Below are 72,089 nucleotides of genomic sequence, written 5' to 3' on the forward strand. Positions count from 1 at the left end.
AAAAACTTTGATATAGTGAATTTACTTTACCAAGTAGAAATACCCTTGATCATTTTAGCAGTAGCTTAAAGTGCATTGTCCAACTGACTGACATTTTATAAATATCAGCTAGCTTTCAAAGTATTCTAGTTTCTATATAGTGGTATACATTGACAACTTATATTTGGTTTCTTGTATAAAACTGTTCCAAAGAAAACTGACTATACACAACTCAACACAGTGGCTGCAGAGGCAGCAAGCCATGTCATATATTTGCCTATTCCTTCACTACCATACATCGTTGCCCAGCCGATGGATTTTGAGTCTTTGCTTTTGCAGGAAGTCCATCCAACCCATATGGTCTCTCAGTTGTATTCCTTGCTTCTGAATGTATCCTACTTTGATCTTCCACAAAGGTCTGGGAAACAGAGCTCCATCACACTATTTCTCTCTTGAACTGGCAAAAATTTTCTATTTTGACCCACAACCTCTCCCTAGCCACCAAACATCAAGAAAAACAGTTTCGATTGATAACCGGATGGTATAGAAGCCCAGTAATTCTTCATCACTTTAACCCATCAATACCTGACACTTGCCATGCCTTCAAAGGCACCATGCTACATATTTGGTGGGATTGCCCTCCTAAGGAAATTTTGGCAACACTGGAAATCAATCACCATGCCTTCCCTCTGGGAATGGGCTAATGAGGTAGACTCAATACAAGATGTAGAACATCTGTTGGCGCAGGAGGCAGAAAAAGAAGACCTGTTCTCTCACACTTGAACCGCATAGTCTATATTCTCCTACTCATCTGAGTTTCTACCGTGGGCTGAGAACGATTCTGCTTCCACTCCTACTTAGCCATGAGGGAGTGTGAGCAACCCCAATCCTTACCGTGCTACCCAACCTTCTCCAGTCTCTCATCTCCTCTCTTATCTTGATTATTCTGAATTTATATTCACTCCATTTACTATGTAAAAGCATCACTGATGCTCCTTACCAATGTGATCCCTTCAGCATACTCCTTCCTATCAAGTGTATGATTATTAATATATTTCATGAAAACATATCTTTTCAATGCTTCTTAGTTTAATGCAAAAATTGGTGCTGAGCACTTATCCCTTTTTTTCTTCTCCTCCACATCTCTGGAATGATATTGTAATCTGAAGCTGTGAGATTGTATTCTCTAATGGAATCTGTTTTTACTCTATCAAACTATACCTGCTAATTACATGTACCTACATTTATACTTATATCAACTCAGACTGAACAACTTAGAAAAGTGTTGTAGTTAGCAATCGCAATCAGTTTACAACTGTCTTGTTTACAGTCCAATGTGAGCTAGTTGGTTATTTTGAACAAGAACATTTTTGGACTAGAACACTTTTCATATATGAGGCCCATTTTGATCAAGAAATCAACTATGCAAGACAAAGGCACTTCCTAGGGGTATATAAATATGGGTAAATAATATCCATATTATTTTGGCCATTTCAATATTAGCTAAAAGATCAGTTTCCATGTTGTTTATTTCCTATGGACAATGTAAGACCCAAGTATACACATTTTAAGACCTGGCAGTTTAAGGTAAGTTTTTCACAGACTACCTGCTTTGTAGTAAACTGGGCTAATGTGGCATGAGCTAATGCAGATCACTGGAGTAGCAGTGCCCACTGCAGTGATTTCCATTTTTTAGAGCAGGGTTTCTCAACCAGGGTTCCGTGGAACCCTAAGGTTCCTCCAGAGGTTGCCAGGGGTTCCTTGAGCAATGAGCAATTTTTGCCTCTCAGGTAAGTTCCCACTGACACCATTGATCTTTGTAGCAATCTATAAGGGGGTAATTCTTCCTAATGACCACAAGTGCAAGGAGCATTCTTACCTCTGACTATCACACTGATGTATCATGAATTGTGAATAAAGTCATTTTAGCAGGGGTTTCCATGGGTATGGTATGTACAGTTCCCTGAGACTGGAAAGGGTCAAGGGTTATGTCAAGGGTTCCTCTGCATTGAAAGGTTGAGAGGCTGTTCTAGAGGGATCCCATGGGTATGGTATATGCACAAGTTGGACCAATGTAAAAATATCCATGCCTGGAATTCTATGTATATATTATAATTTGCTAAGAGAATATCAAAAGGTTTAAAATGAAATCTTTAATTTTAGTTTAGGGTTTAATTGCTTCATTTTGTTATGTTGCAAACTCTCAGTTATAATACTACATTTTATAAAAACAGGCACCAAGATCATTCAGTCATAAAGAGTTTATTTTGTTTTGCAGTAAAATAATGGTAGTTTTTTACTTGAATCTTTAGAGACATGTATCATGACCAGCTGAAAAGGCTTTAATTTAATAGCTCAAAGCTTTCTTGTGTCTTGTCAGCTTGTGGCCTGTTAAAAGAAAGGAAAGATCTGGTTTATATACTGCATAGAAACTAACATAAATAAGTCTGGTCCATTAGACTAAAAGTAGTAAGGTTATGGGAGCTTCACATTGTTTAAAGACCTTTGATTTACATATATGATATGTGGTAGAGGAGGTTCAACAGTCATTTTCCATTGCAGTTTTAAATCTGATTGGTTGCTAGAATGTGACAGATGGATAAACCCCAATGCTACTTTATTTGTTTGGTCTGTCTCGTCTTCTATGTCAAGAATAGGAGAACTCATGTCTTGAGATTACAATGCTATCATAGTGAAGCTGAAAGAATACAAACTAGTTCAATCTGCCTTTTTTTTAAGGTTATGTACATATGAATGTTAAAAGAAGAAGCACTTATGATTCCAGCTAAAATATCCCCTTAATCAAACTTCCTAAAAGACTGTACTGAATCAAATGTATCAATACATATATGCTCTTAATGGAACAATTGATTTGTGCGTTTTTGTCTTTTTTCTTGAGCTGCTCTAAATACTGCTGACATTTCAACTCTTCTCTTCCAGGGAGCTGGCAGAGAGTGTCGGTCCATCAGTGCACATGCGCTGGAGTTCCTCGAAATGTGTGCAAATGATGCCAACTTCTGGGAGATGGGCACTATAGCACTCAGCAGCATTTGTGCACACAGAAATTCACCATGTGTGCGCACATGCGCTGCAAAGTTGTGACTTAGTAACACATTGGGGTTGATTTACTAAAGGCAAATAGTCTGTGGTCTCCAAGTGCAGTTGCTCTAGTTATGAGGGGAAGCTTTGAAATGAAGGGGAGCTCTGCTGATTTCTATCATGCAATCGTGTGCAAGTAAAAATGCTGTTTTTTTATTTTCCTTGCATACGACTGGATATTCTTCACAAGCTAAAAATTAACTTCATTTACTAAGCTCTAGAGCAACTGCACTTGCAGTGCACAGACTATTTGCCTTTAGTAAATCAACCACACTGCTTCTTGGAATAGTTGGGATATAGCAATCCCAGGAGATAGCTGGGTCTGGCCTAGGCTGGAGACCACAAAGCACAGACCAACACAGAAAGTAACCACCACAAAAAGAAACATAAAAGTAAAAATGAATATATATATTTTTTAGCATTATTGTAAGAGAGAGGGGCAAAAATAGCAAACTCCTGTCTTAGTGAGTTAGGTTCAACTTTAACATGTTCATTATAAACAGCCCAAGTTTCAGAAAGGTACTTGATTGAGGGGAATCTAGGCATTCTGCAGAGTGCAGTCAAAATCAGGTGGGGTACAGAGGGACACTGCAGCTGGACTAGGGACACTGTAGCTTCTAGGTCCTGAGCTGAGCAGTTGCCCTGCTGCTTTCCAAACACAAGAGGTCCCCTGTTCGGCACGGCCACCATTCAGAGAATGCTTTACATTTTCACCATGGATTCAAAGCATTCTTTTATCAGAGGAGGTGGAGAGATTGGCATCACCGACCCGCCTCTCCACCTCGTGCAATCAGAGGATGCTTTGCGTTCTCTGTGATCTTTGAATGGTGATCTTTCTTGAATGGAGTTCTTGTCATCTTTGAATGGTACCCATGCTGAGTGGGTGACCTCCTATGTTCACAATGCAGTAGCGCAGCTGCTCAGCACAAGACCGGGAAGCTAGTGGATATTACTGTAATAGCTGTAATACAGTGATTTCAGCTTCAACAAGTATGGTATATGCATAGTTACAATGGTCCAAGTTGGACCAACGTAACTATGTAAAAATATCCATACCTGGAGGTCACTTACTCTTATTCACGTCTACAAAGTAGAAATGCAAATACATATAACATTCATACATACTGCAATATTTACCTGTTCCATATCAATGGTCCTGAATTTTTTCAAGAAGGGCCGGTTTCTAAAATATACACAAATAAAAGAATTCATTTAATATTAAAGATACAAAACATTTCAGTCACTTTTAGTAAAAAGTCATCTTTACCTGATATTTGTTAGACACTATTTAGCATCAAGTATTTGAAAGATGCACTGATAATAGTGATTTCCTAAGTATGATAGGACATATTGGGGTTGGTTTACTAAAGGCAAATAGACTGTGCACCACAAGTGCACTCCAAGTGCATTTGGAAGCTGCAAGCGCACTGAAAGTGCAGTTGCTCCAGATCTGAGGGGAGCATGCAAGGAAAATTAAAAAAAAACAGCATTTTTGCTTGCACATGATTGGATGAAAGAAATCAGCAGAGAATTGCATCTGATATAAAGCAACTGCACTTGCTGTGCGCTTGAGATGAAATGGCAGGTACACTTCCAGTGCACTTGCAGTGCACAGTATATTTACCTTTAGTAAGTCAACCCCACTGTGTTTTCTTCAAAGTCACATGGACAGTATTTTGTAAAAATAAGGTTTGAGTGTGTCAACCCTGACTTCTTGCATGTCTTAGATACTCCGTCAGTAAGATTTGACCACAATAATTTTCAACTTTGTTCCTCTTTATGTTCCATCATATTGTATAAACCAGATTAAAAACCTAACAAGGAAAGCAGGATCTCCTCATACTGGCTTTGAGAGGTGTGCAGGTCCAGGAACTCCAGTGCATATAGCTCATTAGTGATGGGCTTTATGTTCGAGTTGAACATAAGTTCGACTCGAACATGGGCCATTCATGTGTTCACTGAAAGCACCAAAGCACCCCCCCCCACATTGAGGGCATGTGGCCTGATATGGCTCAGGAGGGGGATGCACGCTCACCCCCCCCTTTCCTGACCTGCTGGGCTGCATGCTCGGAAGAGGGTCTAGTGGGGGGACCCCACACCATTTTCTTTTAAATTTTTGCATGAGGGCTCCCCTCAATATCCATACCAGACCCGAAGGGGACCCCACACTGTTTTTTAAAAATTTTTTGGCCAATGCTGACAACTCTTTTGACATTCTGCTGTCAGCGAGGAACCTCGTTGACAGCTGAATCATTAAAGAATGTTTCACTACTAGAAATACCACATGAATTAATAATATAACTCATGCGGTATTTTAGTAGCTGAGCGGTATCTTACTGCATACTCAGATGCAATAACATACTGCTCAGTAAATTGTCCATGTTCGAAGTTCGCGGTCGAACTTTCAGTAGGTTCGAAGAAAATGACAGTTGGCGTAACTTTTCAGCATTTACCAAAAATTGGAGCATCAGTTTTGGGTGGACTGACCCTTTAAAGGTAACCAGGATTGCATCACTGTATTTCATATGTTTAGTAAATGAGGCCCAGGGTGAACTCAACAAATACAATATCAAGCAGATAGAATTACAGAGTGAGTATTTGCTATAATCAGTATCATACAGGGAGCATCTGTTATATTTATTGTTATACAGTACATTTTTAAGATAGGTCGAAATCAGTTCACTATACGGTATGTGCAGCATTTTAATTAGTGTAGCTTAATCTGTGTATAGTTGATATAATAGGCAGTTAATAGACATACAGTGGATATACAAAGTCTACACACCCCTGTTAAAATGTCAGGTTTCTGTGACGTAAAAGAATGAGACAAATAAATCATTTAAAAAATTTTTCCACCTTCAATGTGACCTATAAACTGTACAACTCAACTGAAAAACAATCTGAAATCTTTCAGGGGGGGAAGGGGAGTAAACATAAAAAACTAAAATTATGTAGTTGCATTAGTGTACACACCATCTTATAACTGGGGATGTAGCTGTGTTCAAAATTAAGCAATCACATTCAAAATCATGTTAAAATCATGTTAAATAGGAGTCAGTACACACCTGCCATCATTTAAAGTGCCTCTGATTAACCCCAAATAAAGTTCAGCTGTTCTAGTAGGTCTTTCCTGACATTTTCTTAGTCACATTCTACAGTAAAAGCCATGGTCCACAGAGCTTTCAGAGGAATCTCATTGTTAAAAGGTATCAATCAGGAGAAGTGTACAAAAGAATTTCCAAGGCACTAGATATACCATGTAACACAATGACAACAGTCATCATCAAGTGGAGAAAATATGACACAACAGTGACATTACCAAGAACCTCCAAAATGTCCCTCCAAAATTGATGAAAAGACGAGAATAAAACTGATCTGAGAGGCTGCCAAGAGGCCTACAACAACATTAAAGGAGCTGCAGGAATATCTAGCAAGTACTGGCTGTGTGGTACATGTGACAACAATCTCCCGTATTCTTCATATGTCTGGGATATGGGGTAGAGTAGCAAGATGGAAGCCTTTTCTAACAAAAAAAAAACATCCAAACCCGGCTAAATTGTGCAAAAACACATCTGAAGTCTCCCAAAAGCATGTGGGAAAATGTGTTATGGTCTGATGAAACCAGGGTTGAACTTTTTGGCCATAATTCCAAAAGATATGTTTGGCACAAAAACAACACTGCACATCACCAAAGGAGCACCATACCCACAGTGAAGCATGGTGGTGGCAGCATCATGCTTTGGGGCTGTTTTTCTTCAGCTGGAACAGGGGCCCTAGTCAAGGTAGAGGGAATTACGAACAGTTCCAAATACCAGTCAATATTGGTACAAAACCTTCAGGCTTCTGATAGAAACCTGAACATGAAGAGGAACTTCATCTTTCAGCATGACGACTTAAAGCATACATCCAAATCAACAAAGGAATGGCTTCACCAGAAGAAGATTAAAGTTTTTTAAGGGCCCAGCCAGAGTCCCGACCTGAATCCGATCGAAAATCTGTGGGGTGGTCTTAAGAGGCCTGTGCACAGGAGATGCACTCGCAATCTGACAGATTTGGAGTGTTTTTGCAAGGAAGAATGGGCAAATATTGCCAAGTCAAGATGTGCCATGCTGATAGACTCATACCCAAAAAGACTGAGTGCTGGAATAAAATCAAAAAGTGCTTCAACAAAGTATTAGTTTAAGGATGTGCACACTTATGTAACCATATTATTTTAGTTTTTTATTTTTAATTCCCTCCACCTAAAAGATTTCAGTTCATTGTTCAACTGAGTTGTACAGTTTATAGGTTACACTAAAGGTGGAAAAAGTTCTGACATGACAGAAACCTGACATTTTAACGGGTGTGTAGACATATTATATCCTCTGTATCTTGCCATTTAAACCAAGTTGGCCATTAATATCTTGTCTCTGAGACAGTGCAGATGTTTGTGGGAACATTAGCTGGATGAATTAGAAAGCTTTTTCCAGTTTCTATTGAACCCTACTAGATAAGAAGCATCCACGTGCACCAATCCAATATTTCCTCAAGCTGAATTTTGTAGGGATAGCAGACCCAGCTGCTAGAAGGTGGTCATTGTGCTTGCATGGACAACATCTCTCCTATTGCTTAAGAAACCTTACCTATTACATCAGATCTCTAGCAACATTGTATTTATACCAATTACTTAAGGCACAATCTACTGTAAGCCGGACAATGCTGATTGAACGTCACTTGAATTACACTTACAGTGGCTTGACTGCTCATGACAACACTGTAGATATGGGAGTCACAAAATTCACAATTTATATTTAGCTAACAGTTCTGCCTTTGCAAAACAGAACCTTTTGTGCATGAAGAACAGATTTGGACAAAATGCAAATATACACCTTCATTGAAGCATGTGTTCCATTGTAGTTGGCATTATATACATTGCACAGCATTCACATTACATACCTCGCTATCAAAGCATGACTGGTGTTCGTCTGCTGAGCAGCATTTTTGACAAACTTTTCTAAAGGCTTCAATAACCTCTTTAAGTTTTTCACTTCCACAGTCAGGCTTCATTTTCATGAATTCCAACAACAATCTGTAAATAAAATTACATCACATTAAGCCACAGCAAAATGTTAGGAAAATAAATGTATGACCTCATGCATTCTTATTGTATGTTCCAATTTAAGGTTGCAAAAAGGTTGCAAAAGTTCCTGTTAGGTAGTTATTAATTACTTCTAGTTGGCAGGTGTGATAGAGTGCGGTTTTGAAAGATACATGGACACAAACCCAAATTATATCTAAAGAATTTTTTTGTTGTAGATAGAGCAGAGGAGGGGTTGAGCCTTCCCCGAGGTCTCTGCAAAGACCAGCTGCTGATTAACATGCCTGTGAACTATTTTTAAAAAACAATGTAACATTTAGGTATCACCCAGATCCTCTGTCTTCTGAAAGGACAAACAATCCCTTTTTTTGGTCAATCCATAGCCTTAAATCTTGATGAAGGGGGCAGGTATTAGCCTCTAAAATGCATTGGTTGTTTATTTGTGGTACCTGTGGACTTTGATACATTCGTGTGGTGCTCAATTCAGTCTCGCTCCACATTAGCATTGGAAGCTTGACTTACCTGGTCTGTCACTGTGGCCTTTGCTTTAATGAATAGATTTGTTATAGTTCTGCAGAACTGAATTTCATAATGAGTCTCACCTGTACCTGATCATGTGACCAGTCAGGGTGATTGGCCATCTAATTGAGTTCATCCTGTTTCCGTGGCACAGTGGTCAACAAACTGTGACACAAGAACTGGATATGGCCCTTTGCTTGCTTTTATCCAGCCCTTGGGGCACTATTCCATCCATCCACTGACACCAATAATTGGGCATATGCTCTTCCAATTACACCAATAAAGGGGTATCAATAACTGGGTATATGCCCTTCCAATTACACCAATAAAGGGGCACCAATAATTGGGCATATTTCCATCCAATGACACCAATGAAGAGGCACAAATCCTCACAACTACACCAAAAATGGGCCACAATTCTTCCCACTAACACCAACGATGGGGCACTATTCCTTTCACTGACACCAACCGTTGGGGATATGTCCTCCCACTGACACCAATGAATGGGCATAATTCCTGCTAATGACACCAATGATGTGGCACTAATTCTACCACTGACACCAGCAATGAGGCATTGTTTGCTCCCATTGACACCAGAACATTTTCTACTCCCTCTAGCCTCAGTCCAGTCCTTGCAGAGCCTGAAGGACAGTGTACTGGCCCTTTGTTATGAAAATTTGAAGACCCCTGACTTGGTAGAATATTGTTCTACATGCATGAATCCTGAATATTGCATAATGATACTTCTACTGCTACTTTAACGGTCTTTGGCTTATGACCCAAATGATGATTCTCTGACACCTGCTCTGCCTCTTGCATGTGATCATGACACAGATTCTCTGCCATGTCCCCTTTCTACAGATGCATTCCTACCAGAGGGTGAATTTCCTAAATGGAGACACAGCAAACCTAAGAGGGGTTCAAACCTTACCTAACACTCCTGAAGGCCCTATGTACACTATGGGGGAGATTTCCTAAAAAGTGTTCGTGGATAATCTGGCGCAACTCCAACCAATCAGCTTCAATGTTTTATTGTCAAAGCTTAATTGAAAAATATGAAGTTAGAAATTGATTGGCTACCATGCACAGCTGTACCAGATTCTGAGTGCTCCAGTTTTAGTAAATCTCCCCCAGTGCAAGAAAAATTTGGATCTGGTGACATTTTTAGGGGACAATTTCATTAATGAAGAACTAAACTTCATTCAATATTATACATTTCTCAGATCTGAACAGAAAATAAAACAATAGGCAGGGTTAATTTTAGCGCAAGCTAGCACTGACGAATCAGAGTACAAACAATTAAAAAGGGAAGACATGTAAATTACACACCATAGAATCACAAGTTAGCCCATGTTTGCATGCATTGTGTTGAGAGACAATCCTTATAGCCTCTTTGTCAGTCTTTAGTCCTGTGAAAATTTTCTCATGACTGTTTTTTTACAACTTACGTAATTTTTTTCCTTAGCTGGTCATCTGCTGAACCCTCACACAAGTCAGCAGAAAAGTGGAGCTGACTTTCATCCCATTTTTCTGCTACATATTTAGGATAAGGTTCCATTTTCATGAAGCATGGTCTTCTATCAGCATACGAGTTGATGCAACATTTGTGAACGTTATCATTTATGACTGCAGTTTTTTCCTTTTCACACATCTCTCCCAAAAGAATATCCAACTGTGATGTGAAATATTAGAAAATATATAAAGATTTAGTGTGAATATTTAAACAGGATTTCTAAATCAGAAACAATGGGATGTTTAAAGCAAACATATGGTTATAGTAAAAAAATGGAATTTAATTTTCAATCTACAATAAATATTACTTGGATGAATGACACTTAAGCTCCCTGGCGGTATGATTATTTCATATTTTTGGTGCTGAAAGCGGTACCTTTTTTTGCATGGAAATATGTTTTTTTTTTATTGTAGGCCTGTAATTTTTAGGAATAACTCACTGAAATCTGTCCGAACAAGAGTCTAGTAAACATCCTGGGTATGATAAAACTTGAAACACAAAATCATAAATTATAATTTAATAATTAATCATAAAAAATAATAATATAATAATAATAAATTTAATTCAATAATATAATCAAACCAAAAACACTGAAATTTGAAATATAGCGCCAAGTTCGCACATCACTGAGCAAAGTCGCAAAATCGTTTTGAGTGTCTGATGACGAATTTCCCCACGAATCATTATCACTCAATTCTGCAAGTGGTTCTGATTTACTATCGCTGTTCTCTAGCTGGTCTAAAACCGCTTTTGACCTAAAGGGACGCTTTTTGGACGCCATGGACGTTTCTCAGTTTCCAGGCAGAAAGAACAGTAAAAATGTAGGCAGGGCACAGGACAAAGCACTCGGGACAAAATGTATGTGAAATGGTTTGATACAGTAATTTTAGTGATTTTAGTGAATGTCACTTTTTGTCATTTTTGAATTTCCCACCGTTCCGTCCCCCATACGTCCTGATGCTCGCAGGGGATGGAACCCAGATGACAGATGCCGGCATCCACCGGATTACATTGCCGGGGACACTGCAGGAGAGACATCGTGGGAGCGCAGGACAAGGTAAGTGACCGAGGGATCGTGGAGCAGTGCCGCATGGTATTCCGGAGTGTAGCTCGGGGTTACCGCTTGTGGTACTGAAACTTTACCCTGAGCTACACTCGGGAATACCGCCAGGGAGGCTACATTTGACATGTATCCTTTGCTATAACCTAAGGCTGGCCATACATTAAACAATTTTCTTATACAACCTTCCTTTAGATTTACCAAAACCATATGATATGAGGTCAAATCTAAACACTTTCAATTTGTATGTCATCAGGCAGGCCCTTGCACTACATAGTTGAAGGTAAATCTAAAGGAAATTGAGCAAGAAAATTGTATAATATATGACCAGCATATAGTACATTAACGAAAATGCAGAAAATGCAACCCAACTATAAAGCATGGCATGGTTTGAAGTTTCTTTTCTGCTTCAGGTCATGGGCAACTTGCAGCCATCCAATCAACAAATAATTCTGCATCATATTAAAGTGTACTTGATGAGAATGTGAGGATATCTGTCTAAAAGTTTAATTTACACTGGAAATACACCACAGGGTGGCTCAAAGAAAGAAATGAAAGTCAATGGACTGGACTAGGCTAGTAAGATCCCTAACATGTTGTGTAAACCAACACAAATCTTGCAATTAGAATTTTGCATAAAGGTGTAGTCAAAAACTTTACAGAGTCCATGTCAGAAACTGGTGGATAATTACACAAAACACCTACAAGTAATTTCTTCTAAAGTGGTCAAACCAGCTTCGTAAGTCAAAGGTGTCCTTACTAGACCATTACATCTATTGATATTTTGGTTGAATTGGGAATTTTGAAAATGCAAATTTTGTGTGTGTTTTTTCTGCAGGAACTGTTTGAATAAAAATCTAATGTTTGTCGGTTCAGTTATGTTGAAAAGTCAACAATTTCCATGGGTGTACTTTCTTTTTGATGCACTGCATATTGTTTTATGGGTAGTTTTAGTTGTTGCAAGAACTATGCCTAAGCAGTAAAGACACTACATGTTTGGCCACTTTTAACTGGATGCTTTGAAGTGGAACTTCACTTTCTCAATCAACATTGACTATTTTGAATCTTTATGCTACTACATTACTAAATGGTTAGGAAAGTATATCATATTTACTTGTTTTACATTTTTTTTAAATTTCTTCAGTTACTTCCTGGTTTTCATGCCTAGGCAAATGATGTCATACATCCCAGGGGTCTTCAGAAGGGGAGGGAAAGTTGTCAGCTTAGCCAATGTCTGAGCTAATGGAAGTTGGATTTCAGGAAGTAAATAATGCATGAATCATCTGCTCTTACTCAAGATGGCCACTGCCAGAAATGCCAGGGGGCGTTTTTCAAAATGAATTCTCAGCAAAATAAAGCATGTAGACATGGATGGATGGGGGGTTTGCTTTGAGTATTAACAATGAATTAAATACCATTTTTGGTTTGTGGTACTCAGATAGACTGCAGTTTCACTTTAAATATTTAAATTTCATAACTGCAAATTTTTAGGGCAGCAAGGCCCTTTGATAGGACAGAATAGCAGTTCAAGGGACCATAAGCTTTGTAATTTTGACTTAATGCGGTTCAAAAGCGAAAACTTTTTTTATCTTAATGCATTCCCTGCATAATATTCCCTGCTATATATCCTACCAAGAATATTTAATTATGTTTCTAGTATACAAAATAAATCTGCCTAATATTAGATATTCTACAGAAAAGGAGAAGAACCAACCTTTTCTTCAGCGCAGATTTGCTTCTTGTTGTCAGCCATGCCACAGCAGTAGACACCAATCTTGGTCATTCTACCAGTTAAGTCAGCAAGTGTTGGGGCTGATACCTGAGGCATCTTTCCAAAGTATTTTACAGCCAGCCTGGAAGAAAGGAAAACCAGTTCTTAACAAAGAATTAATGGCTGACAGGACCAAAGACCAATATTTTAGTGTTGTATTTTCCACCAATCTGAAAGTCCAACTCCAGCAAAAACCTTTTTTTTCCTTAGCTTTCGCCAGAGGATGGAAGGGTTAGAGACTCCATTTATGGATATGGGGAGGGTGGATTAGAACATCTGCCAATTTTTTTATTGCCATATACCCAATTGGGAGGTTTCTCCAAACTTCCAATGTGTTGGAAAACTCCCACTTTCTGTTTATTTGAAGTCATCGCATAGAGCAGGAAGTGAGGGGAGGGAGAGAAGAAGGTTTGAAAACTCTTTCTGGAAAATCTGAAAGAAAAATTTCCTCAACAGAGCAGAGGTTTTAACCCTGTCTACTCTGGCTGATTTTATTAATTTATTACAGGTACTTATATAGCATTGTCAATTTATGCAGTGCTTTACATATATATTTTAAATGGTATAATGCACACTGTTGCATTTACTTGCATTTAAGTGGTGAGAATGACTACACAATTCCCTACTTCAACATCTAATTTATGGGTTTAAGGAACAAAAAAAAGAGTAAAACTCCATTATAGGGAAAACAGCATTTAAAGTGTATCTCCACTTTTGTTGAGAAAAAAAAAAAACAATCCCCACTGCATAATTTACAGAATGTACAGTGCAAGGATTTTAACAAACTTTGTTACAGATTCCTACCTTTTGTATCTGAAAAAAATAGCTGTTTGTCTCTGTCCATGTGCAAAGTGAATGAGAATGGAAATGATTTTATAATTATCAATCAGTTGATGCAGCTGCAGAGTTCTAAAGTGGTGGGGTCTGCATCCCTTTAGCCATGGCTTTCCTTTGGGAGTATCTTACCAAAACTGAAATTTTTTTAAAGATTATGCCCAAAATCTGACTAGTATCTTAGTGCAGATTTTTGAGAAAATCAGTAAGCCAATCACACAAGCAGGGAATGGCATTCCTGGTGGCATTCCATACACCATCTGTGCACAGAACACCTCCAGGTAGCTATATTGCATTGCATTTTACAAAAAAATTATAGCACTGCAGATAGAAAAGGAGAGGTAATTTTTAATAATAGTCAATTACAATATGACTTGTGTAGCAATTTTATACGCTTTTTTTGCTATTTTGTGCTCACAAAAGTGGAGGTACCCTTTAAAATTTGAAAGAAAAATCTCCTCAACAGAGCAGAGGTTTTAACCCTGTCTACTCTGGCTGATTTTATTTATTTATTAGAGGTACTTATATAGCATTGTCAATTTATGCAGTGCTTTACATATATATTTTAAATGGTATAATGCACACTGTTGCATTTACTTGCATTTAATTGTATTAGCTGTTTAGCTGTGTTTAGAAAATATAGAAATGTGTGCATCCAGTGGCAGAATAGAAACTCTGAATGCTTTAAATGCATGGAAATTTGTTTAAACGCATGTAAACACAGGTATATTTACTGTTTGCCTTAAGTTCAGCTTTGAACAATTCCATTACAATGTACAATGCTTAGTTTTGTTTTCTACCAAATTTAGCTCCTTCTGATATGTGAATCTTTGCTTATGTTATATGACTTTAGATAAAATGTTACCTTTCAGGCTTCATTTACTTTTGTGCAACTCCAAAGTTGTGCAATTGACATTGCGACTTTACATTGAGACTTTGATGAAACTTTGGATGGGGGCAACTTGGATGCAACTTTGGCTATTGACTTTGGCTTTGACTGTTGCACAACTGTCACATTAATAACATTAAGAGGTGACTTTCATGTGACTTTTGAGAGTTTACATTGAATTCTTTTGAGCTCAAGTCACATGAAAGTCACATTAAAGTAGTGTAGGAACCTTTTTAAACTCGTTTTGACTTTAGTTCGCATAAATTGAAACAGCTTCCATTGAAATACATGGGTTGCGACTTGTCATGTGACTTTATGTGTCCAAAGTCGCATGACAAGTGGTACAAGTGTGAATTGAGCCTAAAGATGAACAGATATGTACGTTACATATTTTAACTTACATAACATAAAAATCATTTAACCCGAGTTTCTCCAAGCCACCACAGTTCTGTTTTGTTAACTCTTCATTTGCCGTCAATGCAGCTTCTAACAATTTAGGCTGAAATGAAAATAAAATAAATATTTAAACTAAAAAAACACATTTACTATTTAACTGTGCTATCAGTGTAGCACCCTCCTAGTTAGCTAGGGGGAGCTAGCTGATTATTTTTTAGACAGAAAGGCTGAGTAGCAGCCTGGGCAATAGTCAACTGGGTCAAATTTAGGTCAGGGCTGAGAGGCTCTGCAGATCAGTTCCTTGATATCTCCCCCTGCTCTAGAATCTTGGAGAAGATTCTAGAAGCAGTGGGCGGGGGTGAGGAGTGCTGGTCTGCATACTCAAGGGACTCTAGCCAATTCCAAAGCAGGGGGCTTGGCATGGGACCAGAGCAGCCCTTAAGTATGAGTGAGCCTGCTCAGCAGCAGCAGAGTTTGGGTGAAAGATGTGAGGAAGATTGAGATGCAGGAGCCTGGGAGGGGGCTCAGTGGGAAGGGGCCCACCTGCAGGCAGGATCTTGGAAGTTGGATCGCTCAGCCTCACCGGTCCCCAGAGCCAGGACCACCTGTAAAGCCAGGAAAGGAGCCAGCCTAGCATAAGGCCTGAAGGCAGCCACCTACCTACATCAGCTCACAGGAGAGAGACTGAGTGAGTAATCCTACACCCCCTTGGCCAGTTAAGGGTAAAAAAGCACTCTGGTGGGAAACCTGATTAGCTTCTTACCTGGGACTGTTCAACTTACAGTGGCAGGCACTGGATCGACTTGCCCAGGGATTCCTCTAGACAGCTGGGTAAAGAGGAGGATTTATCTGGGGTCTGGGGTGGTACACTAGGAGAGTCTAGAGAGCTCTCCAAGAAGAAAAACCCTCTTGTACATAGTTGCTAAGGTGTTTGTCCTCAGTTTACTCTTCTTTGGGCGTCCCATACACCCCATGCCCCATCCAAGTTCAATATTCCTAATAAAACTAAAAAAACAACCTCAGGGACTGTCTACTGTCTCCAGAATGCAAGCCTATGAAGAATACATGTTGCCTGGCTGTGCAGTACTATAGGGGGACCCAAATCTTCAGCAACTCCTAAGGGGGTAGTACTACATCAGTAACATTCATATACATACCGCTTCTTTGAGACACTCAGCATGGTTTGCACTAGCACAGCACTGTTCAAGTAGCCCTTCATATCCTTTAGCAACTCGTAGACAAGATTGAGGTGCTGATTCCTGGTGACTTCTGGAATAATCATGTGCAAAGCTGTAGAAACAAACGCAAATGACTGTTTAAAGTGACATAACCAGGACATGAAATATGCACTTTTAACACTCTGATGTTTTAACAAAACCATGCATTCACTTATAATGGAACGTCAGGCAATTAACATTAACTACTTGTAATCCCTATGGTGCTAGCATTAGTAAATAGATAGGAAAGTATACTATATTTACTTCTTTTAACCTTTTTTTACATTTCTTCAGTTGCTTCTTAGTTTCTGGCTTAGGCCATACATCCCAAGAGTCTTCAGGAGGGGAGGAGGGGTTTTCTCAGCTAAGCACACCCTCTGCCTTCATGCCTGAGCTAAGGGCAGAAGGATTCCAGGTAAATGCTGCATAAATAATTTGCCCTTACTCAAGATGGCTACAGCCAGAAATGCTAAGTGATGTTTTTCAAAGTGATTTCTCAACAAAAAAAATCATGTAGACATGGATGGATAGGGGAGTTTGGTTTGAATACTAAAATTGAATTAGATAGTGTTTTCGCTTTGTGGTACTCAGATATCATTAAAGCTCTGCTGTAAGTTATTATGTGCAAAACATACAATGGAATGTATAGTATTTTCATACAGATTTGTACTGTCTTTATTCATTATGGTTGGAATTAGAGAATACAGTCTTAAAGCCCAATTCCAGCTTAGGCCAAGGAACAGATTTGTTGCCCTAATGATGGCCAAAAATAAATAAAGTAGCCCTTGCTGCTATACTCATCCAATCTTCAGCGTTGTCTCCAGCAGATTCCCTGCTGCCATTCTTTTTCCAGGTTGAATGAAACCCATCATCATTCATCCCATTTACTGTGAGCCCAGGGCATCAAGGCTCAATCCCCTGCCCTGTTGCAGTGAGCAGTGTTGAATCATTACATGTAATGCCCCCTATATTAAACCCACAATGCTCTTGTTATCCTTTTTCAAGGGTGTCACTGGGAAATCAAAGACTGTACATAAATATATATTTAAACATACACTATATTGCCAAAAGTATTGGGACGCCTGCCTTTACATCCACATGAAGTTTAATGACATCCCAGTCTTAGTCCGTAGGGTTCAATATTGAGTTGGCCCACCCTTTACAGCTATAACAGCTTCAACTAGTCTGGAAAGGCTGTCCACAAGGTTTAGGGGTGTGTCTATGGGAATATTTGACAATTCAGAAGTGCATTTGTGAGGTCACTGATGTCGGACGAGAAGCCTGGCTCACAGTCTCCGCTCTAATTCATCTCAAAGGTGTTCTATCGGGTTGAGGTCAGGACTCTGTGCAGACCAGTCCAGTTCCTCCACCCCAAACTCGCTCATCCACGTCTTTATGGAGCTTGCTTTGTGCACTGGTGCACAGTCATGTTGGAACTGTTCCCACAAAGTTGGGAGTATGAAATTGTCCAAAATGTCTTGGCATGCTGACACCTTAAGAGTTCCCTTCACTGGAACTAAGGGGCCAAGCCCAACCCCTGAAAAACAACCCCACACCATAATCCCCCCTCCACCAAACATTACACTTGGTACAATGCAGTCAGGCAAGTACTGTTCCTATAGCAGCTACCAAACCTAGACACGTCCATCAGATTGCCAGATATAGAAGCATGATTTGTGACTTCAGAGAACACGCCTCTACTAGAGTCTGGTGGCGGCATGCTTTACACCACTGCATCCGCATTGCACTTGGTGATGTAAGGCTTGGATGCAGCTGCTTGTTCACGGAAACCCATTCCAAGAAGCTCTCTACACACTGTTGTTGTGCTAATCTGAAGACCACATGGAGTTTGGAGGTCTTTAGCTATTGACTTTGCAGACAGTTGGCGACTTCTTCGCACTGTGCGCTTCAGCATGCGCTGACCCCGCTCTGTCATTTTACGTAGCCTACCACATCGTGGCTGAGTTGCTGTTGTTCCCAGTTCCTTCCACTTTGTTATAATACAACTAACAGTTGACCATGGAATATTTAGTAATGAGGAAATGTCACATATGGACACAGGTGGCAACCTATCACGGTACCATGTTTGAATTCACTGAGCTCCTGACAGCGACCTATTCTTTCACAAATGTGTGTAGAAGCAGTCTGCATGTCTAGGTCCTTGATTTTATACATCTGTGGCCATGGAGGTGATTGGAACACCTGAATCCAATGATTTGGAGGGGTGTCCTAATACTTTTGGCAATATAGTGTGTATACAGTATATAAAATATCAGTTTTAAGACTTTTGAACTTCAGAATAAAACTGACCTTAAATGACATGTTAAATGCAGAGCAGAGAATGAGAGGCAGCATGGTTGTGCTGGATGCAGGGCGGGAGCAGAAACTGCTCAGTAGCCCCCCCTCCCGGAGATCTTACTCTATGTTGTCCAGGTAGATCGCAACCTCTGAAAGGTTGCCTATCCCTGCCCTAAACTGACACTTTTTCCCTTTAACCTGTCAGAATAAAATGATCCAATATAACACACATTTTCAATAATGTGAGACTAATATAAATAATATTAAAGTAGTCACTAACACATCTGCAAGTATGCAGGGGCTTGTGTATCCTAGCGTCACCCCCTGAAGAGTGATCCACAGATGAAGTGTTTTCAAAGTGCAATTAACAGGCAGCTGGAAGGCTTGCTGTTGCTTTTTCACCTTTTTACACTAAAAAACCTGCACCACTTCTACACGGTTGCAGGGTGGTTGTTGCACTGCCCCATTCACTTGACTTGGTCATGTTTGTCAGTGGTACTGGCCGCCAAAATGCAGGCAGTAAGCAGCATGGCATGGAGATATCTAAAGGCATCCTGGATCTGAGCTGTGGGGCTGCTGAGGTAAGTACCAGCTGTACAAAGCTTACCCCTTATCACCCCAGATGTGGTGGCTGTGCTAATTTTCTATTTTCAGTCTTTTTTTCCTTTATTTTTACCTGCTAACCCTGCCAGTAACACATTTTCTATCCTACGATGAGAACATTCACTTACTGTCTTGCATCTATAAAGGATTTTTCTCCTAGGATGTGAAGTGGGTTAGGACTAAAGAACAATTTCCCCTTTCCTCAACTCCATCACATAGGGGAAGGTGGTCAGGTGATGTGACCGGAGCTGTGTCAGTCTGTTCAATCCTTTGTCTATGGCTTCCCAATAAGAGATGAGCTCAGCCATCCTTCAATCTCATCTCTAATCTGAGTTGCCGCTTTTCTGTACTCCCATGAATTCCAGCCTGCAGCTCATTGGAATACAAAAAGGCAGGAGTTCCGAGTTTGGGATATAGTTGAGTTTGGAGGACCTACAAGCTGACAGGAGTAGTGACGGCAGCTTCACTACTCCTGTCAGCTTAGCTCTGAAGGTGACAAGCCACATCTGGAGATGAGAGAGCTGGGAGGTAGGACAGGTTGTGTTTTCTCTCCCCTCCAACTCCTTCTAATGCCACTGCAGCTCTCCTGGATTGAGACCTCTGGATCACCACTGTGCAGTGTTTGTTTACCCTTCCCCATCTCCTCCCAGAAAAGAATGTGGGTATGGTGTAGGTAAGCAAACACTGCACAGTGGCAATATGACAGTCAGTGGCATCTCTAGCGCGGGGCCCCAACGCTTTGATCCTGTAACCCACCTATAGTGCTTGAATTTTTTTTTTTTGGGGGGGGGGAGATTTTTGCTGACACATAACATAATGCTCATACATTTTGAGAGGGGGGCGCCATTTGGTACCTGCGTCCTGAGCACTAGGTGACCTTGTTCTGGCACTGACTGTCATTAATGGCAATTTGTATAAACATTATAAGACATACTTACTGGAGGAGGTAGTGTGTCTTATCTTTTTGATAGTCTTCACACACATCATCATCTTCATAGTATTTTTTCAGTTCTTTGGACAAGTTAGATTCATCATTTGGTAGGGCAATAATACAGGGTGTTCGATCTAGAATATCTTTAGCACAACATTCTTCTAGTTTGCTTGATAATTTCTCCTTAGCTTCACAAATATGTTCCGTTGCGTCCATCTGTCAAATATATATAATACCAATGTATGATAACATCATCTTCATTGCATGTTCACTGCGTTCATACATCCGTTACCAATGAATTGAAAACAAACATGCTTCACAGATATAGGCCTAAATTGTTATCAGATGTCAAATTACTACTAAATGCTAAATCGGGTAGTAGGGCCCATATACACTTGTGGTCAACTGTGAAAAGCATTTTGGTTGCTTTTCATACAGTGGCAAGAGAGCGTCAGTGGCACCTCCTGAATTCTGAATTCCTGGGGGGGCTTTTGATAGTTGAAAGGGCTTTTTCAATGGAAATACTGCACCGCAACCGTAAACCTGGAGGTTGTGATGCAGCCCATTCACTTGAATATGTTGCATAAGTTAGCAGTACAGTCCACCCAATGCAACAGGGAGAATCATTTCTACCACATCAGGTGTGTAACTCTCCCCTACGGCTGCCTTTGGAGCTTAAAGTGGTTCTAAAGCCTTAAAGCGATTCTAAAGGTTAATTTTTTTGGGGTGGCAAAATAACAAACATGTCTATACTTACCCGCTGTGTGCAGTGGTTTTGCACAGAGCAGCCTGGATCCTCCTCTTCTCGGGTCCCCCGAAGGCTCTCCTGGCCACTCCCTCTTGTCTGGTGCCCCCACAGCAAGCAGCTTGCGATGGAAACACTCTCTTCTCCGTGTGTCCATTCAAACACGGAGCCGTGGCTTGGTCCCACCCCTCTCCTCATTGGCTAACTGGCTGCGATTGACAGCAGTGGGAGCCAATGGCTCCCGTTTCCTGCCTCAGCCAATGAGGAGGCAGAGACCTGGGACAGTCAAGGCTGTTGTACACATTGCTGGATAGCAAAGAGGATCAGGTAAGTATTGAGGGGGCTGATGGCACTGATGCACAGCGAAGGTTTTTTACCTTCATGCATAGAATGCATGAAGCTAAAAACCCTTGAGCCTTTACAACCACTTAGAGGATATTAAAACCTTCTGTGCTGCAGAATCCCCCCCCCCCCAGCCCTCCTTATTCTTACCTGAGCCCATTCCGATCCACTCTCCACTGTCTCTCTCCTCCTTAGATTGATAGCAGTGGGAGCCAATTGCTCTCACTGCTATCAATCAAATGCTGTGCCAAGCGAGCAGAGGGCGGGGCTGAGCTGCCTGCTCTGTGTCAATGGATGCAGACAGGGCAGCTCAGGAGCGAGCCCACACAGGTGCCTCCATGAAAAGCGGCTTTCCATGGGGGCACTCGCCAAAGAGAAGGAGTCTGGACCGCCAGTGGGGGCTTAAGAAAAGGAGGATCTGCTCTGTGCAAAACCACTACACAGAGCAGGTAAGTATAAAATGTTTGTTATTTTAATTTAAAAAAAAGGAAGCTTTAATGTCACCTTAAAGTATGAGTGAATCCTCACCTTGTAAACCATCCCATTCAGTTTAGAATAGAAATGAAAGGTAAAACATTTGTGTATAGATATAAAAACCATTATAAATAAATGTTTTCCTCTTTTATATAAGTCATCACATAACCTCTGTTTTCAGCTGCATAAGGAGCTTAGAGAGCAGGGGGAGGAGAAACAGCAGGACACTGAACTTCCTAGTGAATGACTGTGCATGGGGGTGGGGCATGTCAGCACAAGACTGTAGGAGAGTAGGCTGAGTTCTCAGCACAGCCAGAAAACTGACTACTCTGTGCTCCCATGCCTAGTGTGGTCAGTTTTTAATAGGAAAGCAGAGGGACTGGCAGGAACACCAGGGGTTTCACACAAAATAAGCAATACAAAGAGGAGAGGATACCTTTTCATACAAGTACATGATACAGCAGGCACATATCAGGAATATAAAATATAGTTTTTTTGTGTTGTTTAAGGTGGGTGGTAAAAACACAGCTCAACTACCTGTTTTTACCACCTCCGAACCACAGGTATAAACAAGGCCCAAATGTGATGAAGGAAATATTAAATTATTTGGTGGACAGACTTACCCTTTCAAACATACATTCGATAGAATTACCAGTGCAACAGTCTTTATTCATATGTACAATTTCCAAGGCGACTTTTTCCACATCTTCAAATTCTGCCTTACCAAATTTTTGGGCGACTTGAACTCGTATTCTAATAAATGTGAAAGAAGCTATTACCACATCGAAAAAAAAGGCTTGTTCTTGTAAACAGGAACATATATTGTTTATATAGTTGATAAAACAACATTTTAATTACTGTGTTAAAATATTTTATATATAATCTTAAAGTGTTACTAAACCCAGGACTCTGCATTCACTATATCTGGTCTCCCACAGTACACAGAACATGGGAGTGCAATTATTTTAGTAAATATAAACTGCTAAATACCTTTCCTCATCAGCAGTTAGAGCAGTCTTGTGACTTCTATCAGTGTTCTGCAGAGCACTGGTTAAAGCTTGTAGAAGGAGATTTCATTCTGCTCTAGGAGGATGCAGAACCCCTGACCACTGTCTGGACAGTGCTGATTGATCCTGTGCTGATCAAATGCACTCTCCCAAGAGAAAAAAAAAAACCTCTCTAGCAATACACACCAAACTGAGCATGTGCAGAGTGACTCCACACATATGTCTATTAGGATATAAGAGGGGGACACTGGAAGAAGGGGAGGAACAGAGAGGACAGGATCAAACAGCCTTTTTACACAATGCTGAGGATTAACCCCTTAGGTTCCACAGTGAGTATAACAAGCATGCTTTACTGCATGTACACACTGATTTTACTGTTGTGGGTTTAGTAACACTTTACATTGTTTGAAAGCCCAGACTTTTTTGCTCATTTTTGCTGGAGTCAGAAATCCCCATTAAGCTTTTATTGTTGTGTGTGTACATTCAGTGAGGCTGATTCAGTAAGGACCCAGTCAGACCTTAGTGTCCTGGTGCGTTGTGTTAATGCATGTTTTTTTCACCCATTAACATGTGTAGTGTTAAGGCACCACATTCAAAAATTCTGAAAACCATTTATCATTTTCCTTCCACTTCACAATTACTTTGTGTTGGTCTATCACATAAAATCCCAATAAAACACATTTACGTTTTTAGTTGTAACATGAGAAAATGTGGAAAATTTCAAGGGGTATGAATACTTTTTTAAGCCACTGTAATTCAGCCACACATGCAGACCGAGACTCTCAGACACGGCTAGTGTACCCACCCACATTTACTACAAATCCGTGTGGTTGATGGGAACTGTAGTTTCCTTTTACTGCAGAGAGAGAGGAGAGGATACAATGTCATCCCTGCTGTTACATCTCCTCCTTGGCAGAGTAGATGCTGTTCTCTTTTGAATTACAGAGATGAAGTCATGGAAATTCAACTAGACCTTTCTCCTAAATGGTAAGGGTGTTCAACGTTTTATTAACGGTTTAGTGTTTTGAGTAGGGTGTGTACTATTGGGTGATTTTTTTTTCCTATCCCGAAGTTCTTCTTTAAGAAAGAAGTATCATCACAACTTGAAAATAGTTTTTGAACCCCACAGGAGACCAAGTGTATGTAATGTTTGGTCCCATTCAGATCTGTGTTGTTGATGAGCTCAACTGCTTGCCACCCCTTCGATTTCCCAACCCCAAAATGACAGGATGGAGCATATTGATAGTAACATAGTGGTTAAGATACTCTGGCAGGCATACTGTATGGGTTTATGTAATATTGAATGTATATACATTAGATCTTAGTACGTAAGGCACCCACATGTCTGACATATTTTAATTTACACAATCTCATGATACATAGTTTTGTTTTTATAATAAATCTTTATGTATTTTGCTTTGTTTGGTCTATGGAAGGCCATAGATCAGGAATGTTTTTGACATTTAAGCGTGATGCACAAAGCAAGCAAAGCTAAATAAGTGAGCATAGGTAAACCTTTCACAACGAAGCTTGTACAATTATAATAATACATGATATGATTACAATTAAAGAGCAAATATTAAAATCCAACCATATTGTTTTTCCATTTACATAATACAAAATGTTAACAGATTTATAGGATCCTCTAGGTTGAACCAAAGTGAAAAATAATTACTGCAAGCAGCTTTCTGCTGTAATCTTTTTTTGCTCACCCAGAAATCGTGTATCTAAGATTACGTTATATAAAACTGGAACCGAGTGAAATATTGGCGCTGCCATTCTTCTAAAAATATTATTGCTGGGCTGAAACCAACTTATTTTATTTATTTCAGGTTATTGTAAATTGACATAAATATATTAGGGCAGCACAGTGGCTAAATGGTTAGCACTTCCGCCTGGCAGTACTAGGGTCATTGGTTCAAATCCCAGCCATGGCACCACCTGCCTGGAGTTTGCATGTTCTCCCTGTGCCTGTGTGGGTTTCCTCCCAAACTCCAAAGACATCCTGGTAGGTTAATTGGCTCCTGTCTAAATTGTCCCCAGTATGTGTATGTATGAATGTGAGTTAGGGACCTTAGATTAAAACACCCCTTGAGGGTTAGGGACTGATGTGAGTGTACAATATATATGTAAAGCGCTGTGTAAATTGATGGTGCTATATAAGTACCTGAAATAAATAAATATTATACATAACCCTCAAGGGGTGTACAATCTAAGGTCCCTAACTTACATTCATACACATACTAGAGCCAATTTAGACAGGAGCCAATTAACCTACCAGCATGTTTTTGGAGTGTGGGAGGAAACCAGAGTACCATGCAAAGTCCAGTCAGGTGGCGCTGTGGTTGGGATTCAAACCAACGACCCTAGTACTGCCAGGCGGAAGTGCTAATCATTTAGCCACTGTGCTGCCCAGCTGCCCCCTGAATTACTGACCCAGTGTTAAGAGTCATACACATAAAGTCACAGTGAAGTTAAGGCTCCCAGTCTGCAAGCTTGATCTTTCAGCCCGTTCACACTGGAAATCCCCTCTGAAGAGCGATCTGTGGTGAATCGCTTTTCAAAAGGCATTTGGCAAATGGTTAGGAGTCAAAATGATCAGCTGTCTGAACTGTCAAAGACAACTGTGAATGGGGTTGATTTACTAAAGGCAAATAGGCAGTGCAATTGCTCTGGATATGATTAGAACATGCAAGGTAAAAAAAAATTTTTTTTGTTTGTACATGATTGGATGATAGAAATCAGCAGAGCTTTGCTTCATTTCAGAGCTTCCCCCCAGGCCTAGAGCTATTGCATATTCAGTGAACAGTATGTTTGCCTTTAGTAAATCAACCTCAATGTGTACTAATGATCAGGATCCAGCGAGCGCTGTGACAGCCAATGACAGTGGTCACGTGATTAGGTAGACCTTCCCACCCCCCCCTGGGTGTAATAGCCCAGACAACGGTATGCCGAAGCAGGCAGGCGGGCGGTAAGGGCATAAAGATAGAAATAAAGCTCTCCACACTTCCTCCACATATCTTTACTGGATTAGAGATAGATACTTACAGGTCTGCAAAAACTTTTTCTGGGAAGTCTGCAAGAATACGACATTTCTGTTTATGTTTATCTTCAAGATAGTGTGTTAATTTTTTTACCTGAGTCATCTGCAAAGGAAAACAAAATATATAAAGAACATACTTGTGTAAAAATAGGCTGCTAACAAATACAGGTAAATATACACCACCCTTCACGTGGACCCTAAATAAAATATTTCGAGATCTGCAAAAGAAAGCATTTTTACAAATATGACAGAAACATATCGTTGCATTTACAAGTACAAAGCACACAAGTAACAGCAGAGTTTATGTGTTTGTGTACAGGGGCAGACTGACAACTCATAGGGCCCCCGGGCAATAGGAGATCATAGGGCCCCTGTGTCCTTGCCCAAACTCAAAAAAGCCTATGAAAAAGGTACCAGGGGCATCTCATGGGGCCCCCTATTGACCCGAGGCCCTCGGGCAGTGCCCGAGTTTCCAAATGGTCAGTCCGCCCCTGTTTGTGTATAATATACTTTGTGCACTGTTTGTATTTATCTATTGTTTACAGTGCTGCCTAGCTCAAGCTGAAACCTTAGGGCTCTTTCACACGGACGTACCGATGGGGTCCGCTTGTCCTTTTTTTCAGACGGACACGATTGGAATCTCTATTCTCCTCTATGGAGCGGCAGGTGTAATTAGACATGTGTCCATTTACATCTGCCGACATCCAATCCGATCCGCCAAAAAGGGACAGATGGGGATTCAATACCCCTTCCATGCGTTGGATCGGGTCGGATGAAAATGGACATTGAGGAGAGAAAGCAGCTCTTTGTCAGTGGAGCAGACACAGAGCTGTCATCCGCGTGCTCAGCGGGGATCAGCGGAGAGATCCCCCCCCCTCTGAGCAAGGGGTCTGCCACATGTGAAAGGACCCTAAAGGATAAGTTCACCTTTCATAACATGTTACACCCATATTCAGGGTGTGACATGTTATGAAAGCACCCCACTGATCCCCCACTTTGACAGCTAGCAGGGGGATCTTTGCCTCCCTGCTAGCTGTCAAATTAAAAACAAAATATGACCGTGCAAGGCTTCACCCGTCCAGCAGGGTCACTCCTCTGTGAATGAGAAACTACAAGTCCCGAAAGCCTTAGCGGCTGTGGGATTGTAGTTCTCACCAGGGGGAACTGACCATTTGGAAACTCGGGCACTGCCCGAGGGCCTGGGGTCAGTAGGGGGCCCATGAGATGCCCCTGGTACCTTTTTCATAGGCTTTTTTGAGTTTGGGCAAGGATACAGGGGCCCCATGATCCCCTATTGCCCGGGGGCCCCATGAGTTGTCAGTCCGCCCCTGGTTCTCACTGAACTAACACGGCGCTGTGGAGCACCGGGATAGTTCATTTAGTCTTCCTGTCAGGTGATAAATAAACTCCTGTGATGTTAATACCCCACACAGTGTACAAACTTGTAAATAAATATACATAAACCAAAAATGATTGAATAGAATGTACATGAAAACATCCAAATTGTGGATAATAGTGAATACCACCCAAACGTATAAGGTGTAACCTAGGTACACCACTAGAAATAAAATAGGTGACTATGGGTGAACAAAACACATAATTACACAAAACAATATTGAATAGAATGCACATAAAAACATCCAAATAGTGGATAATAGTGAATACCACCCAAACGTAAAAGGTGTAACCTAGGTACACCCCTAGAAATAAAATAGGTGACTATAGGTGAACAAAACACATAATTACAAAGTAAATATTTATATATATATATATATATATATATATGTATATATATGAATATATATTACTTCTTTTTGATTTGTGGCCAAAATAAAAACCGTGATATGATCTTATTGAGGATCCCAAAACTCAGTGATACAAATACAACACAAATAATATCCTGCAACTGATTAGTTGCTCTAGGAAATGCTCCCAAAATTTAAGTGTTCACAGCTGTGGAGCATCGTGATAGTTCATTTAGTCTTCCAGTCTTCCTGTCAGTATATCTGCCTGTACGGGCAAACACATATACTGACAGATCTGCAGGAGACCTGCATGGCACCAGCGATCAGCAGATCGCTAGTGCAATGCTTTCCGGGCTCCTGCAGCAAAAGATAATAAATGCTAATTTTTTTACCTGCAAAAAAATGTACATTTATTATCTTTTATTGAAAGGTGAACTTATCCTTTAAGCCGACCACAGATAAGTCAAAAACTGAACGTTCTGTTGATCAATAAACGAAAACAGCTTATACAATTGTGCCATCATTTTTCTCATTTTTAAAAAAAAAAAAAATCCAGCATGTTGGATCAGGCACTTTTGATTGTGGCACAAAAATTGCATGTCACAGCTGGCACACTAATGATACGAAAAACAAATGATTCAACAACCAACAAGAATTTCCGTTCGTTTTTTTTACTCGTCTATGGCCGCTTTATAAACAAATGACCCTTTGCAGTGACTCATTCCTTATTGGACATTTCTGCCCGAGGTCTTAATCATGAGAGATGAGACAGTGTGAGAAAATGTAAGCTACTGCCAGGCTATCTATAGCTAACTCATAGGGTTCTGTGAGTCACTTGCCATGGATTAAATGTCTATTTGTAAAACAATTGTATATATAGAAAAAAAATGTAAAAATCTATTTAAAAACTAAGAAATGTAAAAAAAATTACATTGTCCACAAAATCTTTATAGATTCCCTTTAATGGTTTTTCTTTTGAGGTAATAAAACCTATTACACATTATGGCCGCATTCAGTGTCCAACCTGCATTTATATGAGTTCAGAGGATATTTCTAAATGCATGAAATTATTTTTTCTTCGTGCTTTTACATGCGTTTAGATGAGGTCAGTTTAGCGTTAAAATAGAATTTTATGTTCCTGATCTGCACACTCTTCGGCTGGCTGGACAGCTGAACAAGGCAGGGCTTTCTGTTATAGTAAACCGGACGCGATGACCTGACATCACTTCCAATTTACTTAGAAGCAAACGGCACTATGTAAAAAAAAAAAAGCATTCAAAAACACAAATCTTGCAGCTTTCAATGCTATTAGGTGCAGAGGAGGGATTTGGGTTCTTATAGACCCCAGATCTCTCCCTAAAGAGCATATGTCACGTGTCTATTGCTGTCACAAGGGATCTTTACAATGCTTGTGACAGCAATAAAAGTGATAAAAAAAAAATTAAAGCAACAGTGTAAAAATATATATTTTTTAAATTAATTAATTCATTAATAATTTTTAAAAAATGCCCCGTCCTCCTGTGCTCACGCGCAAAGGCGAATGCACGCTTCGGTCCCGCACACACGGAAACAGCAATCGACCCACACGTGAGAGGTATCACCGCAAACATCAGATCATGGACAGTAATTCTAGCACCAGACCTCCTATGTAAATCTAAAGTGTTAACCTGTAAAGGCTTTTAAAGCGTTGCCTATGGATCATAAAATGTAAGTAGTTTGTCACCGTTGCATGGACGCATGCTTTTTAAAGCATGACATGTTTGGTATCTATTTACTCAGCATCAGAGTGACCATTTGGAAACTCGGACACTGCCTGAGGGCCTGGGGTCAGTAGGGGGCCCCAGGAGATGCCCCTGGTACCTTTTTCATAGGCTTTTTTGAGTTTGGGCAAGGATACAGGGGCCCCATGATCCCCTATTGCCCGGGGGCCCCCTACTGTCAGTCCGCCCCTGCTCAGCATAATATCATCTTTTATATTTTACAAAAAAAAGTGGTTATATATTGTGTTTTTTGTATTAAAATTTAAAAAGGTATATTTTTTCCCAAAAAATTGCCTTTGAAAAACCCCAATGCAAATATCATGGGACATATGAAATGGCAGAACCCACCAATTTATTCTCTAAGGCCTCTGCTTTAAAAAAATGTATGATGTTTGGGGGTTCTAAGTAATTTTCGAGCAAAAAATAATGATTGTTATATTTCAAGAAGTTTCATGGCATACCCGTTCAAAAAAGCACGGAACTTTTTCTTCTGCTGAACAACATTCGGTAGTGATTTGATTGTATTGGAGAGCAATGCCTATAACAGCTGGTTGATAGAGTTTTGCATGTCTTCTACCAACATGGTAAATGTAGCTAAAATGTAAAAAAAAAATAGAATTATTACAACTCCTGAATGAATGTACTGAGCATAATTCCACACAAACATATAGGGGCTGGGCTAGTACAGCAGTGCAAAGAGCAGGCAGTCAAGACATTACGCTAGTGTGATCAAATTGGTGAAAGATGAATTCTAAAGTCATGTAAAAAATGCAAGAAGAGAAGATGCTGCCAGCTTGATTTAGCAAAGTATGAAGAAAGGTAAAGTGAGCTGGACCTGTTGTCCAACATGTGTAGAAACTTACCTGCATAGGTATTGGATGTTTGACATGGTCACAGGTACACTTTCCCCATTGAGTAAAATTCAAATAGGTTAAATTCAAAGAGAGTAAACAGGGAGCAGATGTGGAGGCAATTTTACTTTAAAGTGGTATTAAACCCCAAACCAAAAAAGTAATATATTGCAGCTTACCAATCATTAGATGTGGTGGCTGCATTAGTTTAGTTTTTTAGGCTTTTTTTCCAATATATCACTCGGTGATCCAGCCAGTAACACCCTTCCTGTCTTAGGATGTATGTATTCTGAATGAAGTAGTAAAGCAGACACCACTGGACAGCAACATTGTCAGTCTGGGGGGAGGGTAGTGTTAGACTAGCAAATTTAGACAGACTTGACCAGGGGTGGACTGACCATTTGGGAACTCGGGCACTGCCCGAGGGCCTGGGGTCAGTAAGGGGCCCCATGAGATGCCCCGGTACCTTTCATAGGCCTTTTTGGGTGTGGTTTGAGTGTGGGCGAGGACACAGGGGCCCCATGATCCCCTATTGCCCGGGGGCCCCATGAGTTGTCAGTCCACCCCTGGACTTGACTGACTTGACAAATCAAAGCTAAACTCCAGCTATCCGTTACAGCAAACTGTGTTTTTTTTTGGGGGGGTTACATAAATGAATAAAAGCTGGTCACTATAAGCACCCATGTCAGTGATAAATGGTTTATTTCAAACCCTCTAAATGCTACTTTGTCCGGACAGCTTGGTCTTTTAGAGGAAGTTAAACAAAATAATAGACTTATTTGATTGATCTTCAAGTGATAATAAAGGAAAACAACTGGCAAAAAAAGAAAACAGTTGCAACTACCACATCTAAGAGTTGGTGAGCTGCAATTTGATACGTTTTTGTTTTTGGGTTCAATACCACTTTAAGTTTGCAGTTTATTTTGTAAATTTTCCTATCTAGTAATCGTAAGTAGTACTGTACCACAATTAAAAATTATATTCATTAATGAATTATATTAAATAAATAAGAAAAAAGGCCAGGGCACAAAAAAAAATGCAGTCAGATAGACACTGTACTAACAACCTAACTTTTCATAGTTCTGCCTTCCTGGAACAGCAGGTATGCAGGGTGTCTAAAGCTGGGCAGACATTGGTCAAAATTTGACTGCTTCAGAAGGGACCAGCCGAATTCCAATCTGTGTGTGGTCCTCCTTGTTCTGACAATAAACTTCTGTCAATTCTGTCAAACAGACATGCTTGAAAACTTTTGTTGATCAGCGGCTGCAGTCATTCAGCTGCAGCTGCTGATCAATGTATTTTGGTGGTTAAAGAAAAAAAACAAACAAACATCTATGCCCAGCCTAAGTATAACTGTGCTGTCCAATAGGCACCAGAAATGACCCAATGCTCTCAGTAATTCACAGAGCTATTTTCAGACACGCTTCCTACCCTTCTCTACAATAGAGGTCTGTGTGAGGGCCCCTGTGATGACAGGTGTGGCTGTTACTCAGCTCTGCTGGCACAGACCACTGCAATGTAAAGGCAGACATCTCTTAGAGAAATGTTTTTTTTTTTAAAGAAAAAGTCACGAACCATAATATGCAGAGCTAAATAAAGAGTGTAAAAAAAGTATGAGATTTGGGCTCCTTGCACAGGGGCGTCATATTTACTGATGTTTACTCAGAACTTGTGGCGCATGTGTGCAAGGGACCAAAAACTGTGTGTAAAGACCCGAGTAAATGTTAAATATAGGTGAGTAAAAGTGTGCAAGTGTATAGACAAGTATAAATAAATAAGATTCTTCTTCATTGCCAGTATTGTAATATACTCATTCATACTCCCATAAACATGCTTATAGACAAGTAAACACGCATATCGAATAAATCAATGACCTCAAATGAAGCATTTTCTATTTTGTTTTACTGCTCTGTACTCAACACCGTATTACTGATCTTCACTTTGTGTGCAATGCCCCATAGACTACAATACATCACATTTCAGATTAGTAAAAAACTCTGTATTTTTTACTCCCATGTACAACAGGCCTTAAACTAGATGTTTAGGAAAATTTTATCAATACACACCAAAAATTTCCTTTTCTAATGCTATATCATGGCACCATACATACAGTATAATATGCTTCTATGGTAGTACAAGCAAAAAGGTCATTTTAGGAATTCCCAAGTCAGTGATAAATCATAACATGTGGTGGGTAATTGGACTCTATGTTGGAAAATATGGAATATTAAAATATACTCACTAAAAAAGGAAACGTTGTGGGTGCTCTTTCTGTTCTTTGCAGCCTTCTTCAATGTCTGGTCTCTTAAATTCCTCAACTTTAACTTCTCTGTGGTCATAAAAGCACTTGATCCTCTCTGCCCCTGCTTTGCCACAACACTCTGTAGTCCAGGGGTATATCTCTTTTATGTCTTCCTTGCAAACTAAGTCATGATACATTTCCATCTGCAGAAACAAGAGACGCACAATTAAAGAAGGCAGTTTTAGGCCCCTTTTACATGATGGTTGGATCAGTTCCTGGCAGTTTCCCAGGCAAACAGGATCAGACAGTCCATTCACCCCTGTAGACCGGTGGGTGTAAACTGATTTGTGTTTGTGTAGCAAGTAAATTAATAAACCTCCCTGTAGTGCTATTACTAGGCTGCAGCTAGAGGGAGCTCTAATGATTTGTAGTGTGATTTCAGGAGACTAATACCAACAAGCTCAAATTAAACTCTGAATGAGCAAATGAGCAACGTGTTTTGTGCTCTCAACTTTGAAACAGGCACTGCAGGCTGCATCTTTGTCATAACTTGCACTCAGATCACCAATAATCCTGTAACATTTGTGTACACCTCACTATCTCCAGTCCAATTCAGTCTGCTAAAAACATGAGAGGGGATCTGTCCTCCTCCATCTAGGTAGATCAGATTGGAGGGCAGTTGAGTGTAAACGGACAGCCGGTCCATTTACACTGAACCCCCATAAAGCAGAGCTGGCCTTGTCCTTGTCCGCTCTGCATAAACTGAGCAGACACAGATTTGTCATCTGACCGCTCTGCTATGATCAGCAGGGGATCAGCGGACGGATCCCCTGCTGATCTCAACGGAGTCCGCCCCATGTGAAAGGGGTCTAACACACACAGGTAGTTGGGGATTTTTAAGGAAATGTGGATCATGGCTGATGGCTAATGTTAGGTGGAGTAGGTGAGCAACTAGGCCCACAAGCCATTTAAAGCAAACCTGTGCCCAAACTAGTCAAATAGAAGAAGCTGTGCTGATTAAAATGCTGCTAAAAACTGCTACAGGGTGGCACAGGTGCGCAAAATCATGTATATATACGTGATTTTGCATTTCCGGGTAGGGGGTGCGCACAGCTTTCTGTCATGACACGCACTATGTACATTTCACAGCCTGGTAGGCAGATTGCATGATACTGCATTGAATGTGAAATTCACCCACAGCTCACGGCAAAGGGATCCTCCAGGTGCATGTGTTTTAAAATGTAATGATTGGTCTGCCAATAGTGAATGTGTGCTGAATGTTGTATTTGCTTCTTCACCCTGGACAGGTTCCTCTGTAAGAGTCTGGAAATGGGGGGGCTGAAAGCAAGATCTTGAAAGCAAGCCTCTATTGTATTAAAGTTCAAGGTAGGAGTTCTCTGCAGTGGCTGAACAGTTTGGGACCAAGGAGTCCTGATTTTAACCTAGGGATGAGCACAGTTATCTTAGCTAAATTGATTTTCCTGAAACATTATCAATTTAGCCAGCGGTGAAATGTCCAAGAAAAGTTTGCCTTCCATATCAATTACCAACCATTTTGTTTCTTTTTTTTTTAAATTTTCTAGATTTTGGCTGAAATGTTAGAATTTTAAAAGGTGCTGTTTGCATCACAGAGACTACCCACAGGTTCACTTTTGAGGCAGTCAATCACAACCAGTGAGCCAAAGAGAAGGGGCAAGGAGAATGGACACATGCACAGGATGGGAGAAACATGTTGGGATCATACATCTACATACCGTTAAAACAGTCAGGCTGCATGTGATCATGAAGCTATTGTAATTGTTTTTAAAATGAATGAATTTTTAATTATATTAATAAACTATTGGTTATTTTAAATTATTGAGATTTGTTATGCACCTAAAAAATTCCAAAGCTCTCTGGTAATTGTTAATGTATGTTACATACTCTTGGTCCTTGCACAATGTGTGTCACATACTATTAATCCCTGCACAATGTGTGTTATATACTCTTGATCCCTGCACAATGTGTGCTACATACTCTTGTCCCTGCACAATGTGTGTTACATACTCTTGGTCCTTGCACAATGTGTGTTACATACTCTTGGTCCCTATACAATGTGTGTTACATACTCTTGGTCCCTGCACAATGTGTGTTACATACTCTTGTCCCTGCACAATGTATGTTACATTCTCTTGATCCCTGTACAATGTGTGTTACATATTCTTGGTCCCTGTACAATGTGGGTTACATACTCTTGATCCCTGCACAATGTGTGTTACATACTCTTGGTCCCTGCACAATGTGTGTTACATACTCTTGGTCCTTGCACAATGTGTGTTACATACTCTTGGTCCTTGCACAATGTGTCTTCCATACTCTTGATCCCTGCACAATGTTTGTTACATACTCTTGATCCCTGCACAATGTGTGTTACATACTCTTAGTTCCTGCACAATGTGTGTTTCATATTCTTGGTCCCTGCACAATGTGTGTTACATATGCTTGATCCCTGCACAATGTGTGTTACATACGCTTGATCCCTGCACAATGTGTGTTACATACTCTTGGTCCCTGTACAATGTGTGTTACATACTCTTGGTCCCTGCACAATGTGTGTTACATACTCTTGGTCCTTGCATTTTGCACCACTGCGAATTCTGTTATTACATTATCATGTGAAGCTTGCTGAGAAACAGCCAAAGAGAGCATACCCCTGGTTTTTTACATTCAGCTTCATCTGAATGTGTTTCGCAGTGATCAACAGCCTCCATAATTTTTGCCTGGACTTTCAGGAGTTCATCCAGTGAGCATTTTTGGAAATCCTGTGCCAAAATCACCAACACTCTGTAAGACATGACAGCATAGTAAGTACATATTCATTCTAATCATGTGTTGTAACATCTGTCTTTTAAATTTAGCTCTAAACAGTGATATGTCATCAGAATGCATTAGTTTATGGAACCATTAAATTAAGCAGACCTTGCACACAAAGCCATGCATTCTTTCTGATATTTTTTGTAAGAATTACTTCAGTGTCCACCATCATCCAGATTACAGTTACCCTTACCATATCAGAAAGTTAAAGAAAATCACTAATGCTTGAAAATGGCTTCATTCAATTCTAAGTACTTAGACTTCCCCTGAGACATGCGTACCTGTAAAGATGGAGCTAACTAGTGATAAATATGGCCTAGGCATATCTAACTGTTCAAAGTTGGCATCAAATTCATGGCCTACAACAGCTGGATAATGAAAACTAGTGGTCATCTTTATTTTCCTACATATCCACTACCAATATAACAAATATGACTGCTCAATAGCTCAGTTATATCTTTACATAGTAAAATGTAATATTGTAATTTGCCCTTGTTTGTTCTCCTTACACCTCCAGCTATAGCTTAAAATGGTTGTAAAGGTAGGTTTTTTACTTTCATGCATTCTATGCATGAAGGTAAAACACCTTCTCTATGCAGCAGCCCACCCTAATACTCACCTAATCCCCCTCACGATCCAGTGATGTGCACTGGAATCTCAGCTATCCCCAGACTCCCTTTCCTCATTGGCTGACACAGCAGTGAGAGCCATTGGCTCCCACTGCTGTCAATCACAGTCAGTGAACCAATGAGAGGGCAGGGCCAAGCTGCAGCTCTGTGTATCAATGGACACTGAGCCTGCTTGGGTGCCCCCATAGCAAGCTGCTTGCTGTGGGGGCACAAAACAGGAGGGAAGAGCCAGGAAAGCCTGCAGGGGACCCGAGAAGAGGAGGATCCAGGCTGCTCTGTGCAAATCCACTGCACACAGCAGGTAAATATAGACATGTTAGTTATTTTAAAAGAAAAATAAATTGCTTTTACAATCACTTTAATACTGTATGTTTGCTTATACAGATTTACATACAACTGATGGAAATCGTGCTATGCTTTTTTTATTGTCTATATTCCTCCTCATGTTTGTATAATTTACTATTTGTAGGGTTGTGGGAGATGATTACGCTATACAAATTATTAATAATAAAAATAATAATAATATCTACTCATAATAATAATCCTATACCTACTTGTTTCTACTAGAACACTAACTACTTACTGGCCTACAATTTTCACAGTCAGGCAAAAAAAAAGAATAAGGAGGAAGTGAAAAAAGAAGAAATCTATTAGAAATGATCATTTCATTGAGCTCATACAATTATCTGAGATTATATTGGTTAGTTGTTATGACACTTTGCAAATCCTCATTTCTCACGATAATAAGGACCAAGCCCTAATACTTTGAAAGCAATTTTATCTAGAAGTTTGTATTGTTATGCAAATGTCAGAGTGTTTCTAGAACAATAAAAAAAACTTTATATATTTAGAATACTTACAATTTTTCAATAACTGGTCTTCCTACTGCCTTTCTAATATCGTTAATTGTCCGTGGATGATGGTCTAAAAAACAATAAAAACCACATCAGTAGTCACATAAAATGAAACTCCAAAACAGGTTTCTTTTCAATAAAGTAGTGATAGGCTACAAACTGTATCAGACTTTAATGCTGTTGTTGCGTCCGTCTGGGGAGATTGACCCTCACTTCTGTTGAAATTATAGTTTTCACTAGACCAGAAGGTAACGGGACACAATTAAGCTAAGGATACTTATAAAAGATTACTGATCTCTGTAAAATGAGGGATGTGCCATCTTCACAGCCGAGAACCAAAAGATGAAATGGACAGATCAGTATATGGCATTCCCAACTTTTATCTGTCCTTTCACCAATATTATGGATATAAAAACAAATACACAAATCATATATTCCTAGTGTTCAGAATTGGCCCCCTAAATCACAACCTCATCAGTGTCCGTTTAATATTAAATGTCCTTCTGAAAACAACTATTCATAAATAAAAACACAGATGTTTGATTTTTATTAAGGTGATGAGTTTTTATGTTTGCCCAACAGACCTCTTCCTTGGTTATAAAAAGAGAAGAAACTGATGGAAAAACACTCAAACATACTTAGTGCATTTTCATGCGCATAAAAATTGCTTTTCTGTGATTCTTGCTTACCATGATCTCGCTTTTGTAGGTGTCTTGACTCAGTTGCTATGGAGAAAATCAACAGACAAATCAGGGTGACCCACTTCATGTTGGCAAAGATTTTTTGGAGGTTCTCTTGGAAGCCTAAATCAGTTAAGGGAAAGGCAGACATTTATACCATTTTTCGCATCCTAATTAGAAATAATTAACCAGACTGGCTTTATCATTAATTAAAATTTGGTTGTAAAATGGGCTTACATTGGCAACAAATTTTTTGAAAGACCTTGTAAATCATTTACTGATGTAAGCCTTTGGTGATTAGGCTGTGAAACTATGAACAAAAGGTTAAGTAAAGTGATCCTTGATTATGACAGTATCAGTCTGCGTCTGCAGCCTGCATGGTTTCCAAATGTATGTAAAGGTCAGTTATTGAGACACTATAATATAGTATGTTGTTTCACAGAAGTGCTTTACATCAAGTGCTTTACATAAGTATTCACCTCCATTAGACCTTTCCTTATATTTTAATGTTACATTTTGGACACTTTTATTTAAAATAAATTTCACAGAAGCACAAAAGGGTTTTCCATGCAGGGGTTGTTCAGATTCCCTCTGCCATAAACAAATACTTCAGACCCTTGGCTTTCACTTTAAAGCCACGCTGCTTTGGTCCTCAGGCTTAGGCCCTTGTCTCTGTCTTCCAAACAGAACTCTAAACTCTCTGTATACCTCGCAGTTTCCTGATGCACTGGCTCCCACTCTGATCCCTGGGTGAAGACCTCCTCGGTCCAGGATGGAGCCCTGAACTCTAATCATCTTCCTTACACAGATCTTGTGCACCTGTACAATCAGTGTGCTGGATGCTGACAAAATGTGGACCCAGGATTGGAGTCTCTGGGCTCCAGAACCCATACCATGATTTACTAATTCCAAAGGACACTGAACAACCAATTTTCTATGTGCCAAACACACATCCTGGAGCCCCTCAACCTTTTGGTGCTACTTAACCTTTCTCAGATTGTGTCAGGTGCATATATTTTATTGCAACATGAAAGGTAAAAGAAAAAATGGTAATTTTATGCTCCCATAATGATTTAACCCCCTGAATCAAAACCTAGTAGAACCACCTTTGGCTGCAATTACTGCTACTTCTGCCAAATATTATTGTCAAAATTGCTCTGTTAGATTGGAAAGGGACTATGCAGTGCCTTGAAAAAGTATTCATACCCCTTGAAATTTTCCACATTTTGTCATGTTACAACCAAAAATGTAAATGTATTTTATTGGGATTTTATGTGATAGACAAGCACAAAGTGGCACATAATTGAGAAGTGGACGGAAAATGATAAATGGTTTTCAAAATGTTTTTACAAATAAATATCTGAAAAGTGTGGGGTGCATTTGTATTCAGCCCCCCTTTGTAGAACCAGCGTTCGCTGCAATTACAGCTGCAAGTTCTTTTGGGTATGTCTCTACCAGCTTTGCACATCTAGAGGGGGAAATTGTTTGCCCATTCTTTGCAAAATAGTTCAAGCTCTGTCAGATTGGATGGAGAGTGTTTGTGAACAGCAATTTTCAAGTCTTGCCACAGATTCTCAATTGGATTTAGGTTTGGACTCTGACTGGGCCATTCTAACACATGAATATGCTTTGCTCTAAACCATTCCATTGTAGCTCTGGCTGTATGTTTAGGGTCGTTGTCCTGATGGAAGGTGAACATCTGCCCCAGTCTCAAGTCTTTTGCAGACTCTAACAGGTTTTCTTCTAAGATTGCCTTGTATTGGGCTCCATCCATCTTCCCATCAACTCTGACCAGTACCCCTGTCCCTGCTGAAGAATGAAGATGAATGAAGATGGTGTGTTCAGGATGATGTGCAGTGTTAGTTTTCCACCACACACAGCATTCTGCTTTTAGGCCAAAAAGTCCAATTTTGGTATCATCTGACCAGAGCACCTTCTCCCACATGTTTTCTGTGTCCCCCACATGGCTTCTCGCAAACTGTTTTCTTCTTGCCACTCTTTCATAAAGACCAGATTTGTGGAGTGCACGACTAATAGTTGTCCTGTGGACAGATTCTCCCACCTGAGCTGTGGATCTCTGCAGCTCCTACAGAATTACCATGAGCCTCTTGGCTGCTTCTCTGATTAATGCTCTCCTTGCCCGGCCTGTCAGTTTAGGTGGGCGGCCATGTCTTCGTAGGTTTGCAGTTGTGCCATATTCTTTCCATTTTCTGATGATGGATTGAACAGTGCTCCATGAAAATTTCAAAGTTTGGGATATTTTTTCATTACCTAACCCTGCTTTAAACTTCTCCACAACTTTATCCCTGACCTGTCTGGTGTGTTCCTTGGCCTTCATGATGCTGTTTGTTCACTAATGTTCTCTAACAAACCTCTGAGATCTTCACCGAACAGCTGTATTTATACTGAGATTAAATTACATACAGGTGGACTCTATTTACTAATTAGGTGACTTCTGAAGGCAATTGGTTCCACTAGATTTTAGTTAGGGGTATCAGAGTAAAGGGGTCTGAATACAAATGCACGCCACACTTTTCAGATATTTATTTGCAAAAAAATTTGAAAACCATTTATCATTGTCCTTCTGCTTCACAATTATGTGCCGCTTTGTGTTGGTCTGTCACATAAAATCCCAATAACATACATTTACGTTTTTGGCTGTAACTTGACAAAATGTGGAAAATTTGAAGGGGTATGAATACTTTTTCAAGGCACTGTATGTAAACAGGAATTTTAAAATCTTGCCACAGATTCTCAATTGAATTGTTGTGCTGGGCTTTAACTGAGCCATTTTAAGCCATTTAGTTTCTTGCTCTGCTGTTAAGCATACCTCTCAACTTCCTAAGATGAAAAGAGGGACATCTTTTTGCCCACAGTGTACAGGAAAAGGACACACCCCTGCCATACCTACACTTACATGGCCCATGAAGAATTATTAAGCAAAACACTATTGGCTAAACTCTGAAGTGCTTTCACAAGACCTCCTTCTCTCTAGTTCCCTGGTCTCCTCCTCCCATACCCGCCTCCAGGACTTCTCCAGGGTGTCACCCATCCTCTGGAACTCCCTGCCCCAACCCATCAGATTATTACCTACTCTCCTCTCCTTTAGGCGCACCCTGAAAACCCATCTCTTCAGGGAAGCCTACCCCACCCCCTGCTAACCTGCCGACCTCCTCCACTCTTCCTACCGCACCATCCCCCACAGCTATCTCCTCCTGTACCACTATCCACTCCCTCCTAGATTCTAAGCTCGAAAGAGCAGGGCCCTCAATCCCCTCATGTTTTGCATAGTATTGGTATTGTTCTGTCACATGTTCTGTCCCCCTTTGTAATGTACAGCGCTGAGCGAACCATTGGCACTTTATAAATACTGTATAATAATAATAATAATAATTTATTAGACAGGCCTACACATCTGTCCAAAAAAGGACAGAGGGATGTAGTTTCAAAAAAGGAACAGTTCCTATAAATGAGGGACAGTTGGAGGTATGATTTAAGGTCACTGCCCTGATGGTAAAAGTGTACCTTTGCCCAATCTAAGTTTTTTTTTAAAGACTGAAACAGGCTGTTTCATAGAATTGCCCATTATTTGGCTCCATTCATCTTGTCAACAATCTTGACTCTCCACAGTGCCTACTATTGAAAAACATTCTCACAGCATGATGCTACCACCACCATATTTAACCATAATGTTGGTGTAGCCCAGTGCTAGCTAACTTACTTGTATCATTTCTAGACATTCATAACACGAACTATGTTGAGCTAGTGCTATCTCTAGTGTTCAGCTGTGATAGCAAAATATTGTTCAGAGGCACAGAGAAAAGGAAGGACTCTACAGATGAGCTGAGGATTGTGGGATATGTAGTTCAATAGGCTGAATTTACACAGGGACCAATACTGTTGTAAACTACAAGTTCTATCTGGCTGGCAGAAGAGGTGAAATCCTGGGAGAGGATATATAAATCAGACCCCGGGAGAAGGGCTTCCTCTTGGAACTCTTAAGCTGAGAGGAGGGACCTGGCTGCTGTGAATAGTAGAGTATGGTGTGAAGGATCTTTGGTGGGTGAGCTACAGACCTACAAGCAGATCATCTGTCCCCAGCTTCCTGTCGGTAAAGCAACTAACTGGAGTCGTGCACATCGTCCCTGCCACAGCCACAGCAGAATCCCAGTGCACAAAGTGCAAGACCAGGTGCCACGCGCTGGTTGCAAATTCTGCATGAGCCCTCCAGGACATCCTAAGTCTCTAGAGCTGCGGTATCATCAGGTTTGTTGAGGGGGCTGAAGTACACACTGTGTACACTAAGCAGTGATGGACACTGCATGCAGACACCTTTATCATACGTCTAATTATAAATCAGTCACCTTTACCAGGAGGTATTTACCTACATTATCAGGGATTGCTGGTCGCCATTGCACAGCAACCTCTTTGGACCCTATTGAGCTAGCTGAAGATTCAGGAAACTCTTTTCATCAAGACTACCTTTTACCACTCTTCAAGCTAAGGACTCTGTGCGTGACATCAGTGCTCATATTAAAGGGGAACTCTATTTAGAATTTGTTTATAGCATAGTTTATACGCCTAGCTCTCCCAAAGTGTGTTTTTATTTTTGTACCTGTGTCATCAGCATTCTAAGGGAGCAGACTGACACTGAAGAATAGTCTTCTCCCTTCCATACCTGGGGTCAAAGGCTCCCTTTGAGTATATTTGAACTGCTGTTTGACTTATTGTGCTTACTACTGCAGGTACATTTGTGTTTCACGTTGAGATTAGTAATCAGGTGACTACCTTAGGAAGTATTTGCTTTAACTGTCTGCAACTAAAGAACCGTTAGTAAATATTCAGTTCTTTACTGCAATTTGGTGTCTTTTAAATCGTGATTCCTTGTGCATTATGTCTGAACCCAGGGTGTCAGGAGGCTCGTAAGGTCAGGGCAACCTTTGGGGACCATCATCTTCCAGTGGCCCTCATGAAGGTAGTGCTACATTGGTATTCTCAGGGTGGTTAACAAAATTGTTTTTTATGGGATATACTATATATGAAGGCTACTATTGCTGACTTCCTAAAATTTTAGTTTCTTGTCAGTTATGTAGACCTACTAGTTTAAGGCATTTTATTATGAGACCCATAACAAGTGTAGCACTACCCCCTTAGGAGTTGCTGAAGTTTGGGTCCTGCACAGCCAGGCAACACGCATTTCCTTCACTCAGACTTGCATCCAGGAGACAGTAACCAATCCTTGAGCTTGTTTTAAAGTTGTGTTAGGGGAATTGAATTTCTTCATCTTCCAAGCCCCCTGCTGGGAATTGGCCAGGATCCTCCAAAAGTACAGACCAGCCACTCCTCACCTCCATCTACTGCTTCTAGATCTTTCTACAAAGTTCTAGAGCAGGGGGAAATCCAAGAGAGCTGGCCTGCAGAGCCTCACAGCTCCTGACCTGAATTTGACCCACCTGGCTATTACATCCAGGCTGCTACTCAGCTTCAATCTAACAATTAAAGCTAGAGCTACCCCTAGCTAACTAGGACGGTGCTACACAAGTATGCATATCAGGAAATTCTGAGAAGAATCAAAAGTCCCTATCTGTATGATCTCTATGTACAGATAAGCAGAACTTCCCTGGGTTTAGTTCATGCAGTGTTCCATGACTGGCAAAGGAATTCCAAACCCAAACTCCATTGAACTCAATCAGAGCCAAATCTGGAGTGGATACTGCCCTGGGGAACATGTACCAATACTAAAAATAATTTTTTTAAATTCCATTCAGCCGAGCAGAAAAAAATGGTATACAGACCCCAAAAGACCTTTTGGTGCCTGCTATGTATTTTGGGGAACATTTGTGAAGTAGGAGTCTGTGTGCCATTTTTTTTTAACCGCTTCCTGCCAGCCCGCAATGTACTGCGGCCGGGCTGCAGTTACAGGCAAAGCAACATAACCGTATGTCGCTCTGGCTGTACTAACACAGGGGGGTGCCACGCACCTAAGTGGGCGCACAGCGCTCCCCCCCAGCCCCCGTGACTGCTGTCCGGCGGACACAGCGGAATGAAGATCCCTGTAATCGGGACCTGTTGATCATGTGATCGATATGCGATCACATGATTACAATGTTAGCAAAGCTGTTATGAATCAATCTCATTCATAACAGCTCTGCTTCTCTTGCTAGTGAGCTATGATTGGCCCACAGCTGTCATATGATACATGGGGCCAATCACAGCACCCTGTACCATGTGACCAGCTCTAGCCAATCACAGATCACTATCTTGAGCTATCAAAAGCTATCTTGTTCATGACAGTTCATGAATGAGTTAGGTTCATGACAGCAAGCTTTGCATTGCAGGCAAAATTATTTTTATTTCTACTGCAAATCATAGGTTAAAAAAAAAAAAATCCCTGATCACGCCCCCAGAGTAGTACAATGTTACTATGGTAACATTGTACTATTCTGATAAAAGCATTTCTTTTTTTTTTTATTTTAAAATAAAAAATAATAAAAAAAAAATTTCCATATTGAGAATTAAAAAAGGGTTTTTTTTGTAACTACTTGCTGATTGCTTACCCGCATTTTGCGGGCGAGCAGCGGCTCTGGGCAAAGCAAAGTAATCTTACGTCGCTTCCTATTTCGGGGTGTGAACACTCCTGCGCCCCCTGCTACCCCCAGGTCGGTCCAGGGAGAACATAGCACAAGTAGAAGCACTACATTTTACACGCACACATTAAGTTAGCACATTTAACCCTTTGATCACCCCTATGAACCCTTTGATTGCCCCGTCATCCAGCCGGTGCCATTAATACAGTATCAGTAAATAGAATTTTTCATTGACCACTGTATTCCTGCCACTAGTGACATCAGATAGTGTCAGGGTTAGTTAGCGCCCCTCCCAGCCAGGGTCAGTTAGCGTTAGATTGCCTGCACACTATCGCACTCACGCTATAGATTGCTGATCAACGCAATTACTAGTACAGTGTTTGTATGGATTAAGATATTGATCATGAACAGAACAATGCTAGTGCCTGCTTTGTATAGTGGCCCCAAAAATGCAGTGTTAGCAGGATCAGACCCGTTCGCTGTCAGCACTAGCTTTTAGCCCCTCCACTGTTTTTCATGGAAGATTTGTACCAATTGATTGTGGGCCAAAGCAATTTATACGCAAAACAATACATCGCCGCCCACCCAAGCTCAGCTCTTGTCAGACAATTTGCATGGAAACCTATCACAGTTTCTAAATGTAAAACTTTTTTGGGCCAAACCCTCAACATGAGCATTACAAAAAAGAATGAATTGCAGTCATATTGGTCCACGCCCGATTCATCATATGCCCATGTTCTCTGCTGTTACATATATGCCCAACATGGACCAGCAATGTACTGGTAAGTTGCTGGACTTTGATTGGTTATACCGGGATGATGCCTGTAGCTACAGGCATCTTCCTGGTATTGTTTCTTTCAGCTTGCGGTTGGCTTTTATGTAAAAGCAATCCTAGTAGCCAATTAGTTGCTGAATCATTTTTAGAAGCAGCGGGATGGGAAATCCCCTCCCTACTGCCACCTTCCACAGTTTTCTTGGGCTCTTCTGTCCCACAGGGGAATCCGAGAATGCAGCTGGAAGTTCTGCTGGCTGACTATAGAGCTGATCAGAGACCAGAATGGCTTCAATCATCTCTATGGTCTAAGAGACCGGAAGCTACAAGCATTTCATAATTTCTGATTTGCCAGACTTTAACAGTGCCATTTGTAAATTGGGAAAGCATCTGTGCCCCATGCCAGTATGAAACAGAGATTTCACCATGCATGTGAGGTATTAGATGAAGGGCAGTAATTCTAGCACCAGACTTCCTGTGTAAATATATATTGGTGACCTGTAAAGGCTTTTAAAGCATCGCCTATCGATATTAAAAATGTACGTACTTTTTCGCCATTGCATGGGCATGCACAATTTTAAAACATGTCCTGTTTGGTATCTATTTACTCGGCATAACGTCATCTTTATATTTCTATCAAACAATTGGGTAATATATTGTGATTTTGTGCATTAAAATTCTAAAAAGTGTATTTTTCCCAAAAGATTTATGTTTGATAAATCGCTGCGCAAAATACTGTGTGACGTACCAAATTTCAACACCCACTGTTTTATTTTCTAGGGCCTCTGCTTTAAAAAAATATATAATGTTTGGCGGTTCAAAGTATTTTTCTAGCAAAAAAAAACAAAACTGTTTTTTCATGTGAACAGTGTCAAAAAAGGCTTGGTCTTCAAGAGTGCCTCTTATCAATTTCCTTGGGGTGGCTACTTTCCAAAAAGGGGTAATTTGGGGGGGGGGGGTGTTTCTACTATCCTGACATATTAGGGCCTCCGAAACTGTGATAGGTAGTGGGGAAGTGATATGAGGAAATATGCTCTTTGAAAGCTGAAGGTGGTTATTGGATTTTGGGGGCCTGCATGTAGCTAGGCTGCCAAAAAGCCTCTCACATGTGGTATCCCCATACTTGGAAGAATTAGGAGAATGTGTTTTGGGGTGTTATTCCACATATACCTATGGCATGCATGAGCAATATATCATTTAAGTGACAACTTTGTGTAAGAAAAAAAATAAATAAAAATTGTCACATTTGAAAAACTTGTGTCAAAAAATAAAATGTTTCAGGGACTCAACATGCCTCTCTGCAAAATCCTTTGGGTGTCTACTTTCCAAAAAGGGGTCATTTGGGGGGGGGGGGAGTTTGAACTGTCCTGGTATTTTAGCACCTCAAGAAATGTGATGGGCAGTCAGAAAGTAAAAGCTTTGGAAATTCCAGTCCATATACCATAGTCTGTAGACGCTATAACTTTCACACAAACCAATTAATATACATATATTGAGATTTTTTTTACCAAAGACATGTAGCAGAATACATTTTGGCCTAAATTTATGACTAACTTTGAGTTTATTGGATATTTTTATAACAAAAAGTGAAAAATATCATTTTTTTTTTCAAAATTTTGTGTCTTTTTTTTATAGCTCAAAAAGTAAAAGCCGCCAAGGTGATCAAATACCACCAAAAGAAAGCTCTATTTGTAGGGAAAAAAGGGCATACATTTCATTGGGTGCAGCATTGCACGACTGCGCAATTACCAGTTGAAATAGTGTATTGCCGAACAGAAAAAAATGGCCTGGTCATGCAGGGGGGTAACTCTTCTGGAGGGCAAGTGGTGGTTAAAGAAGCCAGCAATTAAATATCATCAAACGTCATCTGGGGACAGACATCTTGTCCCCATGTCGATGAGGAAAAGGGCCTCTTACACACAACCCTGGCTGGTGTTTGTGGGGGTCTGCAGGCAGAGGCTAATCAGAGTCTTAAAGCCCTCTTTACTAATAATAATAATTTATAAAAAATGTAAATTAGAAATATACAAAAGTCAAACATAAATTTTTTTACACGTAAATAAATAAAATCTCCAAAAATGTCGCTTGTAAATCCATTGTGACAGTACCACTAGCTGAATGACAGCTCCCTGAGGTTAGGGGCAAGGGTAATGATGGTCACTTAACCCCCCCTGGTGGTATTCCCGAGTGTAGCTCGGGGTTAACTTTCAGTACCAAAAGCAGTAACCCCGAGCTACACTCGGGATTACCCTGCAGCGTTGCTCAGGGATTCCCTCGATCACTTACCTTGTCCTTTGCTCCCGCGATGTCCCCCCTGCGGCGTCCCTGGCCATCTCCTCCGGCGATGCCGGCATCCGTCTTCCGGGTTCTGTTCTCTGTGAGCATTGGGACGTACAGGGGATGGAACCGGCGGGAAATTCAAAAATTTTAAAAGTGACATTCACTCAATACACTAAAATCACATAGTAAAACATTACTGTATCAAACCATTTCACATACATTTTGTCCCTAGTGCTTTGTCCTGTGCCCTGCCTGCATTTTTACTGTTCTTTCTGCCTGGAAACTGAGAAATGTCCATGGCGTCCAAAAAGCGTCCCTTTAGGTCAAAAGCGGTTTTAGACCAGCTGGAGAACAGTGATAGTAAATTAGAACCACTTGCAGAATTGAGTGATAATGATTTGTGAGGAAATTCGTCATCAGACACTGAAAACGGTTTTGCGACTTTGCTCAGTGATGGCGAACTTGGTGCTATATTTCAAATTTCAGTGTTTTTGGTTTGATTACATTATTGAATTAAATTTATTATTATTATGTTATTATTTTGTATGATTATTTATTATATTATAATTTATGATTTCGTGTTTCAAATTTATCATACCCGGGATGTTTACTAGATTCTTGTTCGGACAGATTTCAGTGAGTTATTCCTAAAAATTACAGGCCTACAATAAAAAAACAACATATTTCCATGTAAAAAAATGTACCACTTTGAGCACAGAAATATGGACATAATCAGACCGCTAGGGAGGTTAAACAGCCAGTGTTTGGTGCATACGTATGTTCACACTGAACACTGAGATCATCCTTATGTTTTCTTGTTCTGGGTTAGTGACGCAATGGAGTTGATTTACTAAAGGTAAATATACTGTGCACTGCAAGTGAAGTTACTTTATATCTGAGGGGAAGCTCTGAAATGAGGCAAAGCTCTGCTGATTTCCTTCATCCAATCATGTGCAAGCAAAAATGCTGTTTTTTATTGGACTTGCATGTTCCCCTCAGATCTAGAGCAACTGCACTTTCAGTGAACAGACTATTTGCCTTTAGTAAATCAACCCCAATGTATTGAAGCAAGAGGGCAAACATGTGTATAGCTATGTTCACATTTTAGGTGATTTTGTAGATCACATGAGGCTTCTCTGGCTGCTTCCTGGACCTTGATGTACAACGGGGCCGGGAGGGGGAGCAGCATTGTTGCTCTAGCACACACAGCCTCTGACACTAATATATACTCTGGTTTCTGTACAGTGACAGAATCTATATCAGAAAATAAAGGTATACTGACTTATTGGTATCAGAGTATATTTACCTGCTATATTCATAGTACAGGCATACCTCGGTTTACGAACGCCTCGGTTAACATAATTTTCGGTTTACAAATGAAAATCCACTGAAAATAATGCCTCGGTTTAAACATTTTTTTTCACAATATGAAACAAGTTTCCCCTGGATCCTTTGTGCCTGGGAGGTTTATAGCGCCGGCCCCGTGCATGCTGGAGTCTGTGGTTAGCACATGGTGTCAAGTGTGGAGGTGTTCCAGTGGTTTTTGCATCAAGTTTTGGAGCCATTTTGGAAATTTTTAATCATGTCCCTGTACAGTATTTATGCCTTTAAAGTGCACTTTATAAAGAGTTTTCAACAGATAAAATACTTTTTTAAAACTTTTTTCTGACCTCCGGAACAGATTAATTGGTTTTCGCTGCATTGCTATAGGAAACACGTTTCGGTTCACAAATTTTTCACAATACGGAACGTCCTGGAGAACTCAATAAATTCGTAAACCACGGTACCACTGTACAATATATTCAGGGGATATGTACCTGCTTTTTTCATAGCTGAACCCTGACTGGTGTTTAGCTAGGTTTAACCTAGACTTGTTTTGATAGCTCCTTGCCCTTTACAATGCTGTTTGGATATTTTCTTTAATAAATGATGGGACTTTCCAGAAACTGGTGTATTTATTTAAAGACCATGTGAAACTCAAATTACACACAGAGGAGCTTCACTATGAACTAGGAACTTCACTGGCAGTACTGGGTGAAAAAATGTTGCAGAGGGCATGCCTATCAGCATTGGCACTCCTGATTCACAAGCTTGTAGCCTGTCAATCACCTTTCTGGATTAATAACACTGTCTCTGCTGCTTAACCGCTTCCTGTCTGCCCTATAGCAGAAATACTGCCACAGGGCTACATGGGTGCGCAAAATCACGTATATATATATATATATATATACGTGATTTTGCATTTCCGGGTAGGGGGCTCTCGCGGGGTGTGCACGCTACCCTACCCGTGCCTCCATTCGCACCCGCGGCTGTCAATCACCAGGTCCTGCCCGGTGATTGCAAAACATCCCCAACGGGGTGGAGAACTGTTTGTAAACAAAACGGTTCTCCTCCCTGTCAGCTCGTGCACATTGCTTTGGATGGCTGTGCACAGCACAGCCATTCAAAGCAGTGTGCTTACCGTGAAGCACACATACACAGCACACAGTAAAACAGCACACAGTTAACCCTTTGTTCACCCCACATGTTAACCCCTTCCTGCCCAATGCCAATAGTACAGTGTCAGTGCTTTTTATTAGCACTGATCACTGTATTGGTGTCACTGGGGATGTCAGTGACACCAAGTCAGTTCCCCCCCAGTGTCAGAATGCCCACCTCAGTCCCGCTATAGGTTACTGATCACCACCATTACTAGTAAAAAAAAATCCCAGTATATATACCACCATTTGTAAACGCTATAACTTTCATGTAAACCAATTAGTTTACATGTATTGAGTTTTTTTTTAGCAAAGACATGTAGCTGAATACATTTTGCCCTAAAGTTATGACGAAATTTGATTTTTTCATTTTTTTACTGGACATGTTTAATAGCAAAAAGTCAAAAATATTGTTTTTTCATAAATTTGTTGGTCTATTTACTTTTTTTTACAGCGCAAAAAATGAAAAAAAAAAACGCACAGGCGATCAAATACCACCGAAAGAAAGTTCAATTCGTGGGGGGAAAAAGGACGTAAATTTAATTTGGGTGCAGCGTTGCATGACCGTGCAATTGTCAGTTAAAGTAACACAGCGCTGTAATGCAAAACTCCTGGTCAGGATGGGGGGTAAATCCTCTGGAGGGCAAGTGGTGAAAGAGGAACTTTAGACCTCTCTGTAGTGGTTCTGCCCCCTCTCCAGCGCTGCTATTATGGTACGTGTACAGATGTTCAGATAGGGAAGACAGCAGCAGGACCATATAGTGGGGAAACATCAGTAGCAACAATTCTGGCAGCTGCAGCTTACTCCCACGTGGACTTCAGGGATGAAAAGGTGGCAGACTGTAAATGGGTGCCACTGACTGGAGAGGAGGAAAGTGAGGAAGAGATAGAACAGCAGAGAGGGGCAGTGACACTTAGCAAAGGACTAGAGGGACCAACTGTCCTATTCCACCAGCTGGCACTATCCCACTGGTAAAGGCCACTACTATCCCCAGGGCAGGTCTATAGAACTTTGCAGTGTGGGCTTTCTTTTAACATGCTTTCTGATGCCAGAACCATTATGGCCTGCAGACAATGCCTGCAGTGTATGAACCTTGAAAAAAAATTCCAGCCGTTTGGGCGCCACATGCATGAGGAGAGGCATGAATCTGCCCTACAAAGCCCTTTTGGAACAGCACCTCAAAGATACCAGCCCATATTTCTCCTTCCCCTTCTCCTCACTTTCCACTTCTTACCCACGTCCACAAGATTCCCCAGTTACATTTGCTGCAATATCTAAATCCTTTAGTGTCAGGGAGGAAAGTTTCACAAGAGGATTCACAGGCTTAGGTTACCCTATGTCAAGAATGGAAGTGGGTCACATTGCCACACTGAGTAGGGTCAAGCAAAGGTTTGAATCTTGTCATAAGTCTCTTAACTCTGCCATCTCCAGAAACATCCTTATTTAGGAATCTCTGATAAACAGGACAAACTGGAATCCGAACCGCCACACACCAGAGAAAGCCCAGGTGTTAGACAGATCCAGGCCACACCCCAATGCTTTTTGCTCCCCAATCACAGGGCTTAGTCATGACTTAGCCCTGTTGGAGGGGTGAAACACATCAGGGGCATGGCTTGGATAAAGCCGCTTTTCATCTGTCTAATAGAGTTGTACCATAGAGATCAGCTACAAACTTATAAACACTGCCATCTACTGGCTAATGTAGTTGGTGCACAAAATACATGAAAACTGTATTCCAACACCCCCACTCGAAAATTACTCCTTATATCAGTCCCCTTTCAAATCTCAGTTCTACAAACCGGTAGCTATGAAAATGTCCATGTCTGCAGTTCACTAAGATATGCTCTGATCCACTTTGTTTCTCAAGGGTTGGAAGTTTTTGCATCTTGTTCCATGAATCTGGTTCTGGTTTAAATGCTATGCAAGCAAAATAGGACAGATGTTTGGCTGGGATGCCTTTATTGCTTCTGGTGGATTTCCTGATTGAAGCCTCTGGTGGCCTGTTTTCTTTTTTTACAGTATATGGATTGTCTGCCTTAATATCTATTTCTGTGTCTGTTATCTTCTTGTGACACTGATGTGGAATTTCCCTCAGTCTGAAGTGTTTGTGTTAATTCACTGTTCCCCATAAGTACCCCTTCCTTTGTGCGAGCATCCCATTTTAGACGTTTTTCTTTTGGGATGTGCACAAAGGCTTTGCCTCCAAAAAGTTTTAGGTGGTTCTACTTCGGGCTTTCCATTCCACAGCTCCTATGGAGTTTTCTCAGTTGATTTTTCTGGTATTCAATTTTGGAGATAGTATGCGGTCATAATTGCCTCCCCCCAGTATGTGGTTGGCATATCTGCATCAAACAGCATGGTTCTTCCACTCTCACTTGTATGGTACAGTAGTTTGAAATATTATGCCATGCTTTTTGAGAATCGTCTGTGTGTTATCACCTGTATATTCAGATCCATTGTCTGTGCACAGTACACTCAGCATTTTGTCAAATTTGTTGCTTACTTGACCCAAATACTGTTCAAGCTTTAGTATACCTGTAGTAGTCTATAAAAGTGAGAAAATACCTCTTCTTTCCTGGAGTAAATTTTTCCATTTGACTGCAAAGATCTGAATAAATTAAGTCCAAAGGTTTTTCGATCTGCTGTTATTCTGCTTCGGAAAGACTTTTCTTGACATTTTTCCTTTTACACAGCTGGTGCATTTCATTGTTTGATCACATCGACTAATTTTTTATTCCACTTGCATAGTCATTCTCAGTTAATTTCTTTATTATGTCAGGACTTCTGTGCCCAAGTCGTCTGTGGCATGTGTGAATGCAGTTTGAATGTTTTTCCTCTTTGGTGGTATTAAGTCTTGCACTTCAACTGATGCAGTTCATCTGTAATTTTAGCCTTTGCAAGTAAGATATTCCCTTTTGTGATTGCACAGCTGTCACCTTGGACATTGCCTTGTTTTGTGAGCATCTTCACTGACAAAACTTTAGTTTTAAGAGCTGGGACATACCGTACATTTTTCACAGGTATTTTTCTGGTAGCACTCTGGGAAATAGGACAGTAAAGAAAACCGTCTGGGCCCATAACCTGCTTGAGATTCTGTATAAACCCTTACAGAACAGACACTGCACAGTTCAAATGTGTTTAACTACTGCTTCTCTGCTAACAGGAAACAGAAACTTTATTATAGAGAAAAGGCATTGAGTTTTACCACAGAGATCAGCTACAAACGTATAAACACTGCCATCTACTAGCTAATGTAGTAGTTGCACAAAATACATGGACACTGTATTCCAACACATATAATATTTTACAATAGTAAAAAAATCATCTCTATTTTTCTAACTCCCTACTTGCACCATGGTTGAATTTTCATGCTGTGGTGTTTGGTAATGCATCTCCTTTTATGAATGTTCTTTATTGTGCAACTGACGTCTGCATGGATCTCTGAATGCAGCCAACTGTCCAAGACTTAAAAAGAACACAAATTTAAAACTTTTACATACAAACAAAAAATCAACTGATCAACATCCATCCAAAATAAAATCACATTAGAGCGATATGAACTTAAATACTGCAAAATTATATTTTTTTGTTAAAGTATTGCACTTTATGTAAATATTGTATTTTATGTAAATGAAAAAAGGAAATGCACTTGATGTAAAATGTTGTATTTTATGTAAATAAAAAATGAACAATTTGGATAGAAGCAAATTGGAATTCTCCTCAGTTAAACCTGCAGGGTTAGCAGAACAACACACTGCAAAACATAGTTCTCCCTGAGTAAATATACAAATTACAAAAGCAGGGTCCATGTTTATTCTCAGATTTCATTAGCTGCTCTTTGGCCCTGAATTACCAAATTGTTTAAAACAGGCTGCAAACAATCTGTTCATTTTAAATCAGCAACACCTCGACTCTCCTCAACTAGAGTTTAAATGCTGCCCTACATTACATGTTCAGTATCTATAGACCGGACGTAAGATTTATATTTGTATAATAATAATAATATTACTATACAGCTTTGACTGTCTGGAGAATTCCTGTTGCTATTATGCAGTAAGCCAGTTAATGCTTGCACTTATGGTATGACCATTGCCATTAGGTGGAGAGGTCTCTTGTAAAATGGTATATGCAGCATTCACAAATGTTTGACTGCCCTGATTATGAATTACTTTTTCATTTTTCTGAGAGTACTTTGCAAAACAGACTCATTCAATAGGGGAGTGCAAACATTTTGTATAATGTACCTATAATAACCAGTTGAATTTTAGTTTACTCTAGTACATTCATTAAAATCCTTTGCCAATTGGTTAATAGTGGTTAATGTAATGTTCATATCATCATTGTGCTTTATAAATATGTTCAGTGCTTTTATCAAATACAGAAGAGATGGGCAATAGCACAACCAATTAAAATGCTGATTTCCCTTCCTTTTTGTTCTGTATAGCTGACCCATAAGAGTACAGATAAAGAAGCAACCCAACAGTCACAGCAGTGTCCAGAAAGTAAGTCTGGCCATAGATGCCTCATTTTTTTCGACATCAGCCAGAAGGGCTGACTGTAAAAAAACCAGCAGATTCCCCCATTCACACATGCAAGGTGGATGGAGGAATCCTCCCCGCTGTACCATTATATTCTGGCAGTGTACATATCAACATTACAGACTAAAGAGTTGGTTTCTGACCCAATAATTACTGCTAGAGGCTATTGCTGCTGGTAGTAATTGAATTTTTTAAAAATCCTACAGGCTGGTTGTACCGAAGTTGATCAATGGATCAACTTGGGTACAATCAGCCTGCCCATATATCATGGATTGAATCTTGGCTTGTCCCTGCTGAATTTTGATCCATGTATGTCCAGATTAAGGGAGCTTGGGTTTTGCTGTAGGTATTTATTTTATTTATCACAGGTACTTATATAGCGCTGTTAATTTATGCAGCGCTTTACATACTGTATATATTGTACATTCACATGAGTCCCTTACCCTCAAGGGGTGTACAAGCTAAGGTCCCTAACTTACATTCATACATGCTAGGGCCAATTTAGACAGGAGTCAATTAACCTACCAGCATGTCTTTGGAGTGTAGGAGGAAACCAGAGTACCCAGAGGAAACCCTCGCAGGCACAGGGAGGACATGCAAACTCCAGGCAGGGGGTGCCGTGGTTGGGATTCAAACCAACAACCCTAGTACTGCCAGGCAGAAGTGCTAACCATTTAGCCACTGTGCTGGTATATTGGCAAAAAAAAGCAGTGGCATCATGCATCACAAACTTAATCATTATCTCATCTGTCCAAAGAACATTCAGTGGTAATGTGAGACATCTAAGATCTCAGTAGCAAACTTTACGCACAGAACAACACTTTTTTAGGTCAATATCAACTCTGAATTATTAATGGTATCTAAGGAATTGGAATTCATTAGTGGAGTAATTGATCTAGGAAATTGGTCCCACTTCTGCTGGAAAATTAAGAACTCAAACTCTATGATAGAGTTTGACAGGCTGCCAGCAGCGGGACTGGATGGTGCCCCTGTGCCCTTCAAGCACAGACAAAACTTAGCAAGAAAACCTCAATGATGAATTTGTAGCCACCTTGTTGGAGTTTTGTTTCTGGAATGTGGAGCATTAGAATTTCTTTTAAAAAAAATGTATAAAACAGATTAAACTCAATTGAATTTCTCCCCTGGGTCTGGGTAAGACTGTATCATCTCAGAGATCAGCCCCCTGGTCTTTCCCTCCAATCCCACATTATGTTTGCTTCTTCTGCATCTACCATGTCCAGTAAAAAACACCACAAATTACTAATATTGTAATGCTTCCCAAACCACTCCTACTGAGTCAATTTTAGGCCCATTTATCTTATTAATATTGACATGAAAATCTTAGCAAACCTACTAAATACTTTTTTAGCCCGGTTAATCAAAAAGGACTAGGCCAGTTTTCTTCCGTGATAACAAGCAGGAGATACCATCCGCAGAGTTCTGTATTTACATTTAGCCCTTAAACGTTCTATGGAATCGATGTACCTGTCTCTGCACATTAACAAGGCATTCAACACTTTGTCTTGGCCTTACCTTATGATGGTACTTTGTCATTATGTGTTTGGACCATCTTTTCTCTGTTGGATAACAGCCCTATATTATTCTCATCAAGCCAAACTTAAATACTATGGTTTTGAATCGTCTGTCTTTCCTATATGCAAGGGCACCCGCCAATGATGTCCATTGTCTCCACTTTCATTTATCTTGGCATTGGAGCACCTGGCTGAAGTGATTCATGTCCACCTAGACATCAAGGGAATCTCAGTGGCAGGCACTTCCCATAAACTGTCCCTATTTGCTGATGACCTACTTTTGACCCTGACTTCACCCAGAATTTCCTTGCCGAACTTATTGTATGTCTAGGATACTTTTACAACGCTTTCCAGTCTTTGTGTTAATCCTGTCAAATCCAGGGCTATGTCTCTTAGTCTTTCACCTTCTGAACTGGCTGACTGAAAGGATCCTTCACTTTTCAATGGATTACTGCCTTACCATACATAGGTGTTCGGCTTACCCTATTCTAAGAAGGACTCTACCAGGCTAATTACCCTTCTCTGTTTAAAACTCTGGGGATCTTCCAGAGCCAGAATCAACAAACGGGTACTGTTTGCACATAAAATCAATGGTGGTCTCTTGGTTACGAAACGTCAGGCCTATTACCTGGTGGCCACTATTGCCCCCTTGTCTAATTTACAAGAGAGCCATCACCTCCCACTATGGGCCACTATAGAGCTAGTGGACTCATACCCCTTACCTTTGTCCTCCTAAGGGCTCGTTCACACTTTATTTCTAACTCTTGCCAAATGCCGCTATAGAGTTTTACAGGTGTTAGACAGGTGTTTGGGAAGCATTTTTAAAGCTCCTCAAACGCTCCCCAAACGCCCAATGCGTGGTTTTGAGGCATTTGATAGGCGTTTGCCAACCACCACAAATGCCTATAATGAAGTTAAATGGTATTAACGTTCTGCAAACACCTCGCAACTGCTTCGCAGCCACGTCGCAAACACCCTGCATACGCCTGCCAGGCATTTGAGGAGCGACACCATAGCCTTGAATGGGAGGCTTCAACTCCTGACTTGACATGAGGCATCAGTTTTGCCATGATGCAGCACGACGCGACACTAACACTTCAGTGTGAACAGCACTGTGTGCTGCCAAGTGCAAAATTTTCATAGGCGTTTGAGAAGCGTTAAAAACGCTTCTCAAACGCCTGTCTGATGCCTGCTGACAAAGCTAGTGTGAATGTAGTCTTACCCTGGCTTCCAGCGATGCATCGCCCACCATTGCTCAAATCAATTTTATCACACGCTTTTCGAATGTGGGACTCAATCAAATACTCAGCGGGTTTGATCTCACCCCACTTACCATTACTGCAAGTCCTCCGCTGCCCACAGTTCCATCTGGGTTTTTTCACAATCCAAGGCAATTTTCTTGGTGGACTGATCATGGGTTTCATAACATGTACTTTCTGCTTCCCTGTACTAGACATCTCAAATGTGATGCCCTCAGATCTTCTCATGATGTCATGCTATGGGAGCACTACAGATATCTTCAACTCCGCCACTTTCTATCTCAAATTCTTAGATCTCAGCCCACACCCTATACACTAACCCCCTTTAAGAGTTTATGTAGGGCACAACCTCATTCTCCAGGCCTTAGCTGATTGATCTACTCTTCAATAATAACTTCTAAAAAAAACCCTACTATTTCACCAACAATGGGAATGTGACATAGGGAGGTGGCTCGACCCAGAGGACTGACAAATGATGACATTAGCAATATCTAAAAGTTCTAAAAATGTGCTTATACTGGAAAACGCTTATAAGTATACAGATGGTATTACACGTTGGCTAGGCTGGCACGCTTCATCCCCGCCTACTCGCCGAACTGCTTTCGGGGCTGTTCACAGTCAGGCACAATGGCCCACATCTGGTGGTCCTGCCCGAAGGTGTGCAGACTTTGGCTCAGGGTCTATGCGTTAATCTGCACCCTGCTACACACAGATCTTAAGAGGAACTCCTATGAGGCCCTTCTCCATAAACCAATTGCAGAATTGCTTCGCCCTGAACAACAGTTGGCGATGCACCTTTTCACTGCTACCAAATTGACCATAGCTAAATCCTGGAAAACCCTGATCCTCAGCTTTGAAGAAGTTAAAAACCACATGAAAGAAATTATGCTGCATGAAAAATTAACAGCTATACTATCAGATATCCATGAGAAAATTCTTCAGGTCTGGCAACCCTGGATAACTCATGCTCAGCCATCTCGATTTGACAACATTCTTTTGTTGATCTAACAACCTGGCATTGCAGACCCCCAGGAATCCTCCCTCTCCATTTACACTTTATTTTCTGTAGCTTTGTCTAGCTTTTGTTTTACTTTCTCTCTCCACCCGCCTTCTTGCTTTTGATCAGTTAATGAAACTGCCTGGCGGCTGGGCATCTTCCTGTCCTTGAAAGTTACAACACATGCAACTCTTGGCCACATAACTGGTTTGAATTGTATCACACAATACTTGACAATTTATGTACATGTACCGTTTGCTGCGGACCTTGAGCACGTTATTATTTTACCAACTATGCATTGCTATTCATGACTCCCATATTGTATGGCTGAGCACACCAGGTTTTGTGATATTCACCTTTGTGTCACTTTCATTTTGAATGTAACTGTCATATTGTTGGCTCTGTCTGTTTGACTGAACATCGACAATAAAAACCTTTGTAAAGAAAAAGCACCAAGAATTATGAACAACATTGTCCATGTGCTTTGATAGAACAGTAGTATCAGTTAGCAACTATCTATTGCACTCCCTTCCACATGCCCTTTTGGGTCTGGTATGGATTTTGAAGGGAACCCCCCAAATCCATACCAGACCTTTATCCGAGCTTGCAGCCCGGCAGGTCAGGAAAGGGGGGGAGATGAGCAAGCGCCCCCCCTCCTGAACCATACCAGGCCTCATGCCCTCAGCATGGGGGGGTGCTTTGGGGAAGAGGGGGTTCCCCCCCAAAGCACCTTGTCCCCATGTTGATGGGAACAAGGGCCTCTTCCCCACAACCCTGGCCGGCAGTTGAGGGGGACTGCGGATGGGGGGCTTATCAAAATCTGGAAGCTCCCTTTAGCAAGGGGGCCCCCAGATCCCAGCCCCCCTATGTGAATGAGTATGGGGTACATAGTACCACTACCCATTCAAAAAAGAAAACCTGTAGTGTTAAAAAAGACAGGAGACAGTCTTTGACAAGTCCTTTAGTAAAAGAAGAAAAATAAAAATGTCCCCCAAAGAAGTAGATCCAATGTCAATCACGATGCCCACAACCACCTGAAAAAAGAGCAAAAAAACCCAAAAGCTCTGCTCCCGACGCTGGCTCCCGGCCGTCTGACTGCTCCACTGGCTTGACAGTTCTTAAATATGTAAGTGGCTGGTGCACCCAGTTTTGGGGAAGAGGGTATTTTGAGGGCATGTGGCCTGGTATGGTTCGGGGGGGCATTCGCTCCCCCACCTTTCCTGACCTGCCAGGCTGCATGCTCAGATACGGGTCTGGTATGGATCTTGGGGGGAACCCCACACAATTTTTTCTTAATTTTGGCATAGCATGGTTCCCCTCAAAACCCATACCAGACCCGAAGGGCTTGGTATGAAAGAAGGGGGGACCCCACAATGTTGTTTTATTATTTTTTTAATTATTTTTAATGCCCTCTCTATGCAGCAATATGTAGGTGGGGTGTTGTGTGGGTGTGGATTTGGCTTTAGTGTAGGCAGAGACACGGGGGCCCCATTATCTCTTATTGCCCCCCCATGAATTGTCAGTCTGCCCCTGTTCCAAAAACAACAGCATTTAATGGATCCAGGTCACTCATCTAAGCCTGTTAAAGAAGTTTTCACTCCCTCTTGCCTTGAGGAAGTTGCAAGCAGAAAAATACCAAAAAGTACCAAAATGGCGCTACGCTGGAAGTACGTCACCACGCTTTGCCATCGACGCATTGTGTCACACTTCCACGTGACTTCTTCGGGTGGTGGCGTACTTCCAGCGTACACCTTTTCATGCAGTACACCCAGTACATGGGGTAAAGGCTTGTACATTTTCTACTAAATGTGAGTGTAATTTTTGGCTTATTTATCTCATTGGATTAAAAGTGGTTTTACACTATGGAGGATGTTTCTTTCTCTTGTTCCATGGGCTTATGAGAGAGTATTATTGGTTGTGAGGGTGCCTATCTGCCTATCTACCTACCTATCCAGAGGAATTAACAACAGTGGTGCTGCAGGATACCAGTGTGGTTATAGTTCCCAGGAAACCAGGCTGAAAGGAGTGCATATATAGGGAGGATCCGGAGGTGATCCAAAAGGCTCTGTGGCCCTGTGGGGTCGCGGAGGGGAGGTGAGAGGCCATTGCAGCCATTTTTCAAGGATCACGTATCGGTGTGTTGTGCATCCACACTGTATATGTTGCATGACCAGAAGTAGTGAAGCACCTTGTTTTTGGTTTTACAGAAATTGGACTTTTTACACCATTGGACTTTTGTTAATTAATTTTTTTCACGTACAATTTTTTCACGTATATCATTAATATTTTGTTTGTTACCAGAGTGTCTTTTACCATTTTTGAGCACAGAGTGTGTTTTGTTATCCCTCAATAGGGATTCACATATTTTATGCAATATATATTAATATAGGTCTGTGTCCCATTTTATGTGGAACCACTGGTCACGTCATTTGTGGTTGTATCCCTAGAGGGATTGGGTTCACATTTATTAGTATCATTATTATACCACCATTTATAGGTCACTTTATTTGGTCCACACAGGACCTCGTGTGGTTTGAGTCATGTTTAGTCACCATTTATGATATGTTTGTTATATATTTATTTATGTAGCTCTGCACTATTTTATATTGTATGGTTCATTTTTCACCTATAGGTATAGGACTAGGTGTTAGCTGCTTCTAAATAAGCTAGTTTATAGGTACATATAGAACGCAGGGGGATTTCTTTCAAATAAGATAAAATTTGTGTCTTCCTGAAGAACTTCTGAAGCGCTTGAGACACGAGTTCCATGAATGGAAACGCATAGCAGAATGGAAAGTTCCGTGAGTTTTGTAGTGTGTCCAAAGCTGCCTACTCTCATGTTATTGAGAAAAACCATGTTGTCTTTATGTTTTCCTTTGTCACAAACAGATTGAAACTTGGCTGCCCCACCAGAGAACAAGGTCCTGAAATACCTGAGTGTGAAGGGACCTGTCAGGGCTCCAGGGTATGACCAGAGGTATGTGAACCGAGACAGGGAAACGCAGACTTCAGATATGATATAAACAATATAATTTAATAACACTAACAATACATAAACGCAGTGCAATACTAAAACATAACACAGTGCAAACGAACCAAACCAAACCACCCACAAATAACAGTACATACAATGCAAGCGTCGTCAGGCAGGCCGGGATCATCAACAGGAGGTCAGAACGTATGGGGTAAAGCAGGAGAATGGTCAGACAAAGCCAGGGATCAGAGCCGGAGAATGGTCAGACAAAGCCAGGGATCAGAGCAGGAGAATGGTCAGACAAAGCCAGGAATCAGAGCAGGAGAATGGTCAGACAAAGCCAGGGATCAGAGCAGGAGAATGGTCAGACAAAGCCAGGGATCAGAGCAGGGTCAGCAACGAATCAGACAGGAACAGGAACAGGGTTGCAGGAACAGGATACAGGGCCCAGGAGAAACACACACCAAGGCAGAGTGTGCAGGTCTGGCCATCCCTTAAATACACCAGCATAAGCAGTTTCAGGTGTTTGGCTGGCTGCAAAGTTGAGTCTCTGATTGCTGGGAGCACCCGCTGGCCAGCCCTGGTACTGCAGCCCATAAGGCAGGTGAGTCCCACCATTGCTGGCCAGTCCATTCCTGACAGTACCCCCCCCCCCTCAAGGAGCGGCCTCAGGACGCTCCAAACAGTCCTAGCTGGGCAAAATGTTCCACCGCCCGGGTCTGGTAACTGGCGGGATATCAAAGACTGGCACACCGGGCAGGACTCTGGGCAGAGGCACACCGGGCTGGACTCCGGGCAGAGGCACACCGGGCAGGACTCCGGGCAGCGGCACACCAGGCAGGACTCCGGGCAGAGGCACATCGGGCAGCGGCACACCGGGCAGCGGCACATCGGGCAGAGGCACATCGGGCTGGACTCCGGGCAGCGGCACATCGGGCTTGACTCCGGGCAGAGGCACATCGGGCAGGACTCCGGGCAGAGGCACATCGGGCTGGACTCCGGGCAGAGGCACATCGGGCTGGACTCCGGGCAGAGGCACATCGGGCAGGACTCCGGGCAGAGGCACATCGGGCAGGACTCCGGGCAGAGGCACATCGGGCAGGACTCCGGGCAGAGGCACATCGGGCAGGACTCCGGGCAGAGGCACATCGGGCTGGACTCCGGGCAGAGGCACATCGGGCTGGACTCCGGGCAGAGGCACATCGGGCTGGACTCCGGGCAGAGGCACATCGGGCTGGACTCCGGGCAGAGGCACATCGGATCACCAGGCGAAGCAGCAGGCAGCGGGCCACCAGGCAGAGCAGCAGGCAGCGGGCCACCAGGCGGAGCAGCAGGCAGCGGGCCCCCAGGAGGAGCAGCAGGCACTGGGCCCCCAGGCGGAGCAGCAGGCACCAGACCCCCAGGCGGAGCAGCAGGCACCGGGCCCCCAGGCAGAGCAGCAGGCACCGGGCCCCCAGGCGGAGCAGCAGGCGTTGGATCCCCAGGCGGAGCAGCAGGTGCCGGATCCCCAGGCGGACCGACAGGTCTCGGGCCCCCAGGTGGAGCGGCGGGCGCCGGACTCCCAGGCGGAGCGACAGGTCTCGGGCCCCCAGGCGGAGCGGCGGGCGCTGGACCCCCAGGCGGAGCGACAGGTCTCGGGCCCCCAGGCGAAGTGGCGGGCGCCGGACCCCCAGGCTGAGCGACAGGTCTCGGGCGGAGCAGCGGGCGCCGGACCCCCAGGCGGAGCGACAGGTCTCGGGCCCCCAGGCGGAGCGGCGGGCGCCAGACCCCCAGGCGGAGCGTCAGGCACCGAGTCACCAGGCACGACAGTGGGCTCCTAGTCAACTGGCATGACCGCTGGCACTGGGTCAGACAATGGATCGTCTGGCTGGACAGCGGGCATCGGGTCACCAGGCATCAGGTCATTTGGCTCGACAGCGGGCACTGCATCATCTGGCAAGGCAGTGGGCTCCGAGTCAACTGGCATGACCGCGGGCACTGGGTCAGACATTGGATTGTCTGGCTGGACAGCGGGCATCGGGTCACCAGGCATCAGGTCATTTGGCTCAACAGTGGGCACCGCGTCATCTGGCAAGGCAGTGGGCACCAAGTCACCAGGCACGACAGTGGGCTCTGAGTCAATTGGCACGACAGCGGGCACCGAGTCATCAGGTACCGGATTGTCTGGCTCGACAGCGGGCATTGGGTCACTAGGTATGACAGCGGGCACTGGGTCACCAGGCATCAGGTCATTTGGCTTGCCAGTGGGCACCACGTCATCTGGCAAGGCAGTGGGCACCGGGTCACCAGGCATTGGATCGTCTGGCTCGACAGCGGTGCATTCGGTCAACTGGCCTAATAGGATCATCAGGCTGGATCAGTTCATCAGGCTGGGTAGAAACATCATGCTGGGTAGAGGCATCAGGCTGAATGGAGGCATCAGGCTGAGTAGAGGCATCAGGCTGAGTAGAGGCATCAGGCTGAGTAGAGGCATCAGGCTGAGTAGAAGCATCAGGCTGAATAGAGGCATCAGGCTGGGTACAGGCATCAGGCTGGGTACAGGCATCAGGCTGGGTACAGACATCAGGCTGGGTACAGACATCAGGCTGAAGTGCGGGTGCCGAGGCACCAGGCTGAACCACGGAAGGCAGGTTCTCAGACGGCAGGCTCACCGGTTTGGATACTGGCAGGATGGTACTGGTTGGAAAGAATTTTCGCTTCTTTCTGGTTTTAACTACTGGGGCACTGCAAGTAAACGCAGGTCTGCAAACGAATGGAGCAGCTGGAGACAGAGAAGAGCTGGAAGATGGAACAGAGGAGGGAACAGTTGCTACAGAGGACTTCTTTACAGGGTTAAAGGCAGGATAGGTGCAGCGAGTGGGAACAGGGTACTGACATGCGGTAGATAGCAGGGCAGGAGGAGCTATTGGGAATGCAGGAATAGAGCTTTGAGGAAATAGATTAGAAGCAGGACTGGGTTTTTGCAAGCTGACTGAGGCTGGGTGCAACAAATCTGTCCATGTCTGCAGTATGGGTTGAACAAAGCTCAGCTTACACCAAGCCTGTCTGACCAAAGACTGCACTGCGTTTATACAATCTCTTAGTATCTGTGGTGAACATGCAGAATAACGCTCCAGAAAGTAATCCACATAATCCTCTAATAACCACACCAGGGACTCTACCTGGTCGGCACTAAATGGCGGAAAAAATTCATCCCTGCATTCGGGGGTACCAGATGAAGCCAACTCCGCACAAACCTGAATCAATGGCTGCACCTCAGAGAATTCTGTGCCCTGATCTACTAGAACATGAGCGAGCCGTATACATTCTAGCAGTTCATCCCGGGGATACTCCTTCAGAGTCTGATAAGCATATTCTCTGTCATCAAACACTAGCAGATATAAATACACAACCTCAACAAGATCCATCCTTCCCATCAACAAACCAAGATGGCTTCCCTGTGCAGCCACTTCTGGTCAGGATTGGCCTTGGTGTAATGTCAGGGCTCCAGGGTATGACCAGAGGTATGTGAACCGACACAGGGAAACGCAGACTCCAGATATGATATAAACAATATAATTTATTAACACTAACAATACAAACATAAACGCAGTGCAATACTAAAACATAACACAGTGCAAACGAACCAAACCAAACCACCCACAGATAACAGTACATACAATGCAAGCGTCGTCAGGCAGGCCGGGATCATCAACAGGAGGTCAGAACGTATGGGGTAAAGCAGGAGAATGGTCAGACAAAGCCAGGGATCAGAGCAGGAGAATGGTCAGACAAAGCCAGGGATCAGAGCAGGAGAATGGTCAGACAAAGCCAGGGATCAGAGCAGGAGAATGGTCAGACAAAGCCAGGGATCAGAGCAGGAGAATGGTCAGACAAAGCCAGGGATCAGAGCAGGAGAATGGTCAGACAAAGCCAGGGATCAGAGCAGGGTCAGCAACGAATCAGACAGGAACAGGAACAGGAACAGGGTTGCAGGAACAGGATACAGGGCCCAGGAGAAACACACACCAAGGCAGAGTCTGCAGGTCTGGCCATCCCTTAAATACACCAGCATAAGCAGTTTCAGGTGTTTGGCTGGCTGCAAGGTTGAGTCTCTGATTGCTGGGAGCACCCGCTGGCCAGCCCTGGTACTGCAGCCCATAAGGCAGGTGAGTCCCACCATTGCTGGCCAGTCCATTCCTGACAGGACCATTTCACTTGACTGACCTGATAATGATTTAGAAAATCTGCCAAAACATTTTCCTTTCCTTTTAGGTGGATTGCTGAAAAAGATGCCAAATGTTTCTCCACTCAATCTAACATCTTGCCTGCTAAAGACATAAGAAGAGGACTCCTGGTACCTCCCTGATGGTTTATGTATGCCACTGTGGTGACCTTGTCTGTCAGGATCTGAAGATGATGCCCTTTGATCTTCTCTTGAAAGGCTTCAAGGGCCTTTGCTACTGCACAAAGCTCCCTCCAATTGCATGAATTTTTCTTTTCTTGGGGGATCAATGCCCTTATAACAGGCTGTCCTGGGACCAGATTCGATTTCTTCAGGCTGATGAACCAACCCAATTCAATCTGCCACTGCAGAATTGACAGAATATCCTTCCTTAGTCGATCCTCTGTTCAGGACACAACCAGAGGGTCATCTAAATAGAGAATGACCATTATCCTCTCCAATCTCAGAGGTGCCAGGGCTTCAGCTAAGACTTTGGAAAAAATTCTCAGGGCCAAGGAAAGCCCTAATGGTAGAACTTTGCACTGAAAATGATGGACTCTCAATTCCATCCTGAGAGCGAAGCTCAAGAATTTCTGAGACTCCTTCCTCATTGGGATGTGTAAATAAGAATCGTGAAGGACCAGTGTTGCCATAAAGTAATTGTGTTGGAGAAGGGCTCTTATTCCATCCTGAATCACTTGTACCTTATAGCTTGATTCAAAGGCCTGAGGTTCAAAATGAGGCAGAATTTTCCTGACAGTTTTTTTTATTACAAACATGTGAGAACAAAACCCTTCACCTCTTTCTTGGAGAGTGCACAAGCACTCTCTGATGTACCATCTCTCCAATTAGGGCTGGAAGTGCTTTCATATTTTCTGCATCCTTTGGAAGATTTGTTATGAAGTACCTTGACAGGGGTCAATGGTCGAATTCAAGTTTTTAACTGACCCCTAGTAGATAGAGCACAAATTTGTTGGAGGTAATCTCTCTCCATTTTGACATGAAGTCCTCCAGTCTTCCTCCCACTGGACCTCTGTAGTCATTGGGTCCCTGTGGATTTATCAGGAGGATTGAAAAGGATTCCTGACCTTCCTGTCCCTTTATGTCCTGTCCAGTGTCTTTTTGACGTTCTCCTCTGTCTGCTGCCACCCTTGACCATGAAAAATACTCTTTCTAAACCCTTTTTTCTTCCTTTCAGGGAAAGCTTTCTTCTTATCAGCTGTATGCTCCAAGAAATCTTGTAAACCAGCGCCAAACAACAAATCCCCCATAAAAGACAGATTGCATAAACGTTTTTTTTGAAGACACATCTCCAGACCAAGTTTTTAACCAAAGTGCTCTGTGTGATGAGTTAATTAAAGCTGAGGTCTTTGCTGCAATTCTAACAGTTTCTGTCGAGGTATCTGCCATGTAACCTACTGCTGAAAATCACAAAGAAAGTGAAGTCAAAAGCTGATCTCTGAGTGTACCGGCTTCCAGATGTGTCTTAAACGGAGAAAGCCAAAACTCCATATTTTGTACAATGTACATAGTATCAAGTGCAGGTTTTAGGCTTGCCATGGCTGCATCCCATGCCCGCTTCAGTAGAACGTCACCCTTTTTATCCAAGCACTCCCATATCATTAAATGCCAGATGTAATTTCTTTGAAATTTTGGCTAAGTGGGCGTCTAGTTTTGGTCGCTTGTTCCATACCATTCCAGGATTTTTATCAAATGGAAATCTTTTTAAAGAATTTGTTTCCTTTCTGGCATTTCCCATTCTTTGAAAATGGCTTCAGAAAGAACTTTATGTGCTGGAATAACTCTGGATTTCTTCTTATGCAGGCTTCGATACATCAAGTCATGCTTACTTAGCTGCACCTTCTCTTCTTCCATTTCTAAAGTATCATATATAAAAGAAGCTAATCCACTTTCTCCAAATATAATTTGTATCTTGAAGCACTGAATCATTATTCATCTGGATCATGATCACTATTAAAACTGAATCAGAGCACTGGGGTTCACTGAATTCCCCTCTGTCCTATTCCCCTTGCTCCACTAAAGCTTCGGCCAATGGTAATGCAGCAAAGATGGCACCAGAAGAAACTCTAGGAGAAGGCTTGTGCGTATTAGCCAACAAATTCCTAAATGTATGGAAAGTGACTGCAAGTTCTTCTTTGACTGTTGTTAACAGGTTGTTACAAGCTAAAGCAAACTCATCCTTGACTAGATTATTTATGCAACTGCAATGTAAAGGTTTGCACCAGGAAGAGCTTAACTTTGTAGAACAATTTTCACAATTGTTCTTGGGTTGCCACTGACTTGCCCTTATCTGTTCTCTCCTGAAAAAAAGACAAAAAAGAGAATGCTCAGTGATCTACACCCATGGGGGGACAGGAAAGAACAAAAATGTTTCTTAACTCTCCTCACACATATGAAATACCACATAGAAGCATGGTGCAAGCAGTTGTTTAAAAATGGTTTCAAGACCCTGACAGGCATACTGAGAATCTCTAGGTCCCCATAGTAGTAAACAGGTGTCAAAAAAAGGAGATTGTGTCCTCCACAGACCTTACCTGTACCGTACTGGTGCTAGACTCCCCCGAAGCTTGTTGGGTGGACAACTCCATGATCCCCCCTTGCACAAGCACTGCACGATACAACAGCCTCTGCTGTAAAAAACCACAGTCTAAATGAGCGCCACTATGGGCTCGACCCCTTCCCCCAGTGCCACGAGACCAGAACCTGTTAGTCTGAGCACTCTGTGATGTGCCATTTTCCACCAGAAATTACGTTCAACGCTTCCTTCCGATAGTTGTGGCTGTCAATCACCCACCACGCCAAAGACCAGGCAACTTGTACCATGCACTATCTCTTTTACCCTCACCAGATAAAATGGGGACGGTGGCTGCAGATCTTTCCCATGCTAGGCAGGTTTTCTGTTGGTCTGAGAAGGGGGCTAGGGTTAAGGGATTCCCTCCAGACCCACTCGCTCAGGCCAAAGAACCTTGAGCTGTGGCCCTCCTCCAATAATAAATCAAAAAAGGGTTCATTAATGCAATGTATCTCCTCTGGCCAATGGAAACCAGATACCAGAGGCTGGTCCTTTTATTTGGATGGCAGTGTATTTCCTGCTCACCTGGAGGTGGAGCCATATCTCAAGGGGTTGTCCTGGAAGACAACTAGAGGAAAAATGCATTCTTAAACACCATTAGGTAGCCCATAGATGGATCAGTTTTTTCATTCAATCAGCGTGTTGAACAAATAAAAAACTGACTCAATTCCCCCATCCACACACTCAAGGGGGATGGAGGAATCCTCCTTCTGAATTATTGTCACAAGTTAGTCTGCAGTCTCTTGTTTGTGTATTCTTACCTGCTTGCTTCAGTGCTGCTCCTGATTCCTTTCACATGTGTGGTTTATGTGTGCTCACCTATGGGTGTCGTGTGCTATTCTCTGGGGTTTTTTTTACTTCACTTCCATCACTTCCTGGCCCACCTCCTAGTTTCCTTGTCTATTTAAGACATGCTCAGTTTAGCCCACTTTGCCTGAGCAACTTCTTAGTTCTCTGAGCTCCTGTCTGTCGCTACACTTTTATCCTGTATCTGACTACCCATGCACCGACCCCGGCTTCATCCACTGACTGTGCTGATCTCCACCCGTCCTGACCTCGGCTTGTCTATCGTCTTCCCTGTTGTCTCCTGAATTACACTCTGCTCACGCGATTGGTCTACGCCGATCCTCAGCTGGGCGTATCTGGGGGCCACGACCTGGTTCCAGCTTGCTGCAAGTCCATCCCCACCGTCAGGGGCTCTGGTGAAGAAACAGGCTAGGGCTTAGACTTCGTGTCCTGGGGAACCCCGAGTTGGCAGTCTACAAGGGCTCACTACCACAGGTTCATGACAATAGTATTCTGACAGTGGGAAGCCTTCCCCTTTGTCAGAATACACTGATCAGCTCTGCTGGCTATAGCTTGTGGTGCTGATCCAGAGTGGTAACCCCAACAGAGCGGTTGTACAGAAGTTAGTAGATCAACTGCTGAATCAGGTGAATTTCAATCCATGTACAGTACTGCGTAAACATTTTAGGCAGGTGTGAAAAAATGCTGCAAATTAGGAAAGCTTGCAGAAATAGAAGTGTCAAAAGTTTATTTTTATCATTTAACAAAATGAGTAAAAAAAAAAGTAAATTAAAAAGAGAAATCCAAATCAAGTCATATTTGTAGGGAACACCCTTTGCCTTCAAAACAGCATCTATTCTTCTACATACACTTGCACACAGGAGGTAGGTTGATTCAAACATCTTGAAGAACTAACCACAGATCATTGTGGACGTAGGCTGTCTCAGATCCTTCTTTCTCTTGTTATCCCAGACATAATCCATGATGTTGAGATCAGGGCTCTGTGGGGGCCAAACCAGTACTTTCAGAACTCCTTGTTCTTTTTTACACTGAAGATAGTTCTTAATGACATTGGTTGTATGTTTGGGGTCATTGTCCTGCTGCAGAATCACACACCTCCCATGGCATAGCATGATGGCATGATGGATATGTATATGCCTGGGGTGCTGCCTAGGATGCTTACAATGATCAGCTTTTATTTATTCATGTAAAACCTTTATCCCAAAAGAAATAAAACTGTTGCTGTAGCTGCTTGTGTAACTGCAGTCTGGCTTCAATTTGTTAGTGTATCTAAATCTGCTAGTAACACTCCCCTCCCACCAGATAGACAATGTTGCTGTCCAAAGGTGCCCCTGTGCTCCTTCATCCAGAATAGGGGCACTCTAACACAGGAGGTGTGTTAATCGCCAGATCACCAAATGAAAACAGAGGGGGGAAAAGTGTAAAAAAAAACACTAATGCAGCCACCACATCTAATAAATGGTAAGCTGCAACATATTACATTTTTGGTTTGGGGTTTAATACCGCTTTAATGGAAACTAGCATTATTCACAGCATTTGCTTTAGAAATGCTTTAAGAAATGTCTGTGACACTCACTGTCATATCAGACAGGAACATAACAGAGTCTAAAATACAGTAGATTTATTCAAAAAGGCAAGGAGTCTTTAAAGAATTCCAGGTATCGGCATGTTATACATAGTTACATTGGTCCAGCTTGTACCAATGTAACTATGTATGTGATATACCTGGCCAATGCCACTGGAATTCACTGATGTAGAATCCACTACTCCTGTGATGTCTCCTGGCTTCCAGGTCCCATGCTGGGTGACTGACCTGATACATTGTGGTGCTTTGCATTTTCTGAATGAATACAAAGCATTCTCTGACCAGGAGGAGGCAGTGATGTTATGCTCTCTGACTCATCCAATCAAACAGCACTTTACATTCATTCAGAAAATGCAAAGCATTCTCTGAATGGCACCCTTGCTGAGCAGCTGGCCTCCTGTATTCACAATGCATCAGGCCAGCCACTCAGCATGGGACCCAGAAGCAAGATCTCCAGCTTCCAGTGGCATGTCATATACAGTAGTATATATTTACATTTGTCCAAGCTGGATCAATGTATGTACTGTATGTACAACATGCTGATTCCTGGAATTATTCTTTAATTTCTTTATTAGAGCATTTTGAGATTTAGTTTAATGAGTGTAAAATATTGTTTTAATAAAAAGAAAAGAAAAACAGTGCAAGGCAACATTTACAGAAAAGCTATTACAAAAACAGGTCATAGCAATAGCAAAATAAATGGGATTATAAGTGAACAGTACTTATCAAGTTTTGCCTGGTCCCCTGCAGAGTAAGTACAATCCATGCATTAAGGTCATTGACCGTCACAAATTATTCTTAGCAATCTGGCATCGTTTTGATGGAGAATTGAGAGCTAACAAATTGTAGATGTAACCATCTTTTTTGGTCCCTGAAAAGGCATTTGCAGAAATTACATAACCATTCAACAAGTGTGAGGAGTGTACTGAGAAGGTGTTGAAGTGTTCATGATGTTTCAGCAGACACCCCCTCGATACCAGTTTTCTAACTATATAAGTATTTCCAAGTGGCCATGTTTTGCAGTCCCATAACCAACATAATATTGCATAGAATGAACTCACAATTTGATAGATATCAGAAATGATATTTATCTTATGCCTAGTTTCCCTAGGAGATGTAATGTGTCTTATCTGCCTTCTAAACATTATAGCATAAGCATGTTTTATACCCACAAAAAATTGGACTTTACTGGTACAGAGAGGACCAACACACATATATTTTATTAAAAAGTACACAGGTGTATTACATAGGATAAAACCCATCATAAAAGCCAGACAAGGGAGTAATTCCCCTTTTCCATCAGTTTCAGTGATGTTAAAATTTTTTACTGTCAAACAATCACTTTGCCATAATCAGAACTCAGAAAGTCGACGTGTTTTACACAATTTGCTTTTTCAGGACCTTGTGTTCTTGGAGGAGAACAGTCTGACTGGAAAATATACACAAAATTGTAAATATGTTTACAAACATACAATCATCTGGGTTATTAGAGCTCAATTAGTGTAACTCACATATGACTTCTGAATCAAGGACAGAAGGCAGTGAAACACAAGTGGACATCAAAAACCAGAGTTGTAAGATAATGTATCCATATGACAATATTTTATGGTCCAAGATGCTACAACAGATATGATAACTAAATATAACAAGAAAAGTAACCATGATCAGCATTCCAAAAAATAAACAATAACCTTTTAATGCAGTGTACCCACACATCGGTGAGGAGGGAGGACTGCTGAGATATGTGAGTTTTGTTACTTTGCACTTTGAAAATAAAGGAGTCTTTAATGCTACACTTAGAGGGTGTTTTCTTCTTTGGCTCACTGGATTGGTGAGCCATTGTTCTTCAGAGGCACCTTGGCAGAATAAGAGAAATAGGAGGCCCACCAGGAAACACAAAGAAGGAAGGAAAAGTTGCTGGCCCTTTTTGATTCTAGGATCCAGGTTGATCCTACAAGCCTGTTGGCCCTTAGGGGTCACAGGGAGGAGGTGAGGAGGAAATTTAGCCACTGTTTGGAGAAGATTTTGGCACAAATCACTTATTGAGCATCACCGTATATTGCATGAATTGA

The 72,089-nt window shown here is 41.8% G+C and overlaps 1 protein-coding gene across 1 annotated transcript; it reads right to left on the minus strand.

The window, feature by feature from the left end:
* Positions 1-2,225: 2,225 nt before the first annotated feature.
* Positions 2,226-37,570, minus strand: LOC149447635 (albumin-like). Its single transcript, XM_089652328.1, has 15 exons — positions 37,421-37,570; positions 36,738-36,801; positions 35,086-35,218; positions 32,396-32,598; positions 29,764-29,896; positions 25,803-25,900; positions 22,371-22,500; positions 20,194-20,402; positions 16,295-16,427; positions 15,143-15,240; positions 12,962-13,100; positions 10,123-10,346; positions 8,014-8,146; positions 4,216-4,261; positions 2,226-2,367 (listed from the first exon to the last, which is right to left on the minus strand). Exons 1-14 carry the CDS (start codon positions 37,560-37,562, stop codon positions 4,226-4,228), a joined length of 1,875 nt encoding a protein of 624 aa, XP_089508454.1. The 5' UTR covers positions 37,563-37,570; the 3' UTR covers positions 2,226-2,367; positions 4,216-4,225.
* Between the last annotated feature and the right edge of the window lie 34,519 nt (positions 37,571-72,089).

This window comes from Staurois parvus, unplaced genomic scaffold, assembly GCF_062004578.1.
Source record: "Staurois parvus isolate SC_StPar_1 unplaced genomic scaffold, SC_StPar_1.0 ptg000679l, whole genome shotgun sequence".
Lineage (NCBI taxonomy): Eukaryota > Metazoa > Chordata > Amphibia > Anura > Ranidae > Staurois > Staurois parvus.

Excerpts from the sequence above, each read along its gene's own strand:
- LOC149447635 (XM_089652328.1), bottom strand. The coding sequence starts at position 37,562 with ATGTCTGCCTTTCCCTTAACTGATTTAGGCTTCCAAGAGAACCTCCAA. Across the intron at positions 36,802-37,420 it reads CCTACAAAAGCGAGATCATG|ACCATCATCCACGGACAATT; the intron begins GTAAGCAAGAAT and ends ATTGTTTTTTAG. Across the intron at positions 32,599-35,085 it reads CTGAATGTAAAAAACCAGGG|ATGGAAATGTATCATGACTT; the intron begins GTATGCTCTCTT and ends TTGTTTCTGCAG.